The sequence below is a fragment of the Dermacentor silvarum genome, chromosome 11 (assembly GCF_013339745.2).
Source record: "Dermacentor silvarum isolate Dsil-2018 chromosome 11, BIME_Dsil_1.4, whole genome shotgun sequence".
Classification (NCBI taxonomy): domain Eukaryota; kingdom Metazoa; phylum Arthropoda; class Arachnida; order Ixodida; family Ixodidae; genus Dermacentor; species Dermacentor silvarum.
Window position 1 is genome coordinate 68,211,828 of NC_051164.1, and position 72,089 is coordinate 68,283,916.

General features: G+C 47.4%; 1 protein-coding gene across 1 annotated transcript; it reads left to right on the forward strand.

Moving 5' to 3' along the window:
* Positions 1-5,478: 5,478 nt before the first annotated feature.
* LOC119434022 (uncharacterized) lies at positions 5,479-27,703 on the forward strand. Its single transcript, XM_037701317.2, has 3 exons — positions 5,479-6,593; positions 12,812-13,036; positions 22,054-27,703. The coding sequence occupies exons 1-3, from the start codon at positions 5,833-5,835 to the stop codon at positions 22,508-22,510; spliced, it is 1,443 nt and encodes a 480-aa protein (XP_037557245.1). The 5' UTR covers positions 5,479-5,832; the 3' UTR covers positions 22,511-27,703.
* Positions 27,704-72,089: the final 44,386 nt, after the last annotated feature.

The window sequence follows — 72,089 nt, forward strand, 5'->3', positions numbered from 1 at the left end:
GGGGACGTCGACAAGGAGGCCGAGCGACGGGCGCAGCGCGTGAGCGCCGCGCAAGCGTGGCGCAGGAAGTGCGACGCCGTGTGTTGCGGCGTGGTGGTCCTCGCGATCGCCACCGTGCTCGTCTTCATCACTTACAAGATTCTGATGTCGCCCGAACCGGACCTCTCCCTGACGTATGTCGTCCGCAGCACGAGTGACCCGCTGTCCCGTTACAACGACAGCAACGTAGGCGCGAACGTTACCCTCCCCCAGTCGCTGGAGGAGTTGGACGTCCTCGAGGAAGGAGGTCCTTGGGAGCCGATGAACGGGGCTGCCGAAGACGCTTACCTCTTCTGCAGCACGGAAGCCTGCAAGAACCTGGCTGCGTACTTTGAAGCCCTCCTCGGCACCGAGCGCGGCAACCGTTGCGCGAGCCTCTACGACCACGTCTGTACGAGATGGTCTCGAGGTCACCGACACCTGGCTGTGTCCCGGGGCCACTACGCGGTCGACGACGATGTCCTGGACGACACCCTCGGTGAAGTTGGACGCTTGCTTTCTGAACCGGAGACGGCGCTTTTGGATCAGCGTGCTTTTTACTCGGACTGCGTGGCTGGCCGTCTGATGGAAGAGCAAGATCTCGAAGGTATCATCGGCGACCTGGTGTCACTTTCGGGAGAATTTACACCGGCTTCACTGGCCGAGGTGATCGTCCGAATGGCTCGCATCGGCGTGTCGCCATTCTTCGATGTGTCAGTCGGTGTAGGGAACGACACGTTTAACGCGAGGCTAGTCAATTCCGAAGCCTTACCAATGATGAGGTTCTTAAGAAAAGACCCCCAGCGCAATCACGTTGGAAGACCGCACATTGGAAAGGAAGGTCATGCAGCCACCACCAGAAAACACAGCAGTCGTAACAGTACCGAATTCTTCCGTAGCCTGGAGCGTGAGATGTGCATTGCGATCGCGCAGATGGCCAACCTCAGCGCGCCTTGCACCTTGTCTGTTGATTCCTTCCTGTCAGAACGGGGCTACGATTGGTACGCATCTAATGGGCCCGCACATTTAGCGGCCGCCGTTGCTTCTATGCTCGAAGACCTGTCAGCGTATCGTAAGGAATTTGAAGAAACATTTAACACGCTTGCTTCATTCCGCATCACGACCGCTTCTAAGCAAGAACGACTGACTAGATGCCTTCGTTTTATCGATCAACGCGATCCCGCCCTTGTCCCGCACATAGTCACAGCTCGCCTGGCACCTTGGCTCGAAGCTGACGTTAGTGACGTTCTCGGCCAGTTAAAAGCTCATTTAGACAAGAAAATGCCGAACGCATCGATAATCTCGATTGCGTTTCTCTCAGCTGGACTTGGAAGCAACGACTCCTTTCCGTATCCACACTCTGAAGATCTCTATGGCAACGACCCAGCTTCCAACGTGTCGAGGCTCCGAAGATTCTTGGAGACGTCCACCTGGAAGCGGTGGACTGGGAGCTTCTCTTCGAGAACTTCGTCGCTATCACCCGCGGCGACTTTTTTGGACAGCTCGTCCATTCTACAAGTGCCCATAGGCTTATTCAACCTGACGATGCTGCGAGACGAATGGCTTCGCGATCTCAGCCTCGCGAGGGCCGGCCCTCGAGTTCTCGGGGCTCTGTTTCATCGTGCGCTGTCTCGCGAGCTCAAAGCCACCAACTTTTTCAACTGCGTGTCGAAAAGGGCCGCTGTGTCGGGTCGCGTCGGCGGGCGTCGCTTTGCTGGTGCGACGCGAATGGCGCGGTATCCGTTTTCGATACGAGGCTTTCGTTCCGAACGCGCCGAGCTCCAACTCGACATAGAAGAGCTGGCGGCCTTCTACGTGTCGCTGCAAGCGTACCGCTCTCGTGTAGGCGATGCCGTGGCTATTCCCGGGAGTCTTTTGAACAGCGACTCCCTCTTCTTGCTGTATTACGTTTACAGCAACTGCTTGACCGAATCAGGCGGCAAGGCTGGAGGTGACGACTTGTACGGTGACGCGGGAGATGGCGCTAAGCGTGCGTTGTCCTTTGGTTCTAGACGACGCCGTGTGGACTCTGTGGCGGCCATGTTCGGCGGACTCCTCCTTGACGAGTGTCAGACGATCTCGGACCTCTCTGTGTGCGAGGTGGAGAGCGAAGATAAATTTTAGTTGTCTTATTCTTTGCCATTGCCACAACTCCTTCGTCGTCACCTTTGTGCACCTATATATTGTGATATAAGTATAGGGAAGCTGTGTAGAAATGTTGGAGAATTGTCTACTAGAAATGTTGAGCTGTTTACTATAGATGCCTACGCTCGGCACTTAACGGAAGTTATTCTGACGTGAATCTACTTCTCTAAAAAAAAGAGAAAAAAAAACAGATTAAAAAATTACCATCAACTGCGCACATTTAGCCACAAGTGCTTCGCATTTGCCTGTTCTGCAACACTTCCCCCATTTCATGGTATTGATTCTAATCGGCGAGTAGCCATGCAAGGGCGTAGAGTAGCCATGGCGAGTAGCCATGCATCCGTAGAGTGCTGGTAGTCGAGTCCGTTAACAAGATAACATGGTGTGTACGTTGAAAACGCGCATAGAGCCAACGCCGTTCTTCCTTAATTAGCGAAATTGCTAAACGTTCACCGCAATGAAAGCGACAAATCTGGCAGGGTCAAACAGCTGTCCGAAAAAAAAAAAGCAGGTTCAAATGCAGATGACATCTGCGTAATGCGAAGCATTCATGATAGGCAGGTCGCGGTTGCATTAATAATGTAACTGTTGTGTATCGAATGCTTGTTATGTATTTGATCACATGTTGAAAAAAAAAGGCCGCATTCGGAAAAGGTTGCTTTGCATTATTACTAAGATTTTTGCTAATCTCATCTTGTTACTAAAACACGTTCCAGCTGTCATAATAGCCTGTGTAAAATTAACTGTGTACCCGAACTGTCCTGAGGAATAGAAGTGATAGTGGTTCGGCCACTCCCCCCCCCCCCCCCCCCCCCCCGTATTGTCATCCTTTTCTTTTAACTGTCGACTTTCTTTTTCTATTTCTCTTTCTCCCTGCCACCACTCTCTTTCTCTCTCTTGGAGCCAAGGTGCCATATCCTTGATCAATAAGGGGTTTATTCATTACTTCTTGATCGGCGCGATATAATTATAACCCTTTTCCAGTCACTGATGTGTAGGGGTGTGAGTCAGTCAAGAAATTTATTGAGGTCCTGAGGAGTTTTAAGCCGTTGGGAGATCTCACGCGGGAGCTCCTCCGGCCGGATAACGATATATGTTCGAATCGAATCTAATAAAAGCAGTCGAGGAGAATGATCTTAGAATATGGAATTGAATGGCGGGATATTTCTGCATTTAAAAAAATAAAAATAAAAGTTAAGTATAAGGATGGCACGGAGTTCCTTTCGCAAAACAGGTTTATTTGCATATGTAATGCCGTTCACGATTGACGGTCGTGTGCGTCAATTGAGAAACTTGTGAATGAAAAAAAAAATTGAAGGTTTATCGTATCTGGTGCGCCATCTCAATTGAAGTAATGAAACAAAAGAACAGCACGGCCACCAGATGCACCTATGGTAGTCGTTGAAGGAACTAAGTAAAAGCTACAACACCGCGTGTATTGTTTTAAAGGAATCCAGACGTGGTGACACTGGCATAATACATAAGTTGTCTTGCCCAAGTCGAAACAACAATTTCGTAGGATGCGTAAGGTGAGCCATGCTTATTAATAAGCGAATGAAAGCTATACTGTGCAGGAAGTCATATCTTCCAGGCGTTCGCTCAAGAAGTGGTGTATCAGCGCCACAACGTCGGTTCTCCTGCAACAGAATCATTCGATAGGAAAAGTTGGTTGGTTGGTTTGCCTCGATGAATGGCTCATACGGGCACCGTACGAGGGATTTGCCAAGAATCGGAAGAGTCAGCAAGATAATTGATCAAATCTAAGAAGAAACAGTAATGATGCATTTCGATTAGATAAAAAAAGAGCAGAATAAAGATTTAAGAATTTAGCAAAGAATTTTTCTGATTCAGTTAGTAACTTGTAAACTTGCCTCGGTCTTTCTTCCTGTAGTCGACTACAACAACTCTGATTATCCATTTAACCATTTAAGGACGAAACATAAAGATTATCTCACGCTAAAGGGTCAAGTATTCGACAACACCTAAAAGTCAATTCTCGAATCCAATTGCAATGTGTATTCTCGATTCTTATTCGAAATGTCTGATAAATATGGATTTATTGCATGAAATAACAAAAGTAATAAAAGTACGTAAATGGCGAAGCACTTGAGCGGCTGTAGATAGCGCCGGATAAAGTTAAGAACATCTAGCGGTCGCTTTGAGTGGAATGTGCGGAATTGTCGCAGCTATAACACACCGTGCAGACATAATGCGGATGAAACCAACTTTATGTTGTTAGCAGCAAGCTGAAGAAACGTGCCGTTATTTCGTGCGCTCTTCGTAATAAATCAGTTTGTATTGAACAATTAACTATAACTTTTTCATTGTAAAATTTATGGCGGATATGTCAACTCTATGCGTTAAAACACATGGGAAGACGTCAATTTCAATTGTCTGCGCCAGAAATCCCGTGAAATATGCACTAAAAAACGAAAAAAAAAAAACAAAACAAAAGAAAAGCCAAAAGCCGCCCAGGCTTCTCGCTTGTGCGAGCGCATGGCTTGCAGCATACGCAAGAAGGCGTTTTATGCATGTCTTGTAAAAGGAGAGCCCTTTTCTTATCAGCCGCATACACCGACGGCATGCACTTTCACTTTTTCACTTTCACGCGGAAGAAAACAACAAGCGCTTCTCTCTCTCTCTCTCTCTTGCATTCTGATTTCAGGCACTGCTGTGTTCGTGTAATTGTGTTATCTCTGATTGCATGGTCGTTTCAAAGACCTCGCGCAGCGCTGCAAACGTCACGTGGGACGGCATTCAAGCTGCATTGCAAGTTTAAGCGGGTCCCAGTAGCGATAAGGAAGCATGATTATCGCTATTATAGAGCCCCCATATTCTTGCGATATAGTAATATGCTTGAATGCCGTCCCACATGGCCTTTGTGAAACGTTGCTGGGGCGCCCTGAAACGAACAGTCCGAGATGGTCACTGTGTTGTTGTGGCCTCAATGCGTGGCTCACATCGCGATGGTAGGGTGTTTTTGCTTTTTATTGACTAACGCCGAAACTTGTGATCCCCAACTCGAAAACGAAAAACGGAACGATTCAAAATACGCGCACTTTAGCCCATTGTTGCTGGCAAAAGAGCACCAGGTTGGCCGGCGCGCGCCCGTTGTTATCAAGGACGACAACAACCGTACTCGTAAGTGTCTATCAAAATTAAGTGCCTAGATACAAATGACCAAGTTTGCTTCAAAAATACATTAAGTTCAGCGGAGCAAGCTTGATAAACTCCGTAAGCAAATGGCAAGTTACCGTACGGCTGGTGCCACCTGGAGGGTACAATGAACAAAGCGCGCATACAGAAACCAAACAGAAACGACAAACTGCGCGACTGCGGCTGGTCGGACACGGTTTCTAGGGGTGGACGCCGTCGCGCTGGTCACTACGGCTCCGCAAAACAGCGGCACAGATGCGACACGGGGAGATTCTTCGCGCCGGGCCCTTCCGGTAGCAAAACAAGTATGAGCGCCCGGCCCAGGCCCGACCGCGAAGCGGCCACGCCGTGGTGTCAACGAACCCCGTCCCACAGGGTGGACGCCGTGTGACAGCGGCCGCAGCGCATCGGCGAACGGGAGAGAAAAGGGTGGTGACAAACCAGAAAAAACAAGAGAAAAACCCGCTGCCGCGCCTCCGTCCCGTGCCGCGCGGCCGAAAAAAAGCCCGAGGAATGCCGAAACGCAAGACGCCCAAGCCTCTGTACCGGCTGTGCGTCGTCTACGTCGCCGGGACCATCCACTCGCTGTGCCCGGCGCACGACGACGCAGTCGCCAGCAGCGTCTTCCCACCGCACGTGAGCGAAGACCTGGTGGATGCGCTGCAGTCGTACAAGCAGTCCAACTTCACTTCGTTGCACCACCTGCTCACGCACCGGTTGCGGCGCGTCAAGCTCAGCTTCATCGACTGCCACCTGCCGATCGACAAGCCGTCGCGGCTGCCCCGGCTCCTGCGCCAGATCTCGGTGCACGGCAAGCAGCTCGTCGAGCTGTCGCTCGTCGGCGCCGTGCACCAAGACGACGCGACGCTGGTCGATGCGCTCGGCAAATTGCCCCGTCTCCGCCGGCTGACGCTGTGCCTGTGCAACGTCACCGACCGCGTCGTGGTCTCCATCGCCGAGCACTGCCGGGAGCTGTGCGAGCTGAAGCTCTCCGGCCAGCGCATCACGGACGAGAGCCTCTACCTGCTGGTGGCGTGCGAGCAGCTGCGCTCGCTGCTGCTCGAGAGCGACATGTGCTTCGACCCGCGCATCACCGTGTCGTCGTCGTTCCACCTGCTTCGCGGGCTGCCGCGGTTGCAGACGCTCAAGATCCCGTTCCTGACCGAGGCGCTGCTCCTCTTCCCCGCCGGCTGCAAGCTGGCCCTCGTCGAGTACATGGAGCGCAGCCTCAGCCCGCTGCTTCAGTGCACCACTGCGCTGCCGCACATTGTCAGGTATACTGCGTCGTAGTGAAGAGAAGCTTTGGGCTTGGTTATAGTCGCTGCACGCCGTGTCTTCGTTGATTTCTCATGCGAGCGTGTGTGTGCATGCTACTTCCCTTTATAAGGGTGTTTAACATGAGGAGCATGCATATATTTCCTCAACTAGCCAGCCTCAGAAGAGTTTGGAATCTTGGTTGTGTTGCCGAAATGGTACCGGTCGGGAATTTTTTCTGTCGGCCCCACTGAAGATCAGATGTGGTGTGCAGCCTGAATGTGTTCAGGATTGTGTTAGGGGTACGGAGCCTATGAAGTTGTCTGCGTTAGATTATTTTGTCTTTCAAATCGCGGTTCTTTGTACTCGGTCACGATGTCACATCTCTGTCTTAGAAAACCAGTTGCTTTCGAGCGGTCTAAGGTGCTCTGGCAGCAGGCTTTACCTTTGCCTGGTTTAAATCGAGCGCTCGGAATACATTTGCTTGCTTCATTCAGTACCTTGCGCTCCATCTCCAAGTGTGCCGAGGTGCCCTCACCTTTGAGCTGGGAATGCAACCAAAATCTGATAGAGTTCTGGTCACTTGACTTCTTTTGATAGCATTAGGAGCAGCTGAATGTTTGGCTTGGGCATGCTTTCTGTGGCCCCAATGAAGAGAGTGCTCTGCATCACTGCAGACTGTGTCAGAGTGCATTGGGAACCGGTCGAATGTATCATGAGGTGCCACGGACATTCATCTGTGCTTCTCTGACCTCTCTCTTGAATGAAATGCTTGCCTGATGCATTTCAGCGCTTGAATACCTGCACTTCCTGCCATGTATCGGAATGTGGAAATTTGTCCCGCAATGTTATAGATGCTTTGCAGCACCATGGCATAGGTGCACGCTACTTATTGGGTCATTTGAGCATAGCGGCATGGGTGGACCTGTATTCCGAAAGACCAGTCACAAGACAACTGCACAGTCGCAAACAGAGCAGAGCATCTAAGAGGTGCTGAGGAACAGAGGGTCGACTGTGTCGATAGCATATGCGCCAGTTAAGTACAAAACCTGCACTTGACAAGCGTTGACGTACAGCCTTGTTGGTAAGACATACTTGAGATTGTTCTAAGCGCATTGACGATGAGGACAAGCGAGTGGACACGCACAAGTGCTGTGTGTGTCCACTCGCTTGCCCTCGTCGTCAATGTGCTTAGAACAATCTTAAAAAAATCAAGTAAAACACGCAGTTTCTCAATAATTTGTAATTCTTGTACATATGGTCTGGTAGCAATTGTGCTTTGTTACTGGGAAATGCATGTCCGAGCATTCTGATGAGCTAGTTGAGTAAGGTGTGGCAACTGCAGCATCTGGCATGTTAGTTTGTTCTTCACCAAATATAAATGCTCACCCGCCGCGGTGGCTGAGTCAGCTAAGGCGTTGCGCTGCTGAGCACGAGATCGCGGGATTGAATCTTGGCTGTGGTGGCCGCATTTCGATGGAGGCGAAATGCAAAAACGCCCGTGTGCTTGCGTTGTAGTGCACGTTAAAGAACCCCAGGTGGTCAAAATTAATCCGGAGCCCTCCACTATGGCGTGCCTCATAATCAGAACTGGTTTTGGCACGTAAAACTACATAAAGAAGAAATATAAATGCTTAAAACTTGTGTCGTGGATTCCTAGTTTAGGTCTTCATATCCATGAAATATGTATTCCATGTGTTTTTCTTCTTCAGCCATTTATGCTAATTATGCTTGACTTGGCCTCGAGTACTTGTGCACCTCGTGCGCTAACTATTAACGTTTTGACTAATTAAGAAAGTTCCAAGATTTTATTAGCCGTCTTTCATTGCACCATAAGTATACGCAATGGAAGGCTTGTTTATGTAGACTGCTTCTTGCAATACTTTCATAATTACACTGTGAATCGTTGAAACTTGCACAAAACAGCTCTGATGATGTAACTAGGACATAATTGATTGACAGCTAGATCGCGATTGAACAAGGCTTGAACGGTAAACCTAAAGAGAGGAATTTCAGTACACCAAAATGCCACTGCTACAGCTGGCAATTGAAACTGTGACATCGAGTGGAGCAGCAGAATGCCGTAGCCACTGAGCGACTACTGCAGCTTAAATTTTGCCTAATGATAATGAATGTTTGTAATGATGATGAAATGAATTGATAATGAATGAATGGTAATTTAATCAGTCGTAACTTGCGGGGAAACAGCAGATCTGCACCTGTTGCAAACGGACAAGCAAGCCAAGCAAGGTAGTTGCAAAAATGCTCATGCTCGGATGGGGAAATGGTGGCATCACTGAGTTCCTGGCACATTCTTGTGGTTCCGTAGCCTACTTATCTTGCTGTTTCTGTAAGCGCTTTGTTTTCCCATAGATAATCCTGTCTGTGTTTGTTTACCATCTGATTATTTAGTTGCAGTTTGTGTGAGGAGCTGTGTTCTCTGCCGTGTCTTTGTGGCAGTGCATACGTGTGGGAATGTAAAAGGTGATTGCAGTTATTTATTGCATTCTGCAGAATCATTTCACTTAATGGGGAAATCAAGAGTATGATGGAATCCCATTAGGTTGGAACTTAATGTGATTAAATATAGAAACATGAGGCTGACGTTTCCGCATTAGTTTGGATATATGACTTATTTAAGTGATTGTTTTAATGCCTTATAATTTCATTGTGAACAAGGTTTTTTTTTATGTGGAAGCCGAAACATTGAGCTTACTAATTCATTGATGGTCAGTTCTTGGCTACCACGGCTGCGAAGCTCCTTAGGCTCTCACGTTGTCTGTTGTCGCCGTCGTCGTCGTAGCTCCCCGTCGCGTACGCAGCGCGCATACCGACCGCATACAGGTGTTGCGCTGCGCCAGTGCCGCTCCGAAATCCCTCTCCGAGCAAGCGCACGACGTCATGCGCAGAACCGTTCGCAGAGTGCACGCAACACGCAAACCGACCGCACGCAGGTGTTGCGCTGTCGCTACACTTAGCACTGCAGTATGGAGGAGCGTGAATGTAAGCAGAAATGTCGTGACTCTGACCCTACACTTCGAGAACGAGACGTGGCAGCCCAACGGTAACGCCGTGAAGCTAACCCTGAGCTACGAGCAGGAGAAGCAGCAGCACGCCGGCAACGGCAGCAAGACCCCGAAGCGAAAGCTCGAGCAGCAGCCGTAATCGTTCAAGGAGCTTCGCTCCATCATCAGCATTCACTTCGTGGATCGGCTGCCAATTTTTTTCATCATCAGTTACATGATATATTTCCTTGGGTCTTCAGCACAACTAGGCATTCTCAGGGCTGATGTATTGCACCTTGAACTCTGCTGCTTTTTATATCTGGGTTCATTAAGTTTCCGGTGTAGGCTAGTTAGTGATGAACATAATTGGTTGCTTGGATGCATTGCTTAGTGCACACTTCATGGGTCATAGCGAGAGAGAACATGCGAAGTGTATCGTCCTCTCGATGGGTTCTGTTGCACACAGCTTAGTACATAACCGAAGGGCTAAACAGCACGAAAAAACAGCTTTTGTGATGTCATCTGCAATCTTAGCACCCGCCGTGGTTGCTCAGTGGCTATGGTGTTGGGCTGCTGAGCACGAGGTCGCAGGATCGAATCCCGGCCACGGCGGCCGCATTTCGATGGGGGCGAAATGCGAAAACACCCGTGTACTTAGATTTAGGTGCGCGTTAAAAATCCCCAGGTGGTCCAAATTTACGGAGTCGCCCACCACGGCGTGCCTCATAATCAGATCAAGGTTTTGGCACGTAAAACCCCATAATTTTTTTTGCAATCTTAGTACAGCAGCGTATGCTTCTAAAGGCAGCAACGCTATGGTAATTGATGGTTTTGTATGTAGTCCTGGTCTATTACAGCGATGAAAGCTGATAGTAATAGGGTAAAATGTTAAGCTGAAGCCCTGTAAAGGTACACTCGGGGCAACAAAGAAAGTGGCTGCTGAACAGGAAATTAGCACATTCACTGCGGCAAGTTTCATGGGTAGTTCATGGCAGTTATTCTCCATTCGTGGCTGTGCAGGGCTTTCCTGCAGGGCATAAGCTACATATGTGCTAGAAATCAACAGAGCGGAAAAATTCTTGCTGCTTCTGATCTGACGTGTAGCGCTATCTCTCTGCACCTTGAGGAAGTTTCAAAAGAGCACAACCCCTTGGTGACTCGTCCGCAGGTCAGGACAACACCAGAAGAATATGGCAAGTGATCCACTGATGGGTAATCATACGCAGAAATTGAGACTTCAAAAAGTGCTGCTGTAGGGGACTTGTCAAGAAAGAAGTTCTGCGCTTGCACAAGCCACACAGTTATTCAAATATGGGGCAACAAAGAGAAAGATTGTTCGAGCTGTATAATGGCAAATTATCCTTCTACAATACTAAGAAAAATGACTCTTGCCATGAGAACAGGCCAAAATATACACAAAACCGGAAGATGCATGGCGACGCTGTCTTGAAGTTCCCGCGCCAGTTCGCCATGACTAGATAAATTTTGATGGCACCTGCTTAGTCCTAGTTAATTCATTTATTGGTGAAGGTGGGCTACATTGTATTCTGAAAGAGCCAAAAGAATGAACTTAGCGACGTTCCGCATATATTACTGAGGCACAGTGACCCAAGCACGATAAAAATACTTTTAAACCTGTGACATCAAGCTTTCACATTGGCTCTGCATTTTCAGTGCAAAATAATGAAATTAGGATTTGGCCTTCATTACCTCTTTCAATAACCAACCTATTAACATGAAACTGACAAAATTCAAGTTTTGAAAAAATGCTTTATCTGACTAAGCGGATTTAGTGTTTCTCTTTAGTGTCCCTTTAATTCCTCTTGTGCCACAAGTATTGCTATTGCTTGCACAGCACTACAGCCCCATCCCCTCCTTAGGGCGAGGAGGTTTGGGATACAGTGGTGCATGAATATAGTGAAAGCATTCAAATAGAACTGCCATACATGTTTCATATGCTGCTTCCTATGCACAAGTACCTTCTAATAGCAGTAACCATTCTACAGATCGCAGATGGGTCTTAGTGTAGTGTATTTTCTTTGCACGTCGTCAGAAATGCCTCTGAGCAAGGGAAAAAAAACTGTTGTCCAGCGGTGGGTATCAAGGTTCTGGCCTTTTTTTTCTTGTAAGGCAGATGCTCTAACCCTTGCATGATGGCAATTCCATTGAAGTGATTAAATGGTCGTATGTAGTAAGGTACATGTAGATGTGCTACTTTGCACAATGTACCGCCGAGGACGAGATTAGCATTGCAGGCATTGGAATGCTATGTGTGGCAGTGAAAAGTGAGAGGGCAATGATATGCACCGCTTCGCTCATGCATCACGGAGCCTGCTGTTATAAGCATCATATTGGTACGTGCAACAGTGAAAAGGTGCATTTCTTTGCATATGCAGCTAGGTTTATTGTGGGAAGAATAAAAATCTAAAACACTTGACAGAGGACATGTTTATGAGTGAGCGGTCTCTTCTCATCAAAATTAAGGTGTTAACGCATTGTAACTAACATACTACATTGTGAAGGGCATGCATAAACACATTTGTCAGGGAAACGTGGCTTTCCCTCGGCTATTGCCATTACATCTCTCTCGTTTAGAAAAGCAAGGAATGTCAGTTTTTAAGCTTGTGGAGTTGGATGGTTATTGGTGCTGTGGTCGGGAGTGGGACTGGGGAAGGGTAGAGAGGAAGGTTCATGCTGTCATCTGCTGCCACTGCCAAGTGAACAGCAGTGCTCGATTGGGGGCAGAAAGGACGGGCCCAATGTTTCATTTTCTGGAACAACGCTCACCATCATGTGCTTGTCGCATTTCGGTGGGGGTGAAATGCAAAAATGCCCGTGTACTGTGCATTGGATGCACGTTAAAGAACCCCTGGCAGTCAAAATTAACCCAGGTGTCCCCCACAATGGCATGCCTCATAATCAAATTGCGGTATTGGCACGGAAAATCCCAGAATTTGATATTGATCATGCGCGTGTTTAGCCTGGCCATGCATGTGCACGACAGAAATGAGACTGACATGGCTTCCAAGCACTTTCAGAAAAATAGACACTGAAGTGACGAGCATTTTGAAGAGAGATGCAGCATGGTGAGCTGCTTTAGCCAAAATATTAGAGGCAAAGCATTGCTTACTTTGAGAGGCGTCTTGGGTGATTTCTTCGCAAACCTTATAACTGCTTCTGTAGTAGTCGGAGGCAGTTGGACTAAATGCTTCCATCTTTCTCTGCATGTGCAGCATCTGCCCTCTGCTGACGCGTGTCAGTCTCATCCTGACGGGCCAGGAGGGAATCCTGCCACTGGGCCTCCTCAAGTCGCTGACTGATCTCACCCTACGAGTAATTTCAAACACGTCGGAGATCTTCTTTCGCCGGCAAGTGGAGCCCGTCCTCAAGATGGTTGGGCCTCACCTAAAGACACTCACCCTGTCTCTGCCCGACTTGGATGTTGCTGCCATAAGCGAGTGAGTGTTGATGGCTTGCATGGCGCCCGGGTGTGTTGCATTAATATTGACAGATTAAAAGGTCACTCAAAAGAATTAAGTTGAGATGTATTGGTGAATTATCTGTCTACAATATGAAAAGAGCAACTCGTATCTTAAAGTGAGGCCTTATAAGCCAGAAAAGACGCCATTACAGCACATGAGGGGTGATACTGTTAAGTTTCCACACTAGCTAGTCATGATGTCACTGATTTTAAAGGTGTCTGCTCTGGCCTAGTTAGCCTTTAGAGCGCAGCTCTTAGGTGTCCGTTCCTGCGGCAAGCGGTGTAACCTAGTGTGATGATTATGTTGTGGGCGCAGGTCAGCCAGATGCACAAGAAAGCAACCAGAGACACAAAGAGACGTATTTATGACACGAACGGCACATGGGACGAATACGGGAACACGAACTATATAGATAAGCTGGATAAGTGTCACGCTTGAGCACTCACAATTCTAAACAGGAGTCCGGCCTCGGGGCGACGGCTCGGCGGACTTGGCTCTGACGGCGGTGGGTATACGGGCGGCGGTTGAAGCTCAGGATGGCTCCAGGACGTAGCCTGGTTCCGGAGCGTTAGCTCTGGGTCATAGCCCGAGCTTGGAAGCACGGCAGCGGTCGTGCGAGCGGGGACGAGGCCCAGCTCCGCAGGACCCGTGTCGATGGTAGAAGCCGGGGCGGCGCCCGGTTTGCGGAACAGGACCAGGACTCCGGGACGTAGCCCGAGCCTGGAACACGGCAGCGGTCGTGCGAGCGGGAACGAGGCCCAGCTCCGCAGGACCCGCGTCGATGGTAGAAGCCGGGGCGGCGCCCGGTTTGTGGAACAGGACCAGGGGGCTCTGGGTCGTGGCCCGAGCCCGGCAGCACGGCAGCGGTCGTGCGAGCGGGGACGAGGCCCAGCTCAACAGGACCCGCGACGATGGTAGAAGCCGGGGCGGCGCCCGGTTCACAGTGCAGGACCGGGATGCCGGGACGTGGGCCGGCGTTCGGTCCGCTCCATCTCGCTGCACTGCCCGTTCTGTCAGCCTGGCTGCCCCGTCGTTCCGATGGTCTCTCCCGGCACGCGCGCCGTCCACGCGCACCAGCGACGCTAAATCCCGCGCTTTTCGGCCCCGCACGCCGAACACAAGCACAGGAAAAGCCCGCGCATTTCATCTCTCGGCCCCGCACACCGAGCACAAACATTAACTGGCGTCCTCCTACCACACTTCCCCCCTGTTCAAGAACGACGCGGCGGTGAGGTAGGACGCGTCGACTAAATATGAGCAACACACAACACAGAGTGCGGCGTTAATTCGTCCGTTCGTCAGCGAGTTCTTTCTTGTGGTCCGGTAATTTCACTTCACACCAGAGAGAGAGAGAGAGAGAAATAACATTTATTAGCCCCGAAGGAACTAAAGCCCAAGTCCGGGCCTCCTGGTAGGCTCACCACATAGTGCACTGCACTCAACTGTTAGAAATGTTCACTAATTCATTGTCCCAAGCTCTCCATCTATACACTTGTTCACAACACACATTTGTAACTGACATTCCAATTGTCCGAGGCCATTCCTAAATATTATTCCTTTTTTATTCTACCCGTTGCATATGCACTTTTTTTTTCGCCTTTTCCGGAACTCCCATGCTTGCCTACTTCCAGCCTGTTTCCTTCTCTTTCCTTCGGCTATAGATTGCTCGCACGGCTTGGAATGGCTTTGGTAGAACTCTCGCTTCTTGGACTTTCTCATTGTCACCCACATCTTCTTCCTGCCCTTAGGCGTTCTGTGCAAGTTCTTCGTGCCCTTACACGTTGCCTTACATCTGGGACGCTTCGGGTATCTTCTGGCTTTCTCATTACTCTGTTTCTTGGAATCTAAATGCCTCGTTATGTCTGCTGCCTGGAGATCACTGGTATCATTTTCGATGACAGACTCACTCTTGTTCTGAGGTGAAGCTACCTCTTTCTCTGCTGTGCTCTGCTCCTTGTTTACGCAAACCTTGATCGGGATGTCGACCATCCTCTTATCCTCGTCACCCTGCATCAAGGCCTCCTCAGTGGTGCGCTTCTCTAGGCCGTCACGGGCGCTATCGAATCTGCCAACTTCGGGCATTTTTCTCATGTGATGCAGTTCTGCTCGCAGTATCTTGAGTTCTTTCTCTTGGGGCTGCTTCCTCTCTTCGTAATATTGCCTAGCTGCAGCAAGTTCCGCTAATCGAACAGCCTCGACGCGTATCCTTTCTTCCTCAATTAGTTTGAGGTTGCTCACCGGTAGTCCACTATATCGCACGTTCGAACTGGTTGTCTGTTCTTGAAGCTTGAGCTTCAGCAGTAAAACGCGTTCCTCGGCTTGTAGCCGTTTTTCTTCTAGCTCAAAGTTCACGCGCTGATCTTCACGAGCTTGGGCGCGAAGTTCCCTTTCTGTCGCGCGTTGCGCGTCAATCCACTCGCGAAGAGCGGCGCCAGCTAAGCCCATGTCTTTGCCGATCGCGTACAGTCTCTCAATATCCATGGTTTCCTCCTGTGCGTCTAGCTGTCAGCAAGATGTTAAAGCCGATCCTGGCAGGCTCGCCAAAATTGTGATGATTATGTTGTGGGCGCAGGTCAGCCAGACGCACAAGAAAGCAACCAGAGACACAAAGAGACGTATTTATGACACGAACGGCACATGGGACGAATACGGGAACACGAACTATACAGATAAGCTGGATAAGTGTCACGCTCGAGCACTCACAATTCTAAACAGGAGTCCGGCCTCGGGGCGACGGCTCGGCGGACTTGGCTCTGACGGCGGTGGGTATACGGGCGGCGGTTGAGGCTCAGGATGGCTCCAGGACGTAGCCTGGTTCCGGAGCGTTAGCTCTGGGCCATAGCCCGAGCTTGGAAGCACGGCAGCGGTCGTGCGAGCGGGGACGAGGCCCAGCTCCGCAGGACCCGCGTCGATGGTAGAAGCCGGGGCGGCGCCCGGTTTGCGGAACAGGACCAGGACTCCGGGACGTAGCCCGAGCCTGGAACATGGCAGCGGTCGTGCGAGCGGGAACGAGGCCCAGCTCCGCAGGACCCGCGTCGATGGTAGAAGCCGGGGCGGCGCCCGGTTTGTGGAACAGGACCAGGGGGCTCTGGGTCGTGGCCCGAGCCCGGCAGCACGGCAGCGGTCGTGCGAGCGGGGACGAGGCCCAGCTCAACAGGACCCGCGACGATGGTAGAAGCCAGGGCGGCGCCCGGTTCACAGTGCAGGACCGGGATGCCGGGACGTGGGCCGGCGTTCGGTCCGCTCCATCTCGCTGCACTGCCCATTCTGTCAGCCTGGCTGCCCCGTCGTTCCGATGGTCTCTCCCGGCACGCGCGCCGTCCACGCGCACCAGCGACGCTAAATCCCGCGCTTTTCGGCCCCGCACGCCGAACACAAGCACGGAAAAGCCTGCGCATTTCATCTCTCGGCCCCGCACACCGAGCACAAACATTAACTGGCGTCCTCCTACCACACCTAGCGAACGCGAAGCGCAGCAGGAGATGAAAGACGTGAGGAGGAAAGCGGAGAGGAGGGCGCAGCAGAACCTTGAGGTGGAAAGCGGAGGAGGAGGGTATGGCGATAGCGTGAGAAGAAAAGCATAGTGTGGCAATGATTGTTGCCCACACGTCACCCGCACGCTGCCTCTTGCAATCGCCTCATTAGCGAGGCAGTCGGGCCACACTTCAATCCATTTGCAAAGTGTTGCACAAAACAGATTGCGCCAGCCTATATATCGTGAAATGAAAACACGTATAGAGCTGCGCTCAAATTTCGCATTAGGGAGTATCGGAATCATCGGCAAATTTTTTATTGTCAAATTTGGATGTTGAACAAAAGAAATAGTGAAAGCACCAACCGAAAAGGATAGGTCCCAGGTGTGGTTTATAGAATACCCTGTGCAAACTGTGGTTATTTTTATATTGGTGAGAGCGGCACTTCCTAAAAATGGCTCAAACAATGCATGAATGACGTTAAAAAGAGGAACATTGTCTCCAATGCACTTGCATAGCACGTGGCAGCTGCTTAACATAAGATTGACTCGGCCAAGGCAAGCATAACCGCGAGAGAAATAAACTAGAATTCCCTCCAGCATCTAGAATCTCTCCTCATCCAAACTATGAAAAAAAGACAAAAAACGCTGAATTGGAACAATGGCAATCTTCCACCAGAATACGCAAGATGCCTTGGCTGCATGCTAAAATGAACTTAAGCTTGCTCTTTTGAGCAGTTTAGTTCCTGTGAACATGGCTTCCGTAGGGGAGCTGAAATGTGTTAAAAGTTTTTAATCTAGCCTTCCTGGTTGGCGTTTTTACTATTTCTTTCGTTAAACGTGCTTCCTCCTGACCAGACAGATAAGGTATTGTCAAAGCATCGATGGCAAAGATGGACCACAGTTAAAACTTGATCTAACGAAACCCGATTTTACGAAGTTCCCGATCTAACAAAGAAATTTCCACTCCCCGGCAGGTACCCGTAGGGTTCAATGTTGTCATCAACCCGAATTAACGAAACTAATGGCCTCTAAACCTGATTTAACGTTTTCTCTGAAATAAATGAGTAAAGTGGTGATTTCTTTCCAATTTTTACACACACGGGTTTTTCTTTGAGCATGTGCTCTCACACTGTTGCGTTAAAACATCTAGGCACCCTAGTCAGGGTCTTTGCACCCTGCGTCTTTGCATAACGGCAGCCTGTCATAGCTTCACGTGACCATCTACCTGGCCTGCATCGCACATCACACAAGCAATTCTTACCCCCCTCGCGGACTTTTCACACGCGCAGGCATAACTTAGCGGCAAATTCAATGCCGCGGTAGCTTTTGGGTGTCGCTACGTTAGAATTTTAGATTTCGATGGACTGAAAAATTTCTTTCTCGAATTTACAGACTTCTCGATCCAACGAAATAATTCGAGCGTGGTCATCACTTTGGGAAATCGGGTTTCAACTGTACATGTGTATTCAAAAGCAGCCAAAGGCTTAACTGAACAAGTTTTGAGATCATTTACTGTGCCACAATGGCCCAAATATGAGAAAATTCAAGAAATAAAGTTTGGCCTTAATTTTCTTTTTTTTTGTCCAAGAAATTCCAAGAAATCCAAGAAATTCGTGACTATAGTTAAGAAAAATATGCTATCATTCTAAACTGATTTAATGTTTTTCTTCAAAGGGTTGCTTGAAGGCCAACTGCAGCGAAAAGTTGGGCCTGTAAAAACCTTGCTTCCAATAGTGTAGATATAAAGCAACCCTCGTGCAAAATTTTACTTTTGAATTAAGAGTAAATGCGTCATGAAAGGGTTGCAAAAGCAGACGTTTTTCATGCGCAAACTGGAAAAAAAAAGTCATTATGACTCACCGGAAATGATGCGCAACTCCTCAATATGACTTCTGAGATTACTTGCCCCCTGTGGCTGCCTGAGGCTTACTGGAAAATCTCGTAGGCGATGTGCTGGAACTTGTGCAGTAACCACCACCAGCTGCACGTGTTGTCTGCGTTAGCGTTCTTTAAAGGCCTCTCATAAGAAAATGAGACAATTACCAGACCTGCGGTTTCACCTAGGCTGGTTCAATATTATATATTGAATAAGAATAAGCAACTTGTGTGTAAGAGTAATTGGTGCCCATAGAGCAGGCAGATTATGGCGACATTGGAAAACAAGGTGGTGATGGGGCGAAATGTGTGTCAACAAAGTGCGTCAGCTTGTTATCTGCAGCGAGAAAAATACACATTAAGGCCATTGCTATGTCAAGAGCTTGCTGTAGCTGGCATTTCGAGAGTGCCCAGGCACCGCGCAGTTCGGCTGCTGCTAGGGTGTAGTAGAGCACTGCACGGGCCGATTTTTTCAGCCCGGGCCTGTTTTTACGTTGGGCGGCCCGCCCGAGCCCGATCAAAACTTTTATGGTGAGACCTGGGCCCGGCCCGGAAATAATCTACGTTACCCGCCCGGCCCGGCCCGCCACCCCTTTACCTTAGGGCCGAGCCCGGCCCGAGCCCGACACGAAACCAGCCCGAACCCGGCCCGAGACCGAAAAATAATGTTTTTCAGAGTTGAGACACCCGAGAATAACTCGCTGCACGTTACATGCACACCACCAGAAAGCCGGGCCGGGCCCGCGTCAAAAACCGAGCCCGGCCCGGGCCCGAGTCAAAAAACACACGCCGTGCCCGAGCCTGGCCCGAGCCCGTGAAAAAACTGTGTTACAGTACACAGTGTCACTTGTGGGCTGCATCACTAGCCCTCGTGATTAATGAAGTCACAGCTGCACCCTGTGCAGTAGGATGTGCACAGTCAAAGTGTAAGCAACGACCAGTGCGGGCGTGTTTTCTAATGAAACTGAAGGACAATCTGGTTCCATCTGTTTCACGAATATGTTCAGGAGCCTAAGATGGCTGTCGATCCCCTCTTCGACCGTGAACCGTATGGCGTGTTCTATGCTTTTCAGATGGTTTGTGAAAGAACCGAAGGCACCCCTTCGTAGCGCACAGAAACATTCGTCAACTTAATGCAAGAATATTTTGGGACATGGCATGAGGCTGTCAAGAGCATGGGTTTCAAAGGATTCCATGGTCAAGATTGAAGCAGTCACAGAGATTGCTGCTCCCATGGCGGTTCCATAGATTTGCTTGAAAAACATGTAAAATGTGAAGCGGTGAGTTTTGGTGTCCAGAAAGTTGGAAGGCCTGCTCAGGTCGTCTCAATTGGGGATCTCCCTGGGAGGGTTGCGGCTTGTTCGAGAGCAGCGGTACTCGCATCTACAGCAAGTTTAGCAGAAACAGTTTGTGATAAGCCACTGAACGTCGAAGGAAACCATGATGTTGCTGTCATTAATTTGTGAGTCTAGGACCTTGCTTAAGAAGCTGTCAGTGTTCCAGAGCTGGGCGTGGCTTCTGCCTGCAAGAGGCGAGGCAATGTGATGCTGCTGGAAATATTCGTGGCTCCTGGCTGTAGTCTTGGATGATTGGCAGGTACCGTACATAGTACAAATACTGCATATAATGCAAATCGAGGCAGCCTGCGGTGGCAGGTAATGTATGTAAGTGCATTAGCCTTAGCACCAACACGTTATCGTCGTCATTCCGTTGTCACCATGCTACTGTTCGTTGTCCTGCAGTTGTCATCATTCTGTCGTAGTCATTCCATCGTCTTAATTTTGCCGTGGTGATTTCAGTGTTTTCATGCCATTCTGATCATGCCGTCGTCACCATTCTATCGTGGTCGTTGCGCCGTCGCCATGCAGTCATCTTCATGCCGTCGTGGTCGTTCCGTGGTCATCAGTGCGTGGCATGGGCATGATCGAGCGCACCGAGTTTATGATAGACCAGCTGGTTCTTCACAAACGCCAATGAAAGCTTCTCTCTAGCCGATTCCCACAGTACGTGGGATCCGGAGATTTTTTTTTGAAGTGAAGCTTTCCTAGCTTCCTTTTCCTAGACTTTCCCACTGCTGCTGCTCGCTGCTACTGTCTTTCCAAATACGTGGCACACGGGGCAGCACTCCTATTTTTAATACACCTGCTTGTGGTAATTCTGCATTGTCATGTCGTCGGAGTCATTCCATCGTCATCATTATGTTGTAGTAATTCCAGTGGTGTCATGTCTTTATTGTGATACCATTGTCGTCATTCCATCATTGTGCTCTTCGTCAGTTCTCTCATCCAAGGACGTTTGCTAGTCTGCTTATGTCAGAATATAGTCCTCAGCACTAACGTTATCTTCAGATTCATCAACTTCACGCGAGTTCTTTTTGTAATATGTGTGTTGAGAAATCATCACTATTCTCTTGGTGCTTTGCACCATGAAAAGCACGTACGAATTCTTTCATGTCTGCTGCTAAAAGGGAACTGGCCTCATATGCAAACAATGTGGAGTGCTGTAATCACCAGTTGAAACAGTTTTCAAAAGGTGCCGCAACTATCTCAGAGAGGACACCAATGCATGCAAGTGCCCGCACGTGTCGGTTGCTTCCTGACACATGACCACAAAGGGTTAAGTAATATTTGTTGACTGGTGAATTTTCATTTTCAAAATGTATGCCCGAGTTGTCTGTGAAATTGTGGCAGAATGCTCTGGTTGGTCTTTACAATTTGGGCATGTTTAACACGCTCCAAAATTTTGGTACATTGATGTTTTCTTACCCTGCCTCCATCGAAATGCGGCTGCAGCTCCTGCAACATAAACCGGCGAGTTGGGCATTAGGAGAAAAAATGCCATAGCCACCGAGTCCTCGTGGTGGTTAACGTCGATTAAAATTTGTATGAGGAGAGCCCGCATTGTGGCAGGATGTTAAACAAATTGATGCTCTGCATGCACTGCCATAGCCTGGAGCAACTTGCTAGCGCTTTAACAAAGTGAGGTAGCATAGACGCATTCATAATAATAATAATAAGTAAATATTATAAAGTAAAAAGTAAAATATTATAAAGTAAAAAGTAATAAGTAATTCATAATAAGTAAAGCGGAGAATAGCTGCTGGAGTTGCTTAGCTGGCTGAACACCTAATGTGTGATGTAAAGGTTGAAGAGTTGGCTCAAGGCAGTGGCAAATTGCTTATTCTATTGTATTTATACTCTCTTTTGTTTTCTGAATCATAAACTGAAAAAAAAATTGTCATGTGAAGTTCTCATTTGTGATTACACATGCTGAACTTTCTGTGCATTCCCATTCTCAGTGATAAGGGGCTTCGTTGGTAGTTAGTGTTTATGTAGTGCCTTGTTAAAGGGGCACTGCAGCACTTTTTGAATGCGGCAGGAAAACGTTCGTGATAATAGGCAGGGCGTTGATATCGGCATTGCCCCAGCTGAGAGGAAACATTGTGTGGAGAAGGAATGGGGAAGAGTAAACATTGCGCTCTTTATGTCTGTTAGTATTAGGTGTGTCTCAAAATTTTTTATGGGGATATGTATTGTTCATTGAAAGGGATCACACTTGCGCCACTGTGTTTTCAGTTTCGAAAAAGGTGTTGTGGGCCTCCCTTAAAGAATAAAAAAAATTTCTCTGCCTTCTTGCCATACAGGCATTGTCCGGTGCTGACAGACCTGGAGATGGAAGACCTGCGGACACTGATCCTATCGGACCAACCATCCGTTCTGCAACACACCCACTTCGGGCGGCTACAGCGGCTCAAGTTCTTCCCTCACGAGATGAACACCGTCACGCCAGAGCAGCTCTTTGGGATGCTGCGCAACGGCGGCAAACTGACCGAGGCGTGCCTGGGGTGGTGCCAGCTGACGGATGCTTCTCTGGAGGCTCTTGTTGCTTCCGGAACCTTTGCCAACCTCCGCGAGTTTGAGCTAAACGAAGTGGAGTACGTGTCGGGTGCGGGACTTCGATCGCTTGTGGCGGCCGACAGCGACCTGGCCTCTCTGACTGTCTTTGGCTGCGACTACGTGACGCGGGCCGACATTGAGCAGCTGCGGGAGCAGGTGGCTCAGCAGAACCTGGACCTTGTGATTCGCTACTTTGAGCTCTGAGGCATAACGTCTGTGGGTGTGGATGCTGTGAGAGCGTGAGTGGGTGTGGATGTGGTGAATTGTGTATGGCCTGTTGTTCTGGACTGTGATGACCGCGCTGGATTTGACATGTTCGCAGAAGGAGTGTCGAGGACAGAATGGGCTTCGGCTCAAGGTTGTTGCGATTCCGGCGCCAGTGCAGCTGTTTCTGTTGCTCCATTTTCAACAGCACCACCTACAACAGGCACAAGCAGAGAGAACGCAGGACATGGTGGAGCATGTCTTGTGTTATTTTTGCTTTGCGTGTCCCTGTTGCAAGTGGTACTGTTGATGGATCGTTACCAACTTGCCCACTCTGTAATTCCAGTACGTTTGCTCAGCTGTAGGAGTCGTATATTGCAGTAGCAAGTGTCGGTGCAGCTTGGGAGCGGCATCAAGTTCAGCCAGAGGTCGGCCTAGTGACGAGAAGCTGCCATCAATTTGCAGTGACTGGGCACAGTCAGACAGAATCTGGCTGTTGTGCTTTAGCAGTAGGTTTGTGAAGCTGGCTGGTGTGTCTTATTGCAGACTGTCTGACGAAAACAATCATGAATGCTGCCGATAAGTTATTCGGATTTATGCTGATGATCTCGTAAGCTTGGTTTGTTGCTTTTTTGGAGAGGCTTTTTTGACGAAAGCAAGGTATTCACAGTTGATTGCTAGTTAAAGGGTGTCTAGCAACCTTGAAAAGCTGGAAAATTAGGGAAATTTTGAGCAGCTGGAGAGCTCGAGGAATCGTGAGGGAAGCTTTTTTAAAGAAGCGAAGTTAGGGAAAAAAATGACAGAGTGAGCAGTTCACTTTGCAAATTCATTAAGGTCGGTTACCCCGCAAACCTTTCACTGTCTTTGCAGCACCTCAAGTCAGCTTTCCTGCACAGTAATTATTTCCTCTATTGCCTTATCAAGGGGAATAATCCTTAAATTATGTGCAGCACTGGCTTTTGGCCTGACATGGATGTATCTTTAACCCCTGCATCCTTTCGCAACCTTCTGATGTGGCAGAGTTGTTTCACGCAGGGCTTGCCACGCAGTGAAGCATCTTGTATGTAGTGATGGAGCTTATTGAAGCGGCAGGAGCGAAACTAGCCTGGCCCTTAGGGTACATGCCAACATCACCACCAGCAGTTTTTAATGCGAATAGCTCAGACCAGTTCTGTTTCCGACTATCTAGCTATCCATTATCCCACAAAAAAAGGTGGGCTGATCCCGAAGATAGTGCAGTCTAAAAATGTGGGCAGTTTGTGTAGGTTTGTGCCACACGTGCTGCTCTTCAATTAACCTTTTTTGGCGGCTACTTGGGTCCCTGTGTATGTTACAACTGGAGTGTGCGCAGACTTCAGGTTGCTGCCACCAGATGGCACAGTGCGTCCAGAGGGAAACGCAAGAGAGGAACCCAGCGCATGCCTCTGATGCGCTTTGACTATTCGCACACTTGGATAGTCATTGTCGATGAGTTCTGCCCAAATTCTTTGGTTTATACCACGTAGCTGTCGCATAGTACCCAATAAGAACATGCTTTTATTACGCATAAGCGTTAGGGGGGCAGTCTGCTAGTGAAGTCTGCGATGGGTAGTGCGAAGCCGCGAAGGAAGCGGACGAGGAAGGCGCCTGGAGGTGGTGAAGAGAACCGCGTGCCTGGGAAAGTACGAAGGAGCGCGTGGCAACGCAAGTCTAGGGGACGTTGAGCGAAATGGGAAAGGAGAGAAGAGGCAAAGCTTCGCGGAGGAGGAGGGTAGGGGGAGGTGCGCTGGGTTGACCTTCTCTGGCATTTGCTACAGGTGCTGTGCGTAATGGACGTACGGGGTTCGTCTTGTGATTGCGCCGTACGCTGTATGCGTGAGTGAAAGCGTGCGATGGTGAGCCAACGTTGGCAGCTCAATCTCGCGCACGCAAGAGAGGAAAGTGGGGAGAAAGCACGCCGTCTTCCCACCGAGGGGGGGGGGCTTTACTCCGGAAGCTGCTGCTTATGGGCCGGCTGCCCAAGCACCATCTTGAAAGCGATCTGCGATGCGGACAGTCTAGACATTGAGGTGCACCGAGGGGGCCGATAGCTTCATGTGCGCTACAGCACCCATATGCTTGCGCTCACCCGCGTTCACGAAGTGAAACGTCGCTAGAACTTTTCACCTCCAGCATAAATTAGCGCAACAAATCCTAGTGGGTTGTGCTTTTGCGGACACTGTGTGACAACATGCTGAGGGACCGTAAGTAGAGGAAGAGGTGGACACAACATGGAGCTGAAGTGCAGGGATGCCACGACTACATCACTAATGCATTGTTGCACTATTAAAAAACTGGTTGTAATAATGTCTTCATTCACTACTATACGGCTGCTATGTCGTATAAACTCAATCTGCCACACCGAAGGAAGCTTCTGCTACCCAGCTGTCTTGAGGCTTTTGCAAAGAGTCCATTCTTTTGAAGAAATGTTTGCATAAAGCATGAATTTGTAATCAAAGCATGCAGTGCTTAGTTGAAAAATATTATAGGAGGAACTGCGTGGCAGTACAATGAAAAGTACACATCCAGCACTCCTACGGCATTCTCGCAGGAAATTGGTTAGGCTGCATCAAGGGCGCAGCTGCAGTTGGGTGCATAAAGCACCTTGGGCAGTCTGCAGAGGATATGTGGGCACAAGGGTTCAGGAATGGTCTAACCAAATACGCAAGTTACATTTATTTACGCATTAGAAAGCTTGCATGTCTAACTTGTGTTACAGCTAGTGTGGGTCTTATGGTCCAATTTTGTAATCGTGCTTGCTCCCTATTCGTATTGGACCCGCCTGTTTGGCAGAGGGTGTTTGGGCACTAGGGTAAAGGCAGGATCCCCCCCTTCTGCTGGTGGTGCCTGAGGCTGCCCTGCGCTGCTCTAGCCCGGCGCACTCTTAGATGGTTGGGGCTCATGCGTTTGCCTCAATCTCGTGCACTTGCACTCTCCATGGAGACGGACACTCTTCGCTAATGTCAAAGGGGTTGAATATCCCTCTGTCTTGCTGCAAGAGTCTCTAGATGCCACTTTTGGACCCTCCGTGTAGAACGCATGGGGGGGGGGGGGGGGCACAGCTGAGCAAGCGTGAAATATTTTGCAACACGTTGCACATTTGTATGCCTTACAATTCTTGACAAACTACAGTTTCAGTTTGATAAGTAATACCTACTTTTTCACAGTGAACTCTCTCGAACGCAACCATTCCTGCTTGGATGCGCAAACATGCTGCCGAGCTAAACTTCTCTGAAAGCCGCGCGCGAGGCTCAATTTAACTTCGATTGCGTCATCCGTGACACGACAACTGCGCCATCATCGCACACAACACATGCGTTGTTGAGTAGAGGCTTCTTTCCTTTGCGCAACTACAGTTAAACCTGGATATAACAAAATTCACAAATTCCCGAAAAACTTTGTTATAAAGAGGATTTCATGCAGGTTCGGCACGAAAATTCGAAAAAGAAACGCTTACCGTATTTACTCGATTCTTACCGCTTACTGATGGCGTCTATGCTTTGTATAAGGCCCGTTATAGTCCGACGTTATCGGCGCGTGGGCCAGCGCCGTTTGCAGGCCAGTCACGCTACGCTGGTTGCGCTGCAGCCAGCCGAAACGCTATCTTCTCTATACTCCGACGCGCGCCAACGGCTGTCTACAACCGTCAGTGAAGCGGCGTGCGTGGGAGCCTTTATTTCTTCGTGCGAAATGGCATTGTGGGTCGGCGGAGCCGGCGCGACCAACGCGCGAATGGGTCAGGAGCCAATTCGGTGCCAGGCCCTGTCGGGGCACGCCGGAAGCCTCCGGTTACGTTGGTAGTTTTCGCCAACGTGACGTAGCGCGCGCGCGCGCTCCCTGCTTGCCTTACGTCGGACTATAAACTAAAGTGGCTTTACTATAAACGGCCCTATGTGTCAATTAGTGTCAGGTTAGTGAAGTGAAGCGCAGAGCCTTGCGCAGTAACCAAAGAGTTGCGCTGCCAGCGCGTTGAAAAAAAAAAGGTTTTTTATTTCTTCGGCAACATAAACTGGAAACGGAGAGCGCCGGCTTGGCGGGCTAGGCCAGCTGCAGCAAGCGGCAGGATCGGATTTGAATGAAGGGAGGGGGAAAGGTCATGCCCGCGGCGGCAAGATCGCCGGGTTGAGGGATGCAGGCCTGTATCGCGCACACTTGCATGCACACGTGCGCTCGCTCTCGCCTCGCAGTCGTCGTGAATTCAAGCGCGCCAAGCGTGATGCCTCCGCTTCGTGTTCCGTCGCGGCGGAGAAGGTGCTTCTGGTTACTGCTCGTGCAAAAATGACAAAAATTTTGGGCGAAATCTCTAGGTTGTCGGCGGGGAAAATTCGTTATTTCGAGGGGGTCTCCCGCTGCCACTTCGTTGCATAGAGGTCTCAAATACATGTGCTTCTATGGAGTAACGGCGGGTAATAGAAAAACTTTGTTATATCCAGGAATTCGTTATATGGAGGTTCGTTATAAGCAGGTTTAACTGTACACCAAAGTACGGTGCCCGAGTATGGTTGCAAAGTTATAAGCGATAATGCTATAACACGTTTCGATTAGATCGGTTTTGGCAGGCGACCCCCTTAGACTGTATTTCTAAGCACATCACTTTGGCACATCACTTTGGCAAGCCAAATTGAGGCATGCATTGCAGCGAAAATGTACTGCGGAACATTTACACTGAGTAGAGCCCTGGACACAACCTATAAAATATTTTTCTTGCTTAAAATATAGTTCGATTAAATTTCCACAAAAAAGCTAGTACATGTCGAATGCACTATCACTGGTATCCTTAGGTGGACCACGACAATGTGCAACTTACCACTTAACACTCGGCAAAAGTTTGGTTTTTCTTAAATTCAAGATAATTCTTTCATTAAATTGTGTGTTTGTGGCATTCCTAACCATTTTTAGCCAATTATTCGTTTAAAACTATTAATATCAGATAAAGGACAATGAACAAAGCTAGAGTATCTATTCAAGAAAGGCACCCTTGGTTTCAAGGTGTGTGTTTTGCTTTCACACAAGAAATTAAGCACAAAAAAAAGTGAGAGATTCATCCATGATAATTGTCGAAGTTATGCGAAAGCATTGGCACAACACTTTATTCAACCTTCATTACAGCCGACTTAGTGGAACGTGACGGTGCGTCCATTTGGATTTGTTGCTTTTGCAGCCAAACTCTGCACGGCTGTAGACATTCCACGCTCCAGAAGTTATGCGAAAGCATTGGCACAACACTTTATTCAACCTTCATTACAGCCGACTTAGTGGAACGTGACGGTGCGTCCATTTGGATTTGTTGCTTTTGCAGCCAAACTCTGCACGTCTGTAGACATTCCAGCGCTCCATGCGTGAGCCGCTCATGCGCGTTGATATCATGACAGTATGGCAGTGGAAATGATCTTAAGTTCTACTTTCTACTATTGTACTTATTCCATGCCTCAACTGATGGCATGCCGCCAGATTTAGGTTCTCGCTTACCATGCTACAGACCCAGGTTTGTTTCCTTATTGGAGCTGTGAACAGATGAGTGAAGGGAACAGATGCAAGTTTATTGAAACCATTGCACAAACCAACTTTAACGCATCATTCAAGCTTGCCTGAGGTGGGTATATGGGGCCAATGGGGTGCGGACAAGTTGAATAGGTAATTGAAGGGGTGTGAATGTGGTACTACAGTAAAATCTCGGTGATACAAATCTCGCGGGTTCGCATGAAATATGCGAATCACCCAAAATTCGTATAATCAAAACATACACAATAGCAAGAAAAATGAGTTTCTAATAGTGGAACCCCATTGATACCTTCCTTGCGGCTGCGTTTTCCCGGCCGTGGTCCCGACCTAAGTCCCATTGACTTCCATGTATTAAGTTCTCCGTGATACGTCGCCAATCTGTAATGTTCCTGCATCTTACGTTGCGTTTGAATGGGGCGGTCACATAAATTTAGCGGTGTAGCCAGCTTGTACGTTGCAACAAGCTACCGAAGCATTGCAACAAGCCACCGGCACGTGGCAGATACGACGCAGCCGCGCGGGTTCCATATCTTTAAAGCGATCTGTGACGCGCGCAAAGTGCACACCCGCGCAGACCTCATCGTCAAAATGATCTGCAATGTTGACAAAGTGCGCCTAGTGCCAGTACCTGTGCCTTCGACGTAAAGTTCGCGTTGAAGCGAGAGACAGCGCAAAGGTCTGTTTGCTTGCTGCTGCTGCTGCTCTTCCTCTCTCCGGCGTTTCGATAGCAAGTGTCCGTGGTCATCGAGCGAGTTGTGTTAATGTTTACCTGTGCGCGCATGACATTGTGCTTGTTAATTTAGTAAGTGAATGTTTACAAGTTTATACGGCCGGTACAATTACTATCCTTACTTCGTACAGCTGTCTACTAATTTGCTATCGCAATCGTTGCTTCATCTTTCGGGTGAAACTGCGTTTTTTTTTTGCGTGGTCCCTTTAAAAAACGTATTAATAGGGTTCTACTAACCGTGTATGTTTTCTCCTTGCCCAAATTGTCAGCGATCGCCTTCTGAAAGGCGTATAAGTGTGCACATGTAATCTCAGGAATGTTTTCGCACACCACGGAACGCCTGAGCACGTCGAGTGCAGGGAGCGTTTTGTCCGTCGGGGCTGCGCCGCGGTCGTCGTTGCAGCATCGGTCCTTGTCTACTTTCTCGCTAAGCATCGGCTAGGCTGTGATGTGGTCCGGTCTGCTCGATGTGGGGACCAATGAGAGATTGCGCAGCCGTGTAACGTAGTCAGTTGCTTAGCGACAATGGATCCCACCCAGATCCCGCTGTACCGGCTTGTCTGTGCCGGTCGCTCCGCTGGCTTGGCCTCCGCCGCTGTTGCTCAAGCGTTCATATGATCCGCAGCGGCGTGGCAACACGTTCGGAGCAGCCAATTTTTTCTTATTGTGAGCAATGTATTTCGGCCGGGGAATGTACGAATTCATATCACACCGAAATTCGTACCAGCCGGGATCGTATCACCGGGGTTTTACTGTACCACTAAGTTAATGGGAAAGGGGGGTGATGTAGGTGGTTCTCAGGTTGTCTAATACCAGTGTCACGCACGCATTTGAAAGGTATTTGAATCGATAGTCTATTGAATCTGACAAAGTAGGTGCTGCCAAACAGGCAGTTTCAATGGAGGTCTAGTCAATAGCCTATCGAGTCAGCCGAGTTGTGCAGAAGTGTATCGAGGTGTTTACTCTGTAGAAGCACTAATTTATTTTCTTGCAGGAACAAGTGCCAGTCCCAATCCATGACAAAAGCACTGCAGCCAGCAGTCCTAATGCTGCCAGAGCACTCAAATAAGACCTAGAACAATCTGTACAAAATGCGCAAACGTGACCATCGGGTAACTAAATACAGTACATTATTTCAGTATGCCATTTAAATGCCTTAAACCTATGAAAATGTGCTATTTATGTATTTAGAATAATTGTTAGGGGCTGTTCACATTTGGCGATGCAGAATTTCACATGCAACTGGAGTGCCACAAATGCTTGGTGTTAGATTGCAGAAACATTTTGACTGCTGTTGAGTTTGTTCCTTTGAGTGGATCGACTTGACAGCCACTGAAAGGTACCCGGGTATTGGTTATGTGCTTGAGTTGCAGTATCGAAGGGTGAGTCGCTTGATGCAGTATACTCGACTGAAGGTTACTGCGAGTCTATAGCTGAAATGCAAGACTGTGCGAAAGGCTATTAGATTTTTCTTGTCCCTGGTGCAAGCTACAAAATTTCCCCCAAAATTCGCGTCTTCTGGATTGTCCAATGTTTTGGACATTATGAGAAAAATTGATTAATAATCGGTTGCTGTTTTCTGATGTTTTTATTAGTCAAGGAATTCTTACTGCCAAAGTCAGGAAATTTTGAAGGTCTTGCTGACACCCTGTGGTAGGAGTTTTTCACTATGACAATGAGTATGACTTTTAAGATTAAATAATGTGGTGGACATAACACAGGCATAATGTGTATATGTAGTGTATATAATGAGAGCATTGAGCAGTCAAGTTGGGAGGGCAAGTAGCAAGGCACCAGTGGAGCTTTGTAGCTAGCAGCTTCTGGTTTAATCAGCATAGACATTTCATGTCAGTGTTCACATTTGATGTCAGTGTGCACCACAGCATTAAAACAAATATGAAGCACGTACTACCATGTGCAATTCACGCGGGTTGAAGTGTCTACGTTATTAAGGTTTGATGAATGGAATATGTTACAGTATGCCAAGCTTCTAGTAGTTTTGTGCTGGTCTCGCTTTATGCCATTAGCACACTTTCCTGGTTTTAGGCCTGTTGGCCATATTTGAATACCTTCTAGGTTACGTGGACAGAACATACTCTTGTGGTTCACTGGTTGCTTGGTGTTTATAACTAATGCGAACACAAGCACACATTGAGTGCATTCAGTGATCAACGTGTTGCATCCCAACTTTTCTCGACTTCATTTATGGCAGTCTTAACTATTGTTACGTAGTAACTTGAGTGCATGCAGTCAAATTCATTATACTAGCTAAGGATTACGATGTGACCATAGTGCACAGTCACCCTCATCATTGCCAGCCAGTGGTGTGCAGTTTGTCACTGTCGCTGCATTGAAAGGTGCGACGACGGCTCCACGCTGGAGAGGGGCTGAAGTACCAATTTACTGCGTTGCAGTGTGAACTGGTACAGGTTTATTAATTACTTTCACTGTGTTATATTCATGTGTCCATGTTGTCAGATTCTTAACTATGTCTTGTGCATATGTTTAAAAAGGACGCTGTTAAAGGCTTATCGTTGGTTCGAGCACAATTCGGAACGTTGTTCGTTGGGTTTGCCAGTCATGCATTGATTCTCGTCGATAGCAGCAGTTATCCAAAAGCCAAAGATAAGAGCTCAGTCTCTCCACACTGCAAGAAGTTTGTGGCCTCAATGCATTTGTAGGTTGAGAGAAAGCTTGTCACAGGTAAAATAGATGTAAGGCAATGATGTGTGGTGGAGAAGGCTGTGGCCTTGTGCCTTGGCAGTTTGCAGCATTCACTTGATTGTCAGAATGCTGTGGTAGAGTTGGTGCTTAGTTTGACAGCCTATTTCTCAGCAGACCGCAGACACGGTATGAGCACTTGAAGTTTGTTAATTTTGATTACGGCTGAAAATGCCATAGAGCAAAGTGTACAGTGAGGTTTTATTCAATGTAGATAAAATGTAGGAGAGCGAAGGAGTTGCTGATTTTTGGCTGCACACGCGTGGTGTTGCAGTGAACATTCACACACACGAGTTGTCTTTTCAAAGACTGACTGTGTTGTGCAAAGATCTCTGAACAAAATGCCAAGTGTGGCAGGTAGTGTGGATAGCATTAGCATGGCATGGGCTAAATATGTAGTGTTGCGTAATATACAGGCCGTTTGTGCAGTGTGTTATGTACAGCCTTTGTCAAAAGTATGCGGTCTACTTTGTGCCTTCACCATACTTTTTATTGTTTGGCAGTGTGGTGCAGTTCCCATCGTACTTCTGACACATGAGACCTCTGGATAGTGAGTACAAGAGCTCCTTTAATTCCACAAGGCATTGAAACTTTTTCCTGTATTCAGCATGGTGATCACGGGCAACATGCTATAGCCCACATACTTTTGACAAAGACTGTGCGTGCGAGGCACTATTGTGTTTTTGTGCTTGTAATGAGGTGTGAACATGTATGTCAAATGGAACCAGAGGTTTGTGATGTGACTGGAGCTGTTGCTGACCTTGTCATCGCACAAGAGCAGGTAGACGTTTTGTCTAGTTGTGGTGTAGTGTCATGTCGTGCGAGGAATGAACTGGTGAGGATGCTTCGGACAGTGCTCTTGCACGTGCGTGTACTTGAGGGTGTCAGAAATGTGTTGTTTTAGTGTCTTTCATGCGGTGCTTTTGCAAATCTTGTTAACACTGTTAGCACTGTTTTGTGCATGCGAGGAACCAAAAGTCTATATTTAAATTGCTTGTGCATCAAGTGTCTTGGCCTGTAAGGATTTTTCATTTTTCCATGTCTCCCCTTTGCTTTCCCCTTTTAGTCTTGCCTAAAATATGTGTACATAGGATAGATAGCTGCATTGTAAATGTGGTCACTGAGAATTCATGTCGCAGCTTTAAGCTTCAATGCTTGTCAGTGCACCAAAAGAAGACATGTCGCCAGAGTACAAGTGCGAGCAGCGCTAAATTACTGTTTGTGCTTACGATGTTGTTACAGAGCTGCCTGCAAATGTTTCCATGCAACGAATGTTAACACACACGTGTATTTTCCGTAGCACCAAAGGATTTCCGATTTGTGAACTCTTGTGGTTCTATTGCAATATTTTTCATTTTTAAAGCTTGTTTACAATTGTATTGACTGCAATGATATTACAAATTTATTAATTTGTGCTTGTTTAGATGAAACATTATTTAGAAAGGATACAAACACAGTTGCCTGCTGATTTTTCATAGCCTGATTTTTCAGGAATTGCCCATTATGTGGACTTATCCATGCAGCAGTGACGCCAACTTATAGCACCAATATATAATGGCAGTTGAAATCTGAACCGTTGTTATGTGAACATTTCACAAGTACACTCCAAAGCCATTTATTTTGTATGTCATTCCAGCTATGAATGTAGTATAGACCGTTGACAGCATGCCTACAGAGCAAAACTATTGAATCTTGAACAGTGAACATTTCGAGTGCAGACAATCTTCAGTACTTTTCACCAAATTTTTGTATTTTTTGGCTATGACCAGTGGTGTAACCAGGCAGGAGGTGGAGGGGGGGGGGGGGGACGCTTGGGTTGCGCGTGCCCCTGCCCCCAAAATTTCAGCATTAGTATGCAACCTGCCCCATTCGCAGTCAAGTGTGTCCCGCCCCCTTTCCAAAGAAAATTGCTGGCTACGCTACTGGCTACGACCGTAGTATTCTTCAAATTCTAAGGTTGGAAAATTTGGTACTTGGTGTGTGGGGATGCTCACTTTTGAGCTGCCTGATATTGAACAAGCCCTGCTTCTGAGCTGGCTTTTAAGTGGCGTAGATTTTGAGCTGGCTTTGTTCCTTAGATTGGATTATTGTCTACGAAGCTTGGCACAGTAATAACTGGCCTTGTTGCATGTGCAACGCAGTTCTACATTTGTTGACATGCATGCAATTAGTCACAAAGCTTCGGAAAAAAATGTATTGCTACACATGGCAGTTCAGCAACTGCGATCATTGCCGCTCACGGCAAGGCTTACCTGTGTATTTAGGGTTTTAATTACTGTTCTTTGTGCTCAGTAAAGTCTGTAACATCTACTAGACAGGCCAAGCATTGAGTACATTTAACTTCTGCTGTATATTTGGTGGTTTATTTTTTCTAGTTTCTGGACTATTGGAGCTGGTCTTGGTAACAGGTAAAAAAATGCGTGGCGGACATCTTTAATTATGTGACTTGAATTATTCTTCATTCATTTGATTGCAGTGAGTTTCATGGTTCTGTAGGATAGACAGTTACAGATGCAATGCTGCTTTGTTCCTTAGCAGTGAGTCTTATTTTTTGGTTTGCTGTCTTTTGATGTGTCTGGTAGTGAAAGTCTGTGCATAGAGATGTTGCCTTCCTTTCCAGATTAAACTATTCTAATGGTTTGCACTGTCACCTGTTTGTTTTATGGTTGTAACGTTTAGATAACCTAATGGAGGCATCTTGACTGAATCTCACTTTTGATGCGCCGTTGGGGCTTGAATACCTGCACTCCTCCCTCGTATAAATGTGACAAATGGCCCGTGTTCATGAGCTGCATTCGGTTCAAGCTTAAACTTCCAAGGCCCACATTTAGCAACTAACTTGATCGTGTATTGAACTGGCTTCGTTTGCAGTTGCTTTTTGAAGGCAGTTGTGTTGCCAGTGTTTACTCGGCGCATAAGAAAATCTTAGCCAAAGTGCTGTTCCCCTTGGATGTCTTTTCAACACAGTTAATTAAAATTATAGGGTTTGACATCCTGAAACTGGCACTGTTGCTTATGAAGGACATCATATTGGAGGGCTCTGGATTAATTTTGACTGCCTGGGGTGTTAATGGACACAAAACATTCTTGCATTTTGCCTCCTATCGAAGTGCCACTACACTGTCCGATGATTGAAGAAGCGACCTTGTGCTTTACAGCAGAATGCCATAGTTGCTGAGCCACTGGGAAACCTGAAACTTGAATTCAACAGCCTTTGTGGGGTAATTGTGAGTGGTTGTAATGGAACGTGAAAAATAATGACGATGACCTAATTTGTTTTGTAGATCTTGTCGTCAAGCTAAATTGATTCTGTGGAAATTTTAAGAGTTTCACAAATTTTGGCATGGCTTCATGCTATTGCCAGGTGGATAACAATTATTCACTTTCATTTTGTTCTCATGTGTACACGACTTCCTAATGACATCTTGTACAGAACTTTTCACATGTGAGATAAAGATCCAAAGAGTCCAAGGAAGTTGCTGGCTCTACCACAGGAAGGTTGCGAGTGAGCTGTGAAAGTAAGGCCTAGTGCGAGAACATCCCTGCGTGGCTCATCCACAAATGGTGCGATTGCATCACGCTAGCTAAGGAGCGAGCCGTTTCTCCAGCGGTAGGTGATATCTCTGGTCAATGCCTCCTATAAAGACAGCAGAATGCCATCCGCTCATCACGCCAACGATATCTCCACTGACTGACTCTCTCACGTTATAGGAGGCGTTGCTCTGGTGCTGCGTCTGGCTGCCACCTGTGTGCTTATTGTGCGCTCTGTTGAGCTTCCGGAGCATAAACAAAACTAAGTTGTGCGCGTCGTCAGGCAAGCGAGCTCAGTAGTTCTGGAAGTTTACAATTTGATGCAGGAAAAAAAAAAAATATTGCAGTTACGGCCGAAATCCGAATCATTGGTAGCGATAGCAATGTATTAGACAATTGCACGAAGCAAGGTTCGTACTTTTATCGGCCGTACAAAATGCAGTAAACATTCGCTTATTAGCAAGTATGCTGTCACGCGTTCACGGGCAAACGCCAACAGATCTCACTCGATGACCGCGAGCACTCGCTGTCACAACGTTGGCGTGATGAGCGGAAGCAGCTGCGAGCGAACTCTCCTTCGTGCTGTCTCGCTTCAGTCCGAACTAGGTGCGCGAGAACACAGTGCGCACGAAGCCATCGCCCATCTCGACACCCCAACCTTTGCACCCGCCACAGATCATAGGGCGGGCGTGGCGGCGTCGGGCGCAGTCGCGGCCGGACTACTAAAACCCCTTGATGTTAGAAAGTAGCGACACGCTTTGATCTACGCCGCAACACCCTCGCCGGCGCGGTCAACCTCCTCTTTTTCTCCCCCTCTTTCGCGGAGGCAGCGCATCCGCCACGCTGAATGGCTGCGGCGCTCGAGACTACCCCGTCAGTTGACCCTGACGTCACGAAAACGGCGCGAAACTTGCTTTCGCGCGCCTTTAGTTTCTCCCGCTCGCCATGAGCAGTCCAAGGGGTGGTCGCCCTGCCGCTCCGAACGTGTTTCCCAAGTTTTTCCATCCTTTCGTAGGAATCTGAGATTCGTTCTCCGCGAAAATGCCTTGCTGCTGCGCGTTTCAATGCAGCAGCAGGCCAGAGAAAGGGCAAGCCTTATTTTATATCCCCCGAGGTGAATGTCGTGCGTTGGAAGCAGTGGCTCCATAACATCGGGAGAAGGGATTTCGCCCCTTCTAAGCACGCCGTTCTTTGCGAGGTGAATGTTGCAGCTTTCCTCATATTTGTGGATGATGTTGCATGGAGATTTTAATGCTCTTCGCATAGCCGGACTCTTCGTTCAGTTTAATACAGAGCACCGATAACTGTGCATATACTTTTTTCTTTAAGTGAGTCGGCTGAAATTTTCGTTGACTCTTTGAGCCGTGACAAAGCTTTTTGTGTTTTCGCGCGTGCGTTAGTTTTCAAATGTATGTAATTTGTGAGTTAATGCCTGTAACTCATATTTTGTAGTTGTGTGCGTGTATGTGTGCGTGTTTGTGTATGTGCGTGCGTGTATGTGTGTGCATGTATGTGTGTGCGCGCGCGTGTGTGCGTGCGTGTGTGTGCGTGTGATCCTTGCGCCTGATACTTGTGAAGCCAAGGAACTATTTTACTCTTATTGCGTGCTTATTGTATCTTTGCTAAGTTTCAATACTGCGAGCATTTTTTTCTTTATGTACTTTATGTTGCGAAGGCATGAACCCCAAATATAGGTAGATAAGTGGTATTATGTATTATGTATTATTCGCGCATGCTCATTAATGCAAGCCACGCGCTTCTGATAATCTCCCTCAATTCTGATAAACTTGACATCTTGAAGTCTGTAAGTTAATTATCAAGTGCCAGTCTTAGCAGTTTCCGTGTAAGCAATCAGCCTTTTTTTTTTCGAGAGAGAGAGAGACTTGGGTTACTCCCAGAGGTGATGGAATGTAATTTCTCGTCGTTTCATAGTGACGGAATACAGGCGCGTGTGTAAAGTTCTATGTTGGCTGTTTCGCAAACACAGCACGTATTTCGCACAGTCGCATTGGTACAAAGGATTTTGGCCCACTCATTTTGGCGAATTCACTTTAAGTAAACTATCACATTTCTTCTTGGTTACCTTCTCTGAGCCTTTTAAGAGCGAAGATTGTGAACCAAATTCTCGTTTATACTCTACGCTGCTTATATTGTATGCACCCAATACACCTCCGCGTTACGGACAACCCAAGTGGCGACGTAGAGGTAAACAGCTCAGCCACTGCTTGGTACTTATTTTTTCGGAGCGCTTCCGCTTGTATTTATCGAAGCGTCCTCAAAAAAAAAAAAAATGTCACGACGTTCTATCGGAAACGTACTTTCGTCATGACAGTTTCACAAGGGATAAATTCCCATACAACGCTTCAAAGGGCCGAATAAACAAGCGCGCGCATTGATTCTAATGCGGCTGCAGCGAGCCACTGGAGGGTTCAGCGCCGCGCCGGCCCGGTGAGGGGGAGAAATCCGAGGAGAATTGAGGAGGAAAGCGCGCGCGCGGGGGAGAGTGTCGCTACTTTCTAACATCAAGGGGCTTTACGGACTACAAGAGGTGACGCGCGCTAACCTGCTTCTCCACCCCCGCCCCGCCCCCGTAGCGCGCGCGGCAAGACTGCGCGCATCAAGCCACCGTTCTCGGCACACCCTCTCACGTTTTCCCTTGCAACTACTAGTGTGCTAGCAACTACATACGGCGCGCGGCCACCATCTTATCGCACTTGGGCTTTATGTGGAACCTCACGGTGACGTCGATGGCGGAAATTTGTCGGGAGTGTCCATATAATTGCTATTGAAATAAGTTCTGGAGCAGTTAAGAGCAGTTAATAGCTTTCGCCCCACTTCCCCTATGACTTCGCCACCAGCTGCGCACTACTGCGCATGCACGCCGGGATGACGTAACGGCGCATGCGCAGTCGCTCGCGGCTGGCGGGAGCTTGGCGGAGCCGTGTCTGTGTCGGGCGAAGCAAGCGCGCACCAGCGTCGGCGATTACTAGGCAACGCGGGGTGACGTGATCGCTCCGCGGAGCTTTCTCTCTACGACAGATTACGCTCGGCATAAACAGCTCCGCTGTTAAAAATTTCACTGATTACGATACTCCCTAGCGCGAAATTTGAGCGCAGCTCTATGCGTGTTTTCATTTCGCGATATACTATTGGCTGGCGCGGGCAATCTCTCGTGTGGCACGTTGTAAACGGGGCGAAGTGTGGCGTGACTGCCTCGCTAATCGGGAGATCGCGAGAGGCTGTGCGTGAGTGACGCGTGGGCGCGATTCACGGCAGCCGCCGCAGACAGACCTAGGCTCATGCAGCGCTTTGTTTTTATATATGGTATCGTACGCGCTCGCCGCATGTCATCGGGGAACAGACGACGGCGCGCTACCTCGTAGCGGTTGTTGCCGCAGAGACGGCACTAAGCTTTTAAATGCGAAGCATTCCTTGGTTGCCACTTTGACAGTCTCTATCTATCTATCTAGCCGCCTACGTCTTGGTGCTCTCATGGTCGTTTCGTCAACTTCGTATGTACCAAAACTGGCATAGTATGACGAGAGTGTATGACGACCATAAATGATAGGTCATGACATGCTTTTCATGTAGGTCATGAAACCGGCCTAAATTGACAACGAAAAAAAGTTGACCCAGCGAAAAAAGATTAACACTCAAAAACCACTGAAATACTTTTGGACATGGGTAATAGGTGAAGGACACATGAAAGAATGATCATAAAGTGCTAGTCACGAGTATGACTCAGCGAAAATGACAATGACTCAGTGAAAAAAGATTAACACTCGAAAACCAATGGAATAGGTTCGGACGGGGTACTAAGTGAAAGAAAAGGCTAAAGGTTGATGGTCGTAGCCATAGTCATGAGCATGACTAAGGCTTTCGCCTTAAAGTCTCTTAGGCATGGCTAAAAGGACTCCCGAGGACTCATGAAATGCGTTTCATGTAGGTCATGCAACAGCCGCGTACGTGTCTCGGTGCTCTCATAGTCGTTTCGTTAACTTGGTAGGCTCCCCGCACGCTGCTTCGCATAATATGTATTCCTACGGGGCGAGGCAGGCGGGGAACTTATGCATTGTGTTTTGACTATGTTAAACTCCCTTCCACTTTCCTCTTATTTCATAAATTTTCAAACCAATCAATCGGAAGTCCGAGATAAATCTTGTTACACGGCGTGCACCTACGCTTCGATCAGTCGCCCAAGACTCCAATAAACATACACGGTGTTCTGCTTAGATAAGTGCCACGTAGCAGATATCCAGGCTGCGCATGTTCACAAGATGTCAATCATTGCTCAGCCCAACGCTTTTGTGCATTACAATTTCTCCCACTATTTCTGAACGTGTTTTTATTTTCTTATATTTTTTAAATTGAACTATCTGAACTTTGTAGTTATTCGGCCTGCTTTCTTTGCGTCATTTCAGAATGAAAGCAGGTGAAAAAAAAAAGCGAAACTTGTTTAGGTATGTTTAACACACTCGTCTGAGAGCACAATAGGGTTGCGATGCGGATACAAATTGCTCGATGTCTAAAATCATTTAACATCAGCTTGAATGGACTGATGGCGTTCTAAATACATCAGTCTGAATAAGCTATTCCAGCGACGCAGTAATATATAAATTAAAAATTAGTACAGTACATCGTGCAGCACACACGTAAAAAACAGTATTAAGTATAATGAAAAAAAAAAGGTACCAAACAGCAACAAAATAACATCAGTTATCTAGATCACAATATAGCTTCAAAAGAGTAATTTCACAGCAGGAGAGAGAACACCACTAAGCAATGTGCATTTCAATTCCGACTTTGGTAAAGACGCGCTAGATTAAAAAAAAATTATACACCCTTGTGGCGCCGGCTGGTGATTCTAAACGCTGGAAATAAGAAAATAATAACAAGGAGATATACGGGAAATAACAAAAGCAAATAGAAGGGAGGAGAGAATTGCAAAAATAGACGACGCAGTAGGCATATCAGTCAGTGTCAATTTTGGCCATACACTACAGCAGGTTTCACAAAAGCAAACATTACCACTGCTCACTACACTAGCTATAGGGCACAGTCGTCGCCTCGGACAGCACCCTATGGAGTGTCTTTCAGAGCGATGATGGGGACAGATGAAGTGCTCGATGGTTTCGGCACAACCACAATTGTTTGTGCATGCGCTGTGACAATAAAAGACAAAACATAGCCGGGATTTATTCAGTGGTGAAGCGGGTGTTCTGATACCTGTATAGGTTTGTGTCCTACGCCCGTGCCTGCACAATTTTCCCGCGAAAGCGCCGCAGAGATACGATGGAGTACCATTATACCGGCGTATACTAGTGCAGACGTATACGTCGATTACTGTGCGCAGCATCAAACATGTCGAGAACACGCTGAATATATATCTTATTGGCAAGAGATAGTTCGACCACAAGCTCAGGTAGGTCGCTCAAACGGTTATTCGTCATCTTGCTGCGAAGATAAGTCTTCAATCTTCGAAGGCACCAAAACGTGCGCTCGCAGGATGATGACGATTCCGGTATCGTCACGGCGAAAACACCTATAGCTTGTGCAGTTCGTGGAACGCTAGTTTATGCACTTCAGCGATGTGACTGGGATCTCCGCATGGTCAAGGTTCAACTCTGCCCAGTAGCCGAGCGGAGTTCGCACAAAAAGGTATTGAAACCGTTTCCATATGTGAACATCTATGGTTTTGAGCCGACGCTGTTTGCTGTGCTTGTGTTCTGCCGCTATATGCGCCGCATTAAGACGACACGTGTATTCCGCGTGGTATACGCGTGCGCTGCCTTCGGTTACACAGCACTCGCGGTTATGCGACCTCAGCAGGGCGAAGCTTATTCTCTGCCGAAGTGTGTGGAAGGCGCCTGAAAAAGAGCGTATTGCATCCGAGGCACGAACTTATTGCCGGTTCACGCAAGCAGACCGAACAACGAAGAAGGGTAGCCTATTTTGAAATCTATTTAGAACCGTTGGAACCATTTTTTATCTTATTAACTGCCGATCTGCCGATCTGCACATCTGCCGATCTGCCGATCTGCAGTTGGCGCTGTATTTCAAGCGCCTATACTATCACAAGCGAGAAGGTGATTACTTGTGATCATAAATTTTGTATAATAAATTGTTATGCGTAAACAAGGCCGTCCTTTGTAAACAGCGCTGCTCTCATGCATCTGCCTCAAAGTTGTAAGACATCAAAAGTGACATTTTGTCTCATACCGCCTACCTTGGGTCAGCTTTTCGGCGCTCTTGGGCGAAAATTCTGGGGGGGGGGGGGGGCAGCCCCCCTCTCCGCCCAGAATTTATGCCCCCCCCCCCCCCTCCCCCGTGCCCCCTTCTGGCGCCGCCCCTGGTCTTCGTAGTTACAACGCCGTTTTATGCACTGATGCTCAAAAGTAACTGGAACGCCAATGCAGTTCTCCGCAAAGTTTGGGAATCAATTTCTCGGAACTGGTGTTATCCTGAGAACTCGTTCCAAGTGGATCCGCCTTGAGAACTCCACGGCTGGAATTTGTAAACTGCAACAAGGGCCATAAGGTAATTAGTTAAAAGCTTAATTAGTGATTTTTTGTTAACTAGTCGGTTAAGTATTTCATTTTTTTTTTTGCAAGCGAAGTCCGCCTCTTCGAGAATAGGCCAGGTCATGATCTAGAATTGTGCTATCTGCCATAGGCAACCTTTAAAAATTTTTGGAAGTGCTCGCTGAAACACCCGGTGTATGCTCTAAATAACAAGAAATAGCATAACTTTCGTTTTATTTTCCACCCGCCGTGGTTGCTCAGTGGCTATGGTGTTGGGCTGCTGAGCACGAGGTCGCGGGATCGAATCCCGGCCACGGCGGCCGCATTTCGATGGGGGCGAAATGCGAAAACACCCGTGTACTTAGATTTAGGTGCACGTTAAAGAACCCCAGGTGGTCCAAATTTCCGGAGTCCCCCACTACGGCGTGCCTCATAATCAGAACTGGTTTTGGCACGTAAAACCCCATAAAAAAAAACTTTCGTTTTGCCTTTGCCATTTCTAAAACGCCTTACAGCAGACACATACGGGATCGCATCCATTGCAATGTGGAAAGTTGAATGCACGCTACGTCACCTCGCTTTGACTAAGAGACAGAGAAAACTAATTTGTTTTCTACAGAGGCATCAATGCAAAGTTATTAGCTGGTGCACATTCAGAACAGGGTATCAAGCGCTTTGAGTAAGTGCTGATGAAGTGTGAGCGGCTGAGAGTATGAGCATTAGTGTGGCCCGGTAAGTGTGAATGAAAGCGAGTAGGTGTGGTCGAGCGTTAGTGAGCTAGTGCCGATGCGTGTGAGTACGCATGAGTGTGAGACAGTCATCATCATCATGATCATCAGCCTTTACGTATGTCCACTGCAGGACCAAGGCTTCACCCTGCGATCTCCAATCCCCTGTCTTGCACTAGCTGATTCCAACTTGCGCCTGCAAATTTCCTAACTTCCTAACTCCACCTAGTTTTTTGCCGTCCTCGAATGCGCTTCCCTTCTCTTGGTATACATTCTGTAACTCTAATGTTCCAGCGGTTATCCATCCAATGCATTACATGGCCTGCCCAGCTCTATTTACTTTTTGTTAATGCCAATGAGAATATCGACTATCCCCGTTTGCTCTCTGATCCACGCCGCTAGATCTCTTCCTGCCTCTTAACGTTAGGCCTAATATATTTCGTTCCATCGCTCTTTGTGCGGTCCTTAACTTGTTCTCGAGCTTCTTTGTTAACCCTAAAGCTTCTGCCCCATATGTTAGCACCGGTAGAATGCAAAGATTGTATACTTTTCTTTTCAACGACGGTAGTAACCTGCCAGTCAGGATTTGGCGATGTCTGCCGTTAGCACTCCAACACAATGTTCATCATCATCATTGTCATCATCATCAGCCTATATTTATGTCCACTGCAGGACGAAGGCCTCCCTTCGATCTCCAATTACCGCTGTCTTGCGCTAGTTGATTCCAACTTGCGCCTTCAAATTTCCTAACTTCATCACCCCACCTAGTTTTTTGCCTTCCTCGCCTGCACTTCCCTTCTCTTGGTATCCGTTTTGTAACTAACTCCACCAGTTATCCATCCTACGCATTACATGGCCTGCCCAACTCCATTTCCCCCCCTCTAAATGTCAATTAGAAGATAGGCTGTCTTGTTAACCTCCAAGTTCCTGCCCCATATGTTAGCACCGTAAATTATTCTGTAAATTTCCTTTTCATGATCAGGGTGCCATGTGAGTAATTGACCTACATAAACGTACGCCTTTACAGGGTCTAGAGGCTGACTGGCGATCCTGAATTCTTGCTCCCTTGCCAGGCTATTGAACATTATCTTCTGCATATTCATCTTCAACCCCACTCTTACAGTTTCTCAGTTAAGGTCCTCAATTATTTGTTCTAATTTGAGCCCATTGTTGCGGAATAGGACAATGTCATATGCAAACCGAAGGTTGCTGATATTCGCCATTGATCCTCACTCCTAAGCCTTGCCTGTCTAAGAGCTTGAATACTTCTAAGCATGCAGTGAATAGCATTGGAGAGATTGTGTCTCCTTGCCTGACCCCTTTCTTGATAGCTAATTATCTACTTTTCTTGTGGAGAGCCAATGTAGGTGTGGAATATTTCTAGATATTTCCATAGATATTCAGGTATGCCTTCTGTACTCCTTGATTACTCAATGCCTCTATGACTGCTGTTATCTTTACTGAATAAAATGCCTTTCAGTATGCTAGGAAAGCCATATAGAGAGGTGTATTGTAGTCCGCAGGTTTCTCGATTACCTGATTGATGATATGGATGTGAAACATTGTAGAATATCCCTTCCTGAAGTGGTGGCTTGGAGCAGAGGTAGAACACCGGGTTTCTAATCCGAAGGTCGTAAGTTTGAATCATCCTCCTGTCCACTACATTTTCAGGCTTGCATTGGCTACTGATACCGGCAAAAAAAAAAAAAAAAAAAAAAAAAAAAAACCTTGCACTCGGCCGCGCAACGCTTGAAACAGCGAAGCTGGGCGATCGTAGCCCAGCATTTTCCGGAAGTGCGCGCGAACTTTTCATCTTATTACTCATGATGACGATAATTTTTTTTTCGCGCGTCTCGGACGTACGGCCGTCACTGCGCGTTGCAAAGCGCAGCTTGCAACACCGACACCGCGCTCCAGTGCCGACACCGCGTTCCAGGAGACCCGCTCCGTGAATGCGTCTCTCTCTCTGGCTCTCATAGCGCGCAAAGCCTCTTCACCTCTCAGAGCACTAGCGCACGAACGCGACAGCTGTGGATGAAGACGACAACGCTCGAACGCAATCATATGGTTTGCATGAATACATGTTCTGCAAGCGTGGCTGTATAGCCTCGCCTAGATGTTCATAGTACTTGGCCTACATAGTCTTTGGCGCAGTAGAATGTGTGACAGGCACGCCGAACCACCGCGAAGCACTCGGTCGTTTTTTTTCGGGAATCTGCGGCCTACGTTCGTAGTGTGTACGCTGCTCAAGAAACAGCGCCGGACTGGATGCCTTTATTGGACGCTTGCACATGCTTGCCTGACTTTTGAATATGCACCTGCAGCGCCTTGTTTCTTGTGTTGCTGAAGAATCTGCTCCCATGTAATAAATAAAAGACAAGTGGCTGTATAGCCTAGTAGTTACGACGCTCGCTTTGGGACCGGGGTTACGCTGTTTCGAATCCCGCTCGGCAAGAAAGTTTATTTTCGTTTATTTCTTGGTAGTTTCTTGATACGCACCACAAATTACGGCTGGCTTAAACAGCTTCGCTGTTAAAAAAGATTGCTGAGAGCCAGTGGGGCTATACTAGTCCAGGTGCAACCAAATTAGGAAGGCCCACTAAGCTTCAACAAAGGCACTCCCTCACCAGAACACCAATTGGCCTCCCTGGGGCTGTATTCGGCCACTACCTCCCTCATGACACCTGCAATCAACCCATGGCCTTCGGTCCCCGTAGGCTGCGGAGCACCTGACCAAGGCGGCGGTTAGACCTGCGACGCGGCAGAGGGTGCTGAAGAATCTCTGGGAACCGGACAGGCCGCCGGTGGAAACTGAACCTGGCGACGTACCTGGCAATGAACCTGGCAACAAGCGAACGCTCTCGAGTGAGGCTAGCTTAGCAGGCCTGTTTGAGGAATTATCAGGCATTGCCTTAGCCTTAGTGAGGTTAGAAGAACCGGTGAGGCTTATACAGTGCTGACTAGCGGTATCGTGAGACAGTATGTGGAACGAAAAAAGAAATATTGTTAAGTGATTATGAGTGAATACATGCTTATTGGGCCGACCTATGCTAGGCGGCGTCGGGAAGGTGTTTTCTTTCTTGCTTTGCGCAGGACGGGCCCGGCACTTACCTTTTTAAAAGGTGAAGATGTAACAACGAAGTACTGCAATGGAAAGTTGCATGAAACCAAATTACCCGGAAAAGAATGCGGAACGATGCAAGTATACATCGTGCCTTGAACGAACAGAATTTTAGGAAATAACTAAGTTCGAAATGCAATATAGTTGGTTAAACTGCATTTTGAGTGCTTTAGCAGGGTATGTACTATAACGCTCAGTATGAGCTGCAGCGCGTGAGCGCGCGTCGCAACGCGATCTCCCAAGTTGGTTAGCGGCTCCGATCGGTACCGTGTTACCGGCGAAAAGGGGAGGGTTCGGCTTTTCTTGTGTCGAACTGCGTCCCTTCATGCTATAGCTTTGGCCCTCTCCTCCATTCTAGCGCGTAAAATCTTCGTCTCAGAAAATGATAAGGACATACGATGGCCACGTTTAATGTGATTTTTAGGTCCATCACAGCTATACGCATCTTAAACGGTGAAATATTGCAGATAAGAGAGAGTGAGTTCGCAGCGACATTTATAGAACATATGTTGCGATTGCAGGCGGAAAGAGAAAAAGTGGAAATGTTGGCATTGAGTGGAAATACAGGAACATGCGTGACGACGGATCGAGGGACGATAGACAAACCATTAAATTTTCAGGTGACGGTATAGTTTTCGTTTTCCGAGGCTCGAATGATAACCACCTCGAACAAAACGAGGCCACCGGTCTGTTCAGATTATATTCGCGAGAAAACTTTTGTCTTCTGGCCTGGGAGAGAGGGCGAAAGCAGGCATGAAGGGGTGATGCTGGACACAATAAAAACGAAACCCTCGCCCAATAAATCGGGAACACGGTGCCAATCTGTGGGCGTTGTAGCTCGTAGTGAGCGCGATAGTACCACAACTGTGCGCGTTTATCGTGATGCAGTGAAACCGTTCGCAGTAGGCGTGGATGACCGGTTCACGAGAGCTTGTGCACCGCATTGCAATCTGTTTCAGGTTACACGAAATACTTCGACATGAACGAACCAAGTCTACCTGGCGAGACGGAGGGAGCCCCGGAGGCAAGGCCGCGAGTCAGCCGGCGCCGAGCATTCGTACCCGTGACGGAAAAGCCGACATCTTCGTCGCCATCATTATCGTGCACTGATGATCACACCGACGAGAATGACCAATGTGGTACCACCAGCACCGCCACTACCAGCAGCACTTGTACTACCAGTAGCACCGGCACCACCAGCAGCGCCAGCGAGAGAAAAGTTGGCGACGTCGCCGAAGCGACGGTGGTCCCTATCGGCGGAATGGCTTGATGAAGACGAGGACTCCGAACCACTGCGGACGAAAGAACATTCAGCTTTCCCGAAACCTGCGAGGAATACCGCTACTGCTACACCTGCTCAGAACGAAGGATTCAGCAGCCGAAAGTTCCGAGGCCAAAGATCGCGTACTCAAGCGTTCCGGTAAAAAGCAAGGCCTTGACCAATGGCCCCTCCACGAAAGGTCACCATCCCAAGGGTTCTGTGGCTAAGAGTCCCAGAAGCAAGGGTCATGTAACCAAGCGCATTACCAAACGGATCCCTGAAGCAGTAACCAGGTCAGCACCGCAGAGTAAGTTAAACCGGATGCGGTATTGATTTTTCACCGTAAAGTGCACCTATCTTCTAACAATGTTTTAACCGGCAAGGTTCCTGTGTGCAGCTTAAAAAAGAAGCAAAATTGTTTAATCCATGGCGCTACGAGATTTCTTTTAAGGAGCTTCAAAACATATTTTCCTGTGCCTGCATAATATAATTCATGGTACGATCATCAGCAACACATCAACGAGGTCATTGTACAGCTTCTGACGTGACACCTCATTAAAATTTTGCAAAGAAAGACATAGTGACCGGAAACGGAAAGAGTAAACCATCTCCTTTGGATATCCCCGTACTACTCGGCGAAGACACAAAACTGAAGGCGAAAATTGCGCGATGTTACTTCCTATAGACCGATTAGTTTGACAAACGTCGACTATAAAATAATAATGAAAGTGTTAGCTAGATAGAGAGAGAGAAAGAAAGAAAGGAAAAGAAAGACAAGGAGGTTAGCCAGTGTAAATACCGGCTTGCTACCCTGTACTGGGGAAAGGGAATAAAATGTGATAGAAGATGAAAAAAAAAAATGAAGTAAGAAAATTCGCGCAATAACGCGACCCTACGCGCTAAAACGTTCAAAGCCGGTCGCGCTTAAGGGCTCTGCCTTAAGGGCAGAGCCCTTAAGGCTTTGAGTGCCGAAGCCCGTCTAGACCAGTGTCCTAAAACTTTTTCATCTGTGAGGGGGGCGATTGTCCAGTTTTTCAAGCGCAGTCGCGAGCACTTTTCTTGCCACATTGTAGCGGGGACAGTCACAGAGGAGGTGCTTGATTGTCTCCTCGCAGCCACAGTTGTCGCAAGCAGGGCTCTCAGCCATTCCAATGCGGAAGGAATAGGCGTTCGTGAATGCCACGCCGAGCCACAGGCGGCACAGAAATGTTGCTTCCGCTCGTGGTAACCCTGGTGGAAGACGGAGTTGCAGACGTGGATCCAATCTGTGGAGGTGTGCGTTGCTGAAGTCACTGGTGTTCCCCAGAGTCTGCGTAAGCTCGCGTGCGAGGCAACGAAGTTTTGTGGCTGCGTCTGTTCTCGACAGTGGTATCGATACAATAGGGGCACCATCGTGGGCCGATCGTGCAGCGTCATCCGCACTGTGATTTCCCGAAAAAGTATTAGCTAACAGGCTGCAGAGAGTAATAAGATATGTAGTTGGTTCGTAACAATCGTGCATAATAAAGGGAAGGACTATTATGAGAAATATACACCTAGCACAATCCATCCTTGGATGTTGTGAAGCAATAAAACTCAGTGTCGCCATGCTTCCAGTTGACATAGAGAAGGCATTCGACCGCGTGCCGCACGATTTACTTTATCTTTACTGGGATATGTGAATGCAGGCAATGTGATTAGCGAAGTTGTGCGGATGGCTTGCACCAGATGCCCCCCCACGAAGAGGCTGATAATGAAGGAATCAATAGGTGTGCGCATACCTGTGCAGTGCTCAGTGAGACAACGGCACCCGGTATCGCGATTTCTTTCACGCGCAAGCGTAGATGCCCCGCCTGTCAAATCGGCGAGGCCTGTCAAATCGACGTGTGTCGCCGCGAGGAAATCGTTTGAGGTGGAGAAGGATGATCGCAGCCCTCTCGCCCTTTCCGTTTGTGCGTCGACGCCGCGGTACTCGCTGTGCATGTTCGCAGCGTCTCTTCTTTGCATGTGTAGCAATATGCGCGTTCCCTGTGGCGCCCCAGGTGTTGCACCATATAGATCAATGCAGCGTTCACGCCCTTTCTGTTTCGGCTTCGACGTCGTAGTGCTCAGTGTGCATGTTAGCGGCGTTCATACGGTTGCGCGAGACCCGCGTTCACGACGGGAAACATCATGGTAACTTTATATATATATATATATATAATATATATATATATATAATTTTCCGTCTAAGCGCAAGTGAACAACAACGCAATACGCGGCTTTAACTACTAGCAGACCAAGGTTAGCTTTTTGCCTACGCTGATGATACTGCAGTTTTCTGTGTTCACCATGAAAGTGTAATGCATTCTGTCCAAGCTTTAAAGAGCTTTCGTCAAGGAAGCGGTAGGGCAGTAAACTGGGACAAGTGACTTGGGTTTGGCATGCAGAATGGGACTTCACACCCAGGGTGTTTTTGAACATTAAAAGACAGGAAACACCACCAAAATACCTAGAAGTACCCTTGGAGTACCTCTGCGACAGCGAGGATTATTGAAAAATGCAAACGGAGGCGTTACGCGAAAAGACAGAAAAATGGAAAAGCTGGATTGAGACAATTTTCGCACGAGTCATGACTTGCAACTTATTTCTCGTAAGCAAGTTATGATGTACAATGGAAATATTTCATTGCAACTGTAGAAATGCTCGAAAGATGCACGGAACATTCGCTGTCTTCATTAGGAACTCTATATCAGAAAAACGAGTTATGCAAATCTTTGAATGACAGTAGAGTCCATATTGTGGGCTTGGTTTAATTCTACTGTAGGTAAAACAACTCCTCAGTCGATTTGTTTTTCTCCAAGATGTCAATGACACGTTTCTCAGAACTATGATATAATTGAGGCTGGGTAAAGTGCTACCCGAATTTGTTGTAACTAGTACACGATCGCACGCACACTTCTCTCGTTCCAAAGGCAGTCAGATTTTTGAAACATTCGGCGTGATCGCCACGTGCCACTCTCTTGTCTCCTTTCCTTGTGACAGCACAAAGGCACAGTGTTAGACTGCACTACCTCCGGGACCGGCCCAGTTTCGCCAGCGCTTTCCTCTCAGCAGTTTACGTTGTACGAACTTCATAATTGGCCAAGTGAATCATGTGTTAACATTTCTTCGCCAGGATACAAATGACATAGTCGTTTAAGCATGCACCACATGGCATGGCCATGCGTAGGTGCGTATTATTGTGAAACACGTAGTTGTTGATGATGTCACAATGCGCGTTTCTTTCGGTTACGCTCGCCCACTACCCATGTAGAACCCGGCAATTGTTATTTGTTAACCTCCGTACGCTCGCGACACGCACGCACGCACGCACGCACGCACGCACGCACGCACGCACGCACGCACGCACGCACGCACGCACGCACGCACGCACGCACGCACGCACGCACGCACGCACGCACGCACGCACGCACGCACGCACGCACGCACGCACGCACGCACGCACGCACGCACGCACGCACGCACGCACGCACACGCACACCACACACACACACACACACACACACACACACACACACCACACACACACACACACACACACACACACACACACACACACACACACACACACACACACACACACACACACACACACCACACACACACACACACACACACACACACACACACACACACACACACACACACACACACACACACACACACACACACACCACACACACACACACACACACACACACACACACACACACACACACACACACACACACACACACACACACACACACACACACACACACACACACACACACACACACACACACACACACACACACACACACACACACACACACACACACACACACACACACACCACACACACACACACACACACACACACACACACACACACACACACACACACACACACACACACACACACACACACACACACACACACACACACACACACACACACACACACACACACCACACACACACACAGAGAGAGAGGGAGAGAGAGAACTGCGTAGAACGCACACACGCACACCTACTCAATATACACAATCACGTTAGTTCATCCAGTAACGCTTTGCTTAACTTCACACAATGCTGGACAATAAGGCACCTGCAAAATGCTTCGCATAACATCGATTCTCACAGTACGTGGGATCTGAAGAGCTTTTTCGTAATTTATTATCCCCGCTTCTTCGAAGGACTGTTAGCAGCACCCCTGGCCCGATAATAAAACGATAAACCTAGTGTTATTCGCTTTATTCAAGAATTTGATAGAAGACGTCATGCTTCTTGCGAAATATAGTCTAACTGCTTCTCATTACACAGAAATGATCGTAGTTCAGATCACCATTTTTGGAAATGTTGCAGAAGAACCTTGTGCACCTACTGTGGTTGAAACGAAAGAGGTTTCGCTCGAATGAAAATTCACCCATCGCTCGAATAAAAATGCATTGCTCAAATCCTATGTATACAGTGCCAACGAAGTGCGCGCGAACTGAGCAGATTCCTAGAGTTCTCGCTGAGAACGATAATCTCGTTCGCGCTCAGATCATCGGTCGCGCTCAGCCGGGCTTGCCAGTGTGAGCATCGGTCACCTTCGGTCGATTTTTCGGCACGAGTAGCAAACGGTCGCGCGACTTCAAGTTGCCGCTGTGATTGAGACTTGAGGCAGACCCAAGCGTATCAACGTGCACAATCGCGCACCGGAATCCGCAAGGAAATGGCAGGTATAGTTTCGTTATCTGTGCACGCAACCGCACCACATGGGAAAAAGCAGACGAAACCGAAGTTTCTCCCTCTCGCCACGGCACGGAGTAAAACAGACATGCAGACATTCGGTTTGTAGGTTTTATTATTTCTCTTAACCTTAAATCGTTCATTGAAGCAGCAGATCAAACAAATAAGTCTTTAGTATTTCTTCAAATCAGGCGTCACTGTAGATGACGTCACAGCACTGCCAGGTACTTAGGCGCACTTGTGCGATTGACGTCGACTCTCCAGCTGGAAGCGCGGCTCGCTCGAGGAGAAGGGCGCAGGGCGTTTGGTTAGAAATGTCAGCTTTCACCGCGCGTAGCGGTGTAATACTTTGCAAGCACGATCGTTAGCGCGCATTGTATGAAGTGCATTTGCCGCTCAACATGACCATGACCGGTGAGGGGCCCTGTAAGATATAGTATTCGATAGTTTGCTTCCTTCTCTGGGGCTTGCTGTACGGAACCTTTCCACATAGCATTAACATTTTTTTCAGGGTGGTATGAAGATCAGGGTGGCATGAGGATAAGGGTGCCATGTATCAATCCTGTTTGAACACTCGGAAACCTGTTTATAGATTTACTGATTTACTGGAAAAAAATACAGTTTTCATTTCTTAGGGTTTCTCAACGTGCACCTGGTGGGTCTGCAAGCAAGCGTAACATCGGCGGCGCTGTCAACATCGGCATCTTCCTAGTGGCAGTCGCTGGAAAAGCAATGGTGGTTCTGGAATTTGGTAGGTTGAAGTTTTTCTCTTTGAATTATATATAAAAAAATGTGCAAATCGGCAGCCACGAACTTTGATTTAATGTCGTAACCACTAGAGAAGCTTCACCATTATGCAATCCATCCAGAATGAGATTACATCATTCATGTTTTAAAGCTTTATAATGGTACAATTACGGTAAGCACAAGTAGGCTAACTTGGATACGTGGGATAAAACCATCAGGTCGAACACATTTTTACTGGTGCTTGTGAAACCTTTATATATTGTTAAGGTGATAGCAGCTTCGTGGATTGTTATACGTACAGGCTGCCACAAAAGTTTGCGGGTAACAGTTCCATTAACAAATTAAAATTTCTGCCCTGTTAATGCATGGTGCTTCTATTCTTACGGATCATTGAGTTTGTCGCAAAAACGGCAAAACATTGAAACTTTGAATTCGAGGTTATGTGACCAGGCTTCGGCGTAAATGCGGTCTTTCTGCAAATTCAGCGCGCCGTATACATTTGTGGCCGATTCTACATTTAACGTCTGCTACAATGTTTATATACTAGCAGCTAGGCACATTTGTTTTTTCTTCGCGTGATGTTTTTCCCTCGACACAAGAACCAGAGACCCCTATTCCACCCTATAGCTTGGCTACAGACTGAAGCGTAGTTAAAAAAAGTTCGTCACGTATTTTATTCCAAGCATACTTTTGGCACGGCGTCTAGACTAGAGCACTGCACGGGCCCGGGCCGTCCGAAGCGTTTGTCGGCGAGCTCAGGCCGGGCCCGGGCCTGGGCTTGAGGCCGTGGGCCCGGGCTCGGGCTTGAGGCCGTGGGCCCGTGCCGGACTCGGGCTTGAACCCACGGGCCCGGGCCAAATTCGGGCCCGCTAATTGAAGGGCCTAAGTAGGCCTTCGAGCACACGCGACCGTTATGCATTGCATGGTTCAGTGCATTCTGTGCCAAGCTGAAGTGACACGTGCAAGATGACTGTCATCATCATCATCAGCCGGTATTTATGTCCATTGCAGGACGAAGGCCTCTCCCTGCGATCTCCAATTAACACTGTCTTGCGCTAGCTGATTCCAACTTGCACCTGCGAATTTCCTAACTTCATCACCCCACCTAGTTTTCTGCCGTCCTTTACTGCGCTTCCCTTCTCTTGGTATCCTATTCAATAGCTCTAATGGTCCATCGGTTATCCATACTACGCACTACATGGCCGGCCCAGCTCCATTTTTTCCGCTTAATGTCAACTAGAATATCGGTTATCCCCGTTTGTTCTTAGATCCACACCGCTCTCTTGACTGTGTATCTTATCACATGACTATATCTTATCAAAGAAAATAGTAAAACAGATGAAGTTCTCATTTTTAACAGCGGAGCTGTTAAAATGCCCGGGCCCGGGCCTAATGTGTCCGCTGAATCCAAAAACGTGGGCCGATCCTGGGAGCAGTGCAGAAAGGGTCCAAGCGCAATGGCACATACACCTGTGAACTAGCGAAGCTGAGCCTGGATAAGTCTAGCTAAGAATGGTGGGGACTAATTGCCTATCAATAGGCAAATGATAGCCAATCAATCCATAATCCATAATCCATAGTCCATAATCGATCAATAGTCAATAAATTCCCGAAAATGCTGGAGATGACTTGGTAGTGCTTAGCCTAGCCCAAATACGTGGCCCATGCCTTACGATAGCCAATCAATAGCTAATCGATAATCAATCAATAATAAATAAATTCCGGGAAATGCTGGGGATGACTTGGTAGTGCTTAGTCTAGCGCAAAGGCCAGGACTAGCTAGGTGCCCATCATCTCCGCTCTCTCTTTAGCATTGCGCCGCCAGTGCAAGCTACGCAAATTTTTTTTTCTTTTCCGCAAAAACGAACATTTTTTCCGCGTAAGGAAAAATAAATTATACAAAGAACCACTCATCAAACCATTTCGATGTTACCGCTTTTGCGATAGCACTATTACCAGTGTCGATACTATGGCATTATTTTAGCGCTAAGGCCAGTTACTTTTGTGCTTCAATGCATAAAAGAGCGTTTTCGTCAAAAAGTTAACTGGAACGCCCATGCATTTAGTCGGACACTTTGAAAATTAATATCTCGAAACTGGCTCAGTCCTGAGAATGCGTTCAAAGTGGATACGCCTTGCAAACTCAGAGGCTATAATTTGAAAGATTGAAAGATGTGCCATAAAATAATTAATTTAAAAGTTATTTCGTGTAATTATGTTAAATATTCAATCAGGCGTTTGGACCATCCATTAGGCCATCCATGTCAGAATTAGCTTGCAATTGCATAAAACAATTAGCCTCCTTAGAGCGTCATCGCAGTAATGCGAACACAAGAAATCCTGAGATATGGTCAATTCCATACTTCAGAACACTCTATAAGCATCAGTCGTTAATACATTACCTACCATTCACTTTGAATAGGTACAAAAATCGCGGTAATTTCAGTAAGAAAGAACTCAGCTGACACTTTGGTCGCTTGTAATGTATCGGATGTGATTATTATTCTGTCGTTGTGTATGGTTCTGAGTATATAATGTAAATCCTGTTTCGTTTTCTTAGCAAATGTTGATCTTGTAAAATTCAGTCTCATGCTATGTTGTATAGCTGGTGTTGCGTTGTTTTGTATAGCTAGTATTCTTATTGCAGTGTTGTTTAAAATGCATTCTGTTAAAACTTTTTCCAATTCTGTTAACTCGCCGTAACTCAAATATTCTTTGTCTTTCCGTTCACAGCTATTTCCTCTATGAGGAATTCCAGCGATAGCTGTAAATATATGTGAATTATTGTGCATGTGTGCACACTGTTTGCTGTACTATTGCCTTGCCTGGTCTTATGGGTCACGTCAAGCTACATATGTAGCTTTTAGTCCAAAATGACCGTCCAGCATGTAAACTGGACAATAAATTGATTTGATTTGATTGATTTCGTCGGACACTTTGAAAATTATTATCTCGAAACTGGTTTAGTCCTGAGAATTCGTTCCAAGTGAATACGCCTTGCGAACTCGGCGGCTATAATTCGTAGATTGAAAGATGTGCCATAAAATAATTATTTAAAACGTTAATTAGCGTAATTATGGTAATTCTTCAATTAGGCGTTTTGATTTCTCGTGGAAGTAATGGCCGCCTCATCGAGTAGTTTAGATCAAGGATTATAACTGTGATATCTGCCACAGGCAATATTTAAAAATTTGGTTCAGCTAAAATGAAACCCCCTTTATATTTGCATGCTAAATGACATCATAGAACCATATCGTACAAATCAAGGTAAGTGCATGCGCACCACCAGAAAAATAGTAGCACAGGCAATGGGCCGGATTACTGATGTTCCCGTGGGAGAAACAAAGATTTCGGCCTTTTATATTGCTTATATACTGCAGCTGATTAAACCTCGAGAAGGCGGACAGATATGGTACAATCTGTAAGTAAAAAAAAAGAATTTTTTCTTACAGGCCGGGCCTGGTCATGCACACGCGGGCCCTAGCTAAGCTTAGTAATGAACGCCCGGGCCCGGGTCGGGCCCGGGCTTGGAACCATGGGCCCGGGCCGGGCCCGGGCTGGTCTCGGTCATGTACGCCCGGGCCCGGGCCGGGCTCGGGCTTTGTATTACGTGCCCGGGCTGGGATCAGGCCTCGTAAAGCAAGCCCGGGCCGGGCTCGGGCCGAAAAATCAGGCCCGCGTGCGTGCAGTGCTCTAGTCTAGACAACGATTTCTGGGTGCGTAATATTGCTATAGGGTGCACTGAAATCATCGCTGCAAGGTTTTTTTTTCGTGGTTGACGTGAAGTAGGCATCACATAGATCACATCACGTAGATAAACACCGTCTATGAACAAAGGGATTCTTGGCAATTCCTTTTGCGACTCTTAATTATTTCTCCCATATTCATCCAACATTTTTTAAAAGTTTCCGAGCTTACTTTTTTGCCAAAGACAGTTCACGTGCTAAGTTAAAGAGTGTAAGTGCTCTCGAAAATAGATTTAAGTATTGCACAAGCAGTCACTTTCATGCAGTATAAATCGCTGATACTCCCTTTATTTTATGAATGCATCGGCGCATGTGTCTTTCAATGAACACTTTAAAAATTTTTATAGGTTGCCTGTGGCAGATAGCACAATTATAGTTCATGAGCTGGTCTACTCGAAGAGGTGGATATTGCTAGGACAAAATTTGAAACGCATAATCAACTAACTAGCAAAATTCACCAATTGAGTTTTTAACTAATTAGCTTATGGGCGATATTGCAATTTACAAACTTGAGCCGTGGAGTTCACAAGGCGGATCCACTTGGAATGAATTCTCAGGATGACACCAGTTTCGAGAAATTAATTCCCGAACTTTGCGGAGAAATGCATTGGCGTTCCAATAACTTTATTAAAACGTTTTATGCATTGAAGCACAAAAGTTAGTGGAATGCGAATGCGTTTCTCCTCAAAGTTCGGGAATTAATATCTCGAAGCTGGTGTCATGCTGAGAATTCGTTCCAACCGGATCCGCCTTGCGAACTGCACGGCTAGAATTTGTAAATTGCAATAAACACCGTCTATGAGCAAATAGATTCTTGGCAATTCCTTTTGCGACTCTTAATTGAATATATATATATATATATATATATATATATATATATATATATATATAATTAATTATATAAGGTAATTGGTTAAAACCTCAATTATTGAGTTTTAAAAAATTATTCGATTAAGCATTTCAATTTTCTGCGCAAGTAATGTGCGCCTCTTCGAGTAGGCCAGCTCATGATCTAGAATTGCGCTATCTGTCACGGGAAACCTTTAAACGAAAGTGCTCGCTGAAACACCCGGTGTATGCTCTAAATAAGAAGAAATAGCATAACTTTCGTTTTGCCTTTGCCATTTCTAAAACGCCTTACAGGAGACACATTCGTGATCGCATCCATTGCACCGTGGAAAGTTGAGTGCACGCAACGTCACCTCGTTTTACTAACAGACAGAGAAAACAAATATTCTTTGGACAGAGGCATCGACGCAATGTTATTAGCTGGTGCACATTCAGGACAGAAGCAGCAGGGTATCAATGGCGTTGATTAAGTGCTGTTGAGTAAGTGCTGATGAGGTGGGAGTGGCTGAGGGTATGAACATTAGTGGGTGCCCGTAAGTGTGAATGAAAGCGAGTATGTGTGGTCGAGCGTTATTGAGTGCCGATGAGCGTGAGTACGCATGAGTGTGAGACAGTCATCGTCAACATGACCTAACAGTTAGGCCTAACCTTTTTTGTCCCATCGCTCTTTGTGCAGTGCTTAACTTGTTCTTCAGCTTGTTTGTTGATCTCCCAGTTTCTGCCCCACATGTTAGCCCTGGCAGAATGCAATGATTGTACACTTTTCTTTTCAACGACAGTGGTAAGCTCCCAGTCAGGATTTGGCAATGCCTGTCGTACGCACTCCAATTCAATTTTATTCTTCTGTAAATTTGCTTCTCATGATCAGGGTTCCCTGTGAGTAATTGACCTAGATGAACGTACTCCTTTACTGGCTCTACCGGCTGACTGGCGATCCTGTATTTGTGTTATTATCACATTATGTTTTTATGTTAGGTACACATTAACCCCCTCTTACACTTTCTCGGTTAAGGCCCTCAATAATTTGATCATAGAATGTGTAAGCGTTACTGAACGAGGACGTAGAAAGAAACCGACACACAGAGACAGAGACGCTTGCACATTCTATCATGGATTCTACCCAACTAGCCGCCAACGTGTTTTAATCGTCAATCATTTTTTTTTGTAATTCGACACCATTGGAGCTGAATACTACAAAGTTACAATACTACAACCTGAATACTACAATACTACAACCGAAGGTTGCTGAGATATTCGCCGTTGATCTTCACTCCTGAGCCTTCCCAGTGTAATAGCTTGAATACTTCTAAGCAGGCAGTGAATAGCATTAGAGAGATTGTGGCTCCTTGCCTGACCCTTTTCTTGATAGGTAACTTTCTACTTTTCTTGTGGAGAACCAGTGTAGCTGTGGAATCTTTGTAGGTATTTGCCAAGATATTCACTTATGGGCTCCTTTACTCCTTGATTTCGCAATGCCTCTATGACTGCTGGTATCTCTACTGAATCAAATGTATTTTCATAATCTGTGAAAGCCATATACAGAGGTTTATTGTAGTCCGCAGATTTCTCGATTACCTGATTGATGACATGAATATGATCCATCGTAGAATATCCCTTCCTGAAGTGGTGTCGTGCAGAAGAGGTAGAACACTGGGCTTCTTATCGGAAGGTTGTAAGTTCGAATCCTCCTCCAGTCCACTACATTTTCAGGCCCGGAGTGGTGCCTGACACCGGCAAAAAACATTTCTGAGAGCCAGCGAGGCCCACTAAGCTTCGACAAAGACATTCCCTCACCAGAACAGGAATTGACCTCCATGGCACTGTATTCGGCCACTACCTCCCTCATGAATCCTACAATTAAGCCATGGCCCCGAGTCCGGACCACCTGACCAAGGTGGCGGTCAGACTTACGCCTCGGCAGAGGTGCTAAGAATCTCTGGATCCGGACAGGCCGCCAGCGAAACTGAAGCTGGCAATGTTCAACTCACGAACGCTCTCGAGTGAGGCCAGCTTAGCAGGGTAGTTTGAAGAATTATCATGCATTTCTTGGGCTATTATTGGCCTTAGTGAGGTTACAAAAACTAGTGAGGCTCATACTTACAGTACTGACTAACAGCCACGTGAGACAGTATGTAAAACAGAAAAAAAGTATTGTTGAGTGAGTACATCTTTATTGTGCGCCGACCTATGCTAGGCGGGGCTGGGAAGGTGTTTTCGTTCTCGCTTGGCACAGGACGGGCCCAGAACTTAATTCTTTTTTTTTAAACGTTCTTCTTCTTCTTTCTGGGCTTTAACGTGCCAAAACGAGTTCTGATTATGAGGCACGCCGTAGTGGAGTGCTCCGGATGAATTTCGATCACCTGGGGTTCTTTAACCTGCACTACAACGCAAGCAGACGGACGTTTTTGCATTTCGCCTCCATCGAAATGGGGCCGCCGCTGCCGGGATTCGATCCCGTGACCTCGTGCTCAGCAGCACTACGCCTTAGCTGACTAAGCCACCGTGGCGAGTTGCTTGACGTCGTCGCCTCTTTTTGTGTATCTGGTAAAGATGGAAACACAAAGTACTGTAATGGAAGTTGCATGAAACCAAATTACCCGGAAAGGAATACGGCACAATGCAAGTATACATCGTGCCTAGAACGAACAGCATTTTAGGAAATAATTAAGTTCAAACAGCAATTAGTTGGTTAAACTGCATTTTGAGTGCTTTGAAAAGGTATGTACTATAACGCTCAGTATGAGCTGCAGTGCGTGAGCGCGCGTCGTAAAGCGATCTCACAGGTTGGTTAGCGGTGCCGATCGGCACCGTGTTACCGGCGAAAAGGGGGAGCTGCAGGTGAGGCTTTTTTTTTTTTTGTTTCAAACATCATCCCTTCATGCCAGTTTTGGCCCTTTCCCCCAGTCTAGGACATAAAGTCTTGGTCTCACAAAACGATAAGGTCAAACGATGGCCACGTTTAGTGCGATGTTTAGGTCCATGATAGCTCTACGCATCTTAAGCGGTGAAATATTGCAGATAAGAGGGAGTGAGTTCGCAGCGACATTTATAAAGCCTATGTTGTGATTGCAGGCAGAAAGAGAAAAAGGGCAAATGTAGGCGTTGAGTGGAAATACAGAATCCTGTGTAGCGACGCATCGAGGGACGATAAACAAAGCATGAAATTTCGAGGTGACATTTGTTTTCAGAACCTGAAATTATACCTAGCTCCAACAAAACGAGGCCACCGCTCTGTTCAGATTATTTCTGCGAGAGAAGAATTTCGTTTTCAAGCCTGGCAGAGAGGGCGAAAGCAGGCATGAAGGGGTGCATGATGCTCGATAAAAGAAAAGCAAGACCCTCTCCCAATAAATTGGGAACACGGCGTCAATCTGTGGGCGTTGCATCGCGTAGTGAGCGCTATAGTACCACAACTGTGCCCGTTACCATGATGCAGTGAAACCGTTCGCAGTAGGCGTGGAAGACCGACTCACGAGAGTGGTTGCACCGCTTGGCTCAACCTCTTTCAGGTTACACGAAAGACTTCGACATGAACGAACAAGTCTAGCTGGCGAGACGGAGCGAGTCCCGGTAGCAAGATCGCGAGTGAGCCGGCGCCGAGCGTTCGTACCCGTGACGGAAAAGCCGACATCATCGTCGGCATCTTTATCGTGCACTGATGAGGACACCGACGAGAACGACCCATGTGGTACCACCAGCACCGCCACTACCAGCAGCACCGGCACCAGCAGCAGCGCCAGCGACAGCAAGGTCACTGACGTTACCGAAGTGATGGTGGTGCCATCGGCGGAATGGCTTGATTAAGACAAGGATGCCGAACCACTGCGGACGAAATAAAAGGTACAGCGGTGAGCACTGTTAGGGTGAACACGCGAGCGCGTGGCCGACGGCACTATCAGCGCCGCGTAACAGCCATCGTTGGAAACATTGCACATGCGCAGCATGTGCTTTGCGAAACACTCTTTCCACCGCGCGCATCACGTCATCGATACGCTTGTTCGTCGTCCGCTAGCCGCATTTTTTGTTCGCTGAGCTGATACCTTCTGCATTTCAAGGTCCATCTGGATTGAAGATTGGCGCGTGAAGGAAAAAAGTGAGTGTAAGAGGGATAATTATTAAACTTTTTATTCAAGAAAATTGCACTTTGCAATTCAAGTTAAACAAGACCATGAGAACAAATATAAAAACATGAGCAAATCTAATAGCGAGTCATGTGACCACTTACAGCAACGACTGCAGCTATTCTGGACGGTAACGAGTCGTAAAGTGATCGAACATATTCCCGATCGGCTTTCAGCCTTTCCCACTCGTTGCTGACTTGCGCCCACAACTGGTCCGAAGTCGCGGAATAAAGGGGCTTCCTTGCCAAAGAAGCTTTCAGACGGCCCCACACGTTTTCTATCACATTCAGGTCCGCTCCTTTCGGAGGCCATTCCAGTAGCTGCATGTGCTGCTCCGCCTGGAACTCCTTGACAGCCCGCGCCGTGTGTATCGGTGACCGGTCCTGTTGGAACAGGTAATCACCGTCTGGGCATAAACTGCTCGCATATGGCAACAGCACATTGTTCAAAATGTTGCAGTATTGTTCCGACGATAAGTGTCCACGTATACGTTGCAGGGGCCCTAAACCATATCTTGAAACAGCACCCCACACGTTCACACTCGATCTCCCACTGGCAGAAACACCTTGCACGTTGTCCGGGTCGTTCCTGCGTGGCATTGTGACGTTAACTAAAACAATTGCTTTTCAAAGCAGGAAGTTTGCCTCACCGTGTGCCTGGTAGTCTCCAAACACGCAATCTTTGGTCTTGTCGCGTCGAAAACGTCGACTCATCCGAAAAGATGACGCGACCCCACTCTTCTGATGTCCATGCTTCGTGCAGCTCAGCGAACTGCCGTCGTGCGTCCTTGTTTGCCGCCGTTAGTAGTGGCTTCTGCGCTGCGACGCGACTGCGAAGGCCCGCAGTACGCAGGCGACGTCGAACAGTGGTGTCCGAAACGTCCAAATCCAAGTCCTCGCGTATTGCTGGGGCTGGCAAGAAAGGGTTACGAACAGCAGCTGCAACTATGAGGGCGTCTTCATCGTCTGTGGTAGCTTTAGGGTGGGGCGCGCGGGGTGCATCCTGAATGCCACCTTCATACTTGTAGGCTTGAATTATCCTGTTCACAGTCTTCAAGGGCCTATTAACTAAAGCGCCAATATACCGCTGGGAATAACCTTTCAGGGAAAGATCGACAATTGAGCGCCGTTCATCATCGGGAACCCTAGCCATAATACGATCTGGCGACAGAATGAACGGCTGCGAAAGATGTTTGGTTGTTTTATATACGACGTTGCATGCACAACAACTTTGAAGGGAACGAATAGACACGCCCCCATAGATATACAAGTTTTTTTGTCTTGTTCTGTTCAAGCACAGATGTTTAAAGAAATCTTAAAATGCAGGATGCATGGGCTTAGAAAACAAAAATGCGGCTAGCAGACGACGAACAAGTGCATTCATGACGTCATGCGCGCGGTGGAACAATTATTTCGCGGAAGGCGTGATGCGCATGCGCAATGTTTCCAGTGATGACCGTAACGGGGCGCTGACAGTGCCGTCGGCCACGCGCTCGCGTGTTCACCCTAACAGTGCTCACCGCTGTACATACCTTTCCCGGCGCCTGCGAGGACTACCGCTACTGCTACACCTGCGGCAGAGAACGCCACCGCTCCGTCGAACATAGGCTGACAGCCAAAGTCGGAGCTCAGAACGAAGGATTCAACTGCCAATGGTTCCGAGGCCAAAGATCGCGTGCCCAAGCGTGCCGGAAAAAAGAATCCCTTAAGCAAGTGCCCCTCCCCGAAAGGTCACCGATCGAAGGGTTCCGTGGCTAAAAGTCCCAGAAGCGAGGGCCGCGTAGCCAAGCGCATTACCAAACGGGGCCCAGAAGCAGTCACCCGGTCAAAACCGCAGAGTAAGTTAAACCGGATGCGGTTTTTATTTTTAGCCGTCAAATGCACCTACCTTTTAACAATGTTTTAACCGGTAAGGTTCCTGTGTGCAGCTTAAAAAAAAAAGAGATTTATCCACTGGGGCTACGAGCTTCTTTTAAGGCGTTTCAAAGCATATTTTTTCTGTGCCTCCATAATTTAATTCGTTGTACGATCATCACCAACACGTCAACGAGGTCACTGTGCAGCTTCTGGACGTGACACCTCATTCAAATTTTGCAATGAAAGCCGTACTGACAAGAAACGGAAAGATAAAACCACCTTTTTTGGATATGCCCGTACTAGTCCTTGCACATACGGCGCAGACACAAAACTCGAGATCCAAATTACTTAATGCTACTTTGTGTACACTGATTAGTTCGACACACGTTGGCAATAAAGTATTAATGACAATATTTGCTATCAGTTTGCAGAGAACAATGAGATGTAGTTGGTCCGCACCAAACGTGAGGAATAAAGGGAAGGACAGTTATGACAACTATACATATAGCACGATGAGCGCTTGAATGTGATGACGCAATGGAGCTCAGTGTCGACATGCTGCAAGTTGACGTAAACCGCACGATTTGCTTCCATCTTTACACTGGATTATGCGAATGCAGGCAACGTGATTAACAAAGGTGTGCGGATGGCTTTCGCCGGATGCCCCCGACGAAGAGGCTGATAACGAACAAATAAGTAGTTGATCTCATACCTGTACAATGCTCAGTGAGACAAGGGCACCCGTTATCACGATTTCATTCATGCGCAAGCGTAGATGCCCCGCCTGTCAAATCGGCGAGAATATTATTTTCGCCGCGAGGGGGAAGCTAGCGCCTGAGGAGGAAAGCGCTTGAGGAGGAGAAGAGAATCGCAACGTTCGCGCCCTTTCCGTTTGTGCATTGACGTCACAGTGTTCAATGTGCATGTTAGCGGCGTCCATTCGCTTGCGCGTAACCCGTGTTCACGAGGAGAAACGTCATGGTAACTTTTTGTATATATTTATAGATATACTGAATTTTTTTGCCTAAGCGCAATTAAAGAACAGCGCAATACGAGGCTTTAACTAGTAGAAAGTCAAGGCCAGCCTTCTTGCCTACGCTGATGACATTGTAATTTTCTGTGTTGGCCATGAAAGTGTATACTGTGAATGCTTTAATGAGATTTTGTCAAGGAATCAGTAGTGCAGTAAACTGGGACAAGTGACTTGAGTTCTGGCATGGAGAGTGGGACGTCACCCTGAGAGTGTTTATGAACATTAAATGGCAGGAAAGACCAAGAAAATACTTAGAAGTGCCCGTGGAGTATCTCTGCGACAGCGAGCCTTATTTGAAAATGCAAACAGAGGCGTTACGCGAGAAGACCCAAAAATGGAAAAGCCTGATTCAGACAATTTTTGCGCGAGTCACGACTTACAACTTATTCCTCGAAAGGAAGCTACGATGTGTAATGCAAATATTTCATAGCAGCAGTTGAAATCTGCCAAAGATGCACAGAATATTCGGTGTCTTTATTGGGAACTCTACATGGGAAAAACGAGTAATACAAATATTTGAATGACAGTAGAGTCCATATGGTGGGCTTGGTTTAATTCTATTGTACGTAGGACAACTCGTCAGTCGATTCGTCTTTTTCCGAGATGTGTATGACACGTTTATCAAAACTATGATATAATTGAGGCTGTGTAAAGTTCTGCCGGAATTCGTTGTGACTAGTGCACGATCGCACGCAGACTTCTGTCGTTCCAAAAGCTGTCAGATGTTTGAAACACTCGGTGCGATCGCCCCGTGCCACTTTCTCGTCTTGTTTCCTTGGGACAGCTCGCGCTTTGAGGCACTGTGTTTGACTGCACTACCTCCGGGACCGGCCCAGTTTCGCCAGCACTTTTCTCTGAGCAGTTTACGCTGTAAAATCTTTGCCACGTTGTACGAACCTTATGATCGCCCAAGTTAATCATGTTTTAACATTTCTTCGCCAGGGCACGACTGACATAGTCGCTTAAACATGCACCCCATGACATAGCCATTGGTGCGTACTATTGTGAAACACGTAGTTGTTGATGAAGTCACAATGCGCGTTTCTTTCACCTACGCTCGTCCACTACGCATGTAGAACCCAGCAATCGTCATTTCGTAAGCTCGTGTCGAACGGCCGCCCATACGATCGTCTTGGGCGTTGGTGATCGTCGTGCTGCTGTAGTCACACACACGTACACTCGCAACCACCACACACACAACTACTCAATATACACAATCACATTAGTTCATCTAGTAACGGTTTGCGGAACTTCAAACAATGCCGGACAGTCAGGTAACTGCAAAATTCTTCGCATAACATCGACCCCCACAAAACGTGGGATCTGCAGAGCTTTTAAGCGAAGCTTTATAGGCTCACAAGTGTCGGCGGTGGTGGGGGCGTCACGCTGAAAAGTGGACCGATCCTAGTGGTAGTGCAGAAAGGGTCAAAATACCTGGGACAAATTGAGAGAAAGAGAGAAGGAAAGAGAGAGAGAGACCGAGAGAAAGAAAGAAAGAAAAAAAAAGTCGGCATATCCCTCGCCCTCTGGGAATCGATGTTATGCGAAGCAGTGTGCGGGGAGCCTACCATGTTAACAAAACGACCATGAGAGCCCCAAGACGTAGGCGGCGCTTTCATGACCTACATGACACGCATGGCATGACATTCATGTCATGAGTCCTCAGGAGTCTCTTTAGCTACACCTAAGAGACCTTAGGGTGAAAACCTTAGTCATGCTCATAAGTAAGACTTCTACCAGCATCCTTTAGTGTTTCCTTCCCTTAGTACCCATGTCCGAACCTATTTCAGTGGTTTTTGAGTGCAATACATTTTTCGCTGAGTCATTGTCATTTTTGCCGAGTCATGCTCATGACTAGGAATTCTACCGGTATCCTGTAGTGTTTCCTCCACATAGCACCCACGTCAGAACCCATTTCCCTGGCTTTTGAGTGTTAATCTTTTTTTCGCTGAGTCATGGTCATTTTTACTAAGTCATGCTCATGACTATGCGTTCTACCATCATTATTTAGTGTTTCCTTCACTTAGTGCACACGTCTGAACCCATTTTAGTGGTTTTTGAGTGTTATGGGCTTCTTCTTCTTCCGTCGCGCGAAAGGCCGTGGGGGGACGGAAGGAAGGGAGGGGAGGCGACGTTTAGCGGCGGCACCAAATGCGTATTTATATAAAGAACGTTGTGAGGCGAGAAGGTGGGTAAGATTTTCGACGCAGCTCGACGAGTTTCCCGTTCTGATCTCGTCGAAAACCTCCGAGCCGCCCCCAGAGGCCCTGGCAACAGTCACCAACGCCGCGCGCGTTCGGTGTGAACGTGGGCAAAATGGCGACAGCGTCGACAACAGTTCTGCGCGTTGCTGGCGCTGCTGCATGTCCAAGTTTATACAGCTGATAAAACTACTATCCTTACTGCGTGTAGCTGTCTACTAAGTTGCTATCGCAATTGGTGCTTCGCCTTTCGGGTGAAACTGCGACATTTATTCATAATTTATTATGCCCCCTTCTTCGAAGGACTGTTAGCAGCACCCCTGACTTGATAATCAAACAATAAACCTAGTTTTATTCTTTGTATTCGATAGTTTGATGCAAGATCTCGTGCTTCTTAAGAAATATAGTCTAACTGCTTCTCATTACACAGAAATGGTCGTAGTTCAGATGAGCAGTTTTGGAAATGTTGCAGAAGAACCGTGTGCACCTGCTGTGGTTGAAACGAAAGAGGTCTACATTGAAATCGTTACATATTGGCTCCGTAGGAAGTGATTAAGGAAACCTTGCATACTTCGCCTCGTGATACCGGCGCATGATCTCAAAGACCTGGCTCTTTTTATTGCGAATCAATTACAAGGAAGCTTCACGCGTCGTCGCGCTGCCGTTGTCATGCTGTCCCGCTTGTGGTGGCGTGTGCATGGATCGCGCGCGTTATACGGGATCGAATCCCGGCCGCATTTCTATGGAGGCGAAATGCGAAAACGCCCGTGTGCTTGCGTTGTTGTGCACATTAAAGACCCCCCCCCCCCCCCCTCCACCCCCCTAGGCTGTCAAAATTAATTCCGAGCCCTCCATTAAGGCGTGCCTCATAATCAGAACTGTTTTTGGCAACTAAAACCCCAGAAAGAAGATACTAGAGTCTCTTTAACAGTTTTATGGCTCATATATACTCATTCTCACAAGTACCTTGCAAGACTACCGTAGGTACGAGGTGTACACAGGCAATATCCAAGCGACTGTTGCGTTTCAGTACAACAACTCAGCATAAATGCATTCGACGCATGAGGTATACGTCCCTTATAGCTGACCAAAGCAATAACATGGGTTTATGTTATGCTACGGTACGAAATACTTAATTTAGGGGCGAAGCTCCTTATAGCGGCACCCGTTCGTCCCCGTCGTCGTCGTAGTAGTAGTAGTGTGTAACCAGTCTGAGAAAAATGAGAAAAAAAATTTCGAAGTTGTGTCCGTAGCGCGGAATCGAACCAGGGACCCCTCGCTTCCGAGCGCGCGGCGTTAGCCCACTACGCCACGAAGCGGACATGGACACACGCACCACGATGGCAATAAATACCCAACATTAACGAAAGGCCGCGTTTCTAGCGCGTTTCTAACGCGTTTGTGCTAGCGCGTTACGGCCCGTGTAAGAAGCTGGTGTAAGACGCTGTGGCCTCTCCGCCTTACCTTCAACGCGTTTCGAACGCGCTGCCCAAAGCGGTGGCAAGTCAAGTTCAAGTCGAGGAGCGTTTATGAATACGGGGGGTATACTCTCTCAGCAGTCATGTGATGGCGTCGGCAAACGCGGTGCACGTTCCGGCATGTGTAAATGGCTGCGTAAGACGCTGTGGCCGCTCCCCCTTACTAGAGAGTACTGCACGTTTCTAACGCGTTTGTGCTAGCGTCCCCTTAAGCGGGAGATCCGATGATTCCCTCCGGAGCTTCGCCCACTCATCATCATTCACCCCGTGGATATGCTGTGATTTTTTTCTTTTTTGATAACTTTACTGTCAAAAAAGCGTGACCATCGCGCAGGTGAAAGGGTCTATACCGTGGATACGGCAAGCATTGCCAAATCCTGACTGCGAGCTGACCACTGTCGTTGTAAGGAAAAGTGTACAATCATTGCATTCTACCGATGCTAACATATCGGGCAGAAACTTGGAGGTTAACAGAGAAGTTAGAGAACGAGTTAAGGGCCGCATAAAGAGCGATGGAACGAAAAATGTTAGGTCTAACGTTCAAAACAGGAAGAGAGCGGTGTGGATCAGAGAGCCAACAGGGACAGCCGATATTCTAGTTGATATCAAGAGGAAAAAATGGAGCTGGGCAGGCCATGTGATGCGTAGTATGTATAACCGGTGGACCATTAGAGTTACAGAATGGACACCAAGAAAAGGGAAGCGCACTCGAGGATGACAGTAAACTAGGTGGGGTGATGAAATTTGGAAATTTGCAGGTGGAAATAGGGATCAGCTAGCGCAAGACAGGGGTAATTGGAGATCGCAGGGGCGAGGCCTTCGCCCCGCAGTGGACGTAAATATATGCTGATGATGATGGTACCGTGGATACTTGTTGTGGCTGCGGCCGGTAATCGTGATGACGCACAGCAGCATGGCAGCGTTCATTCATCCCCTTTCGAACACTTGGTCACTTTTCTGTATAAAACAAACTATATAAATGGAGGGAAAATCCCGCTCTTACAGCATGCAATAACGGGGGTAAGCCAATTGAAAATAAATGTGGAAGGGTTGTCATGTAATACCCAAGAAGCTTGTCTCATGTAAAAAGACTATTGGAAAAATATATAGTGGGCATGGTTAACTCCTAGTGTTCTGAGGTCCGGTCAGCGAGGGCAGAATGTCCTCGCATTGAGCGTTTTATGAATATGTGCTCAAAATACGTAGATTTCTTCGACAAAGATACGATAGGTTCTAGGTGCAGGTAGTGCAGAGAATGCGGACGCCGTGAACAATGCGGGATAGTCAGGTACCTGCAAAATTCTTCGCATTACATTGATTCCCACAGTGGTCCTTCAGCCCATGCAGACCGCCCACTTCAATCCCACTTTGCGCTTGTGACTTGCTTCCCGCCCTGAAAGCAAGAAATAAAGGGTGAATTCAGCCATCGCTTAATCTTATCTCCCGCTGAGGGTGAAGCATAAGGTATTCTTTGTCGTTATTTTGAGATCAGCTGTTTATTATGACATAGCTAGGCCTACAGAGGCGGTGCTGAGCTGTAATTTGATTTCATCTTAGCAGATGACGTCACGGCATTAGTAGTTTCGATGCGCTTACGATGTGGAACACTCTGAAAAGTGCATAGTTCCCTTTATGATTGATTTACTACTCCGCTTTATACTGGGTGTAATACATAGCAGGTACCCGGGGTGGTTGCTTAGTACACGGCTACGGTGTTGGGCTGCTAAGCATAAGGTCGCGGGATCGAATCTCGGCCATGGCGGTTGCATTTTGATGGGGGCGCAATGAGAAAACACCCGCGTAGGCACGCGTTAAGGAAACGCAGTTGATCCAAATTATTCCAGATTCCCCCATTATGGCGTGCCTCATGAGCAGATCGTGGGTTTGGCACGTAAAACCCCATAGTTATTTTTTTCACACGTTCCTCGGCCTGCTGTGTTATTTCTTTGATTTTCATTTTGAGCTTCCTGTTGCGTTTCTGTCGGTTCCATCTTTTGGTCAGGCTTCTTCTTGCATCCCACAGGTGCAGTAGGTGAGGGTCCATTTCAGGTGTTCTTTCCGTCCTGGTGACGGCTTTGGTATGTTTCTGCTTGAGATTCCGTATGACTTCGCACCACTTATATAAATCATTTATGTCAGTGGTTAGTTCTTAAAGCGATTCTCTATATGCTCGCCAGCCTGTTATTTTAGCTGTACCTACTTAAGCGTTTGCGGATTACGCCCGTGCGGATTGTGGTACTTATAATGAAATGGTCACTGGATTGTGGTACTTATAATGAAATGGTCACTTCCTAGATTTTCGAGGGTGTTGCTCCACTCCGCATTTGGACAATTTTTGGTTATGGTTAGGTCCGGACTTGTGTCCGAGGAGATACTATTTCCTGTTCTTGTTGGGATAGCAGGGTCTGTTAGAAGTGTCATGCCGAGTGCTTCTATTTGTCCTGAAATATTCTTCCCTTTATTGTCCTGGGTCGGATACCCCCAGCTTGAGTGCCTGGCGTTAAAATCCCCAACTATCACTAGATGGCTCCCCTTTGCCATTTTTGCTGCCTCTTGAAATAAATTGTCGAACGTTGCTCTTTTATGACTAGGGGAGCTGTAGATATTATGAAGGCACTCTTTCCTCTGGTGCCTTTATATGCGATTTCTGTTATTATATGCGGACTGTCCGTTCCTTCTATGGGTTTGTGACATATTGCTGTAACTTTTTTGCCCACCAATGTTGCGGCCTTCCAGTTTTCATCTTCGGTACAGAAGGTCTGGTACCCCTGTAATTTTGGGTGTGTTCCGGCTTCTTGTAATGCTATATGATAGCTGGCAACCTTTGTTGTGTCATCACCAGCTGTGACAGTTGTCCAATTTCACTCCGGAACCTGCGGCAGTTCCACTGCCATATTTCGCACTCTTCTGAAGCGTGCTTTTGTTTAGGCATCGTTGGTTGCCTGGGTCATGGCCAACAGGCCTGGCCTGTTGTAAACTTTCTCTGCTTTTTCTCTTATGTTACTGCCTGTGGCATGCTTTCGCAACGCTTTCGTAAGTTCTATTTGTTGTACCTGGATTTTCTTGTCCAGAACATCTAGTTAACGAGCGTAAGCGCTCTGAAAAATGCATTGAAGCAAGGCACAACGAGTCACTTCCTTCCTTGCGGTAGAAATCCCCTGAACTCCCTTTATTTTCAGCACGGATAGGCGCGTCTACGCCACGCCAAATACATGCCCTGAATGACAAGAAGTATCATATCTTAGTTTTGCCTCATTTATAAATGCCTTACATGAGACACATAAGTGATCGCATGTATATAGGTTGACGTTGCCTCACTTTCCATTGCACCGTGGAAAATTGATTGCACGCAACATCACCTCAGTTTGACTAACAAACAGGGAAAAGTAATTTGTTGTGGACAGAGGCATCAATGCACTGTTATTAACTGCAGCACACTCAGGAAAGAAGCAGCAGGCTATCAAGTGCTTTGAGTAAGGGCTGTTCATTAAGTGCTGGGGAGGGGTGAGTGGCTGAAGGTATGGGCATTAGTGGGTACCGGTAAGTATGAATGACAGCGAGTGTGTGTGGTCGAGCGTTAATGAGTGTGAGTACGCATAAGCGAGAAAGAGTATGTGGAACGAAAACAGAAATATTGGTGATTGGGTATGAGTGAGTACGAGTGAGTACATGCATATTGTGCCGACAAATGATAGGCGGCGTCACGTGGGTGCTTTCTTTCCTGCTTGGCGCCGGACAGGCCCGGTACTTACCTTTTTAGACGTTAAAGATGGAATCAGGAAGTAATGTAATGGAAAGTTGCATTAAATCAAAAACTGAGAAAAGACAACGGAACGATGCAACAATACGTCGTGTCTCGAACGAGGAGCATTTTAGGAAATAATTTAAACTGCGATACAGCTGATTAAAGTCCATTTTAAGTGCTTTAACAAGTTGTGTACCATAACGCTCAGTATGAGCTGCAGCGCGTGAGCGCGCGTCGCAAAGCGATCTCCCAGGTGGGACAGCGGCGCCGATCGGCACCGTGTTACCGTCGTAAATGGGGAGGGTCCCGCTTTCTTTCTTTCCAACATCGTCCCTTCATGCCAGTTCCGCCCTCTCCTCCAGTTTAGCGCGTGAAATCTTGGTCTCACAAAACAATAAGGACAGACGATGGCCACGTTCAGTGCGATGTTTAGGTCTATGATTGCTCTGCGCATCTTAACAGGTGAAATATTGCAGATAAGAGAGAACGAGTTCGTAGCGAAATTTACGGAACAGAAGTTGTGATTGCAGGCAAAATGAAAAAAAAAAAAAAAAAAACAGGGGAAATGTAGGCATTGAGTGCAAATCAGAAACCTGTGTGACGACGCATCTAGGGGTGATTAACAAAGCATAAAATTTCGAGGTGACGGTAGTTCTCGTTTTCAGAGGCTCGAATGACACCTAGCTCGAACAAAACGAGGCCACCGGTCTGTCCAGATTATTTTCGCGAGACAAGAGTGTCGTCTTCAAGCCTGGGAGGGAGGGCGAAAGCAGGCGTGAAGTGGGGATGCTCGATACCAGAAAATCGATACCCTCTCCCAATAAATGGGGAACACGACGTCAATCTGTGGGCGTTGCATTTCGTAGTGAGCGCGATAGCACCACGGCTGTGCCCGTTGATCATGATGCAGTGAAACCGTTCGCTATAGGCTGG

What these genes read in the sequence shown, in the direction of transcription:
- LOC119434022 (XM_037701317.2), top strand. Translation starts at nt 5,833, where the DNA reads ATGCCGAAACGCAAGACGCCCAAGCCTCTGTACCGGCTGTGCGTCGTC. An exon ending in GCGCTGCCGCACATTGTCAG is followed by an intron (nt 6,594 to 12,811) that starts GTATACTGCGTC and finishes CTGCATGTGCAG; the next exon opens with CATCTGCCCTCTGCTGACGC. An exon ending in GATGTTGCTGCCATAAGCGA is followed by an intron (nt 13,037 to 22,053) that starts GTGAGTGTTGAT and finishes CTTGCCATACAG; the next exon opens with GCATTGTCCGGTGCTGACAG.